Source organism: Macrobrachium rosenbergii, chromosome 21 (genome assembly GCF_040412425.1).
Source record: "Macrobrachium rosenbergii isolate ZJJX-2024 chromosome 21, ASM4041242v1, whole genome shotgun sequence".
NCBI lineage: Eukaryota > Metazoa > Arthropoda > Malacostraca > Decapoda > Palaemonidae > Macrobrachium > Macrobrachium rosenbergii.
Genome location: NC_089761.1, coordinates 63,853,414 through 63,925,502, shown reverse-complemented (window position 1 = coordinate 63,925,502; position 72,089 = coordinate 63,853,414).

The following is a 72,089-nucleotide window of genomic DNA, read 5'->3' as shown; positions in this document are numbered from 1 at the left end:
TAAGTACGCGCGCGGTAACTCAGCCGAACATCTCGGAAATTCTTTTGTCACTTTGTAGTAATGTTTGTACCGTTTTATATTAGTCATTACATAAAGTTTTATATATGAAAATGTGCGCAATTTCATGTAGAATACAACAGAAAATAACTCATGGTTGTATCTTTTATCAGTTTTGAAATATTTTCTTATAAATCATGATAAATTACTTAAAATTTCAACCTTCAGTCCTTTAACTCATTAAAATGATCGAAAAACGCAATTGTAAGCTAAAACTCTTACATTCTAGTAATATTCAATCAATTACCTTCATTTTGCAACAAACTGGAAGTCTCTAGCACAATATTTCGATTTATGGTGAATTTTTGAAAAAGAAACTTTTTCCCTACGTCCGCTCGGTAACTGGGCCAAACATCTCTGAAATTCTTTCATCACTTTGTCGTAATGTTTGCACCGTTTCTTATTTGAATCGTTACATAAAGTTTTATATGAAAATGTGCGCAATTTCGTAGAATACAACAAAAATAACTCATGGTTGCAGCTTTTATCAGTTTTGAATTATTTTCCACATAAATCGATAAATAGAAAAATTCTGCTTTCAGTCAACTTTAACGCGAAACCGAAATGGTCGAAAACTTTAATTGAAGCTAAAACACTTACAGTCTAGTAATATTCAATCAATTACCTTCATTTTGCAACAAACGGGAAGTCTCTAGCACAATAGTTCGATTTATGGTGAATTTTTGAAAAAAACTTTTTTTTACGTCCGCGTGTTACGAATTCATGCATCATTTTGTGATAATATTTTCTCTGTTGCTTTACAATTTGTTATATACCAAAATCATTGCAATTTAGTGTACAATACAAAGAAAAAAAAATAACTCGTTAGCTTTAAACATTTTGCTCACAGCTCGATTTGTATACAATTATATATGAAATTTTTTTTTGCGCTGTCATATATTTCAATATTTATATATGATGATGATGATATATATATATATATATATATATATATATATATATATATATATATATATATATATATATATATATATATATATCTCTCATATATACAGTATATGTATATATATTCATGGTACTGTCTTTAAAATAGTATATATTTTCCATGATTTTTGATATATTTACTGTTCTAATTACAATGTGTTCTGTGTAATGATGATAACTGTTAAAATATCATTCATGTAGTGTAATGTCAGATCTCGAGAGTTAGTGATTTAGATAACAGCATAATTTAGAAGTAACAATAAGTTTTTAATAAAGTAACGTAATATATCAATAACCGTGTGTCATTCTCGCGCACTTTGTTTTTTCTTCAATTGTCATTGCGAAAGATAATGTGTTCTCACGTGAGAGAACAGTCGAGTCGTGTTAAGATTTCATTAAAGCTGTGTCCCAGAGAGAGAGAGAGAGAGAGAGAGAGAGAGAGAGAGAGAGAGAGAGAGATTGCCAGCAACATGATAGCCTGAGATGTGCTCCGGCTGCCTTTGCCTGCCTACCTGCCCTAGATATGAGAGTTGAAAGTGTAAGGGTCAGCTTAGAGGCAGTTTGGGTGTGATGACGTTGGTATGAGCGTGGATATTGAGTGCAGAGAGAGGGAAGGAAAAGCAGTGGCGGCGGTGGGGTGAGTGCGCCATCCGTGGTCGTCAATATGAAGAGCAGCGCAGGCGAGGTTAGCGGATGGGCGCTGGTACCGAGCGAGCTTTAGGGCCCGAGTTGTTGAGCTGGTGTGACACACGCACTTGTGAGAGAAAGAGCTGGAAGGAATGCAGTGGCGAAAGGGAATACGGTAATGATTCCGTGACCTGTGTTCGGACGGGCCCAGTCTGTGCCTTTTGGGTGCAGGCAGCGTCGTGTAAATTCATTCCTGAATGGGATGCAGCGTGTCCACTGGCGTCTGGTCAGGAGAATTTTTCTTTTCTGTTTTGGCCCGTGATCCCAAGAAATCTATAAGGCGAAGGGCGATGGTATAGCAAACCACATGGTGGCCGTTGAGCGCCATGCACCAACGCCAGTCCGTAAAAGATGCAAATGAGGAGGAAGTCATACAGGTCAGAATCCAGGGGCAGGTTTTGCTTGGCTGGGCCCTTTTGGGACCGGTCGGGCTGGCTTGTCTGTTGGAGACCCTGTTTCAACACAGACGTACCCATTCCGGAAATCAGGTCTCGGGTTTGGAACCTCTGATCCGACAGATGAATAAGGGGTAAGGAAATCGGCAATCTTGATCCATAACTTCTGGACAAGGATTGGCTCTGAGGGTCGGGCTGCCCTTCTGCAGAACGGGCAAGGTTTTGCTACGGTATGTAGGTGACGGACTGGGGAGGGAGTGGTTTTGCACTCATTGCTCTTGACCTGGGCGCCTATGTATTACTGCAGCTGGCAGCCCACCGATCAGCTCAGAACTGGCATAGACACGGGGAATCTGACTGTTTAATTAAAACAAAGCATCGCGATGGTTATGGCTGATGATGACGCGATGTGATTTCTGCCCAGTGCTCTGAATGTCAAAGTGAAGAGATTCAACCAAGCGCGGGTAAACTATGACCTAAGATTGTTTACCAAGTGATTGCGAGCAAAGTTTATATCCTATTGTTTTATAGTTGCTAGTGGCCCACCTTCTCGAGGTCCTGCCGATAATCCATCTATGATGGAGCCGACGGAGTCACGAACGGTCCAACCGCTCAGGTCTTCCCCGGGGGAACCTGTGGGCCACCCGCTACTTCGGTAGCACCCTGGCGAGATGGCCATTCTCCACTTGCCAGCAGTCCTGTTCACAATCAGAATGGGACTGTCGACAGGTATGATGATATGCGAGAGGGGGACGTGATGCATGGTGTGGGTATGCCCACCATTTGTCCCAGGTGTAAAGAGGTTTAAGACCTATGCTGGAAAGAGAAGGCTGCACGAGAGAAGAGCACATTCTGAGCAATTCCATGAAAGAAGAGCATCCAACGCCTAGAAGAAATAGGCAGCCCTGGACCATGGAAGAACCGGGATGATGGCGGCTACGAAATTCAGACCAATTACCACAAATTTGTAAATAAGATGATAAATGAGCACCTACTGCCAGAAAGAACGGCAGCAAGCATTAGCGGCAAGAGGAAATCTGCAGAATATCAGCGGATCCTCGCGCAGCTAAGAATAGAGAGAGCGGTTGTGCCCACCACTACCCAGACTCCCCGAGAGAAACCGAGTCAGGGTAGGCACGAATGGAACCATCACGACCTAGTCGCGATGGCTTCCTTTGAACTTAGACAGGACGACGGCAGTCACATTAATGTAAAGATCCTAAACGAGCTTTTCCCGGGCCGCTCTATTGAGTCCATCAGAAATAAGAGAAAAACGGGAGAGTATCATAATGGCATCCGAAGTCCCACACAAGCAGGGAGCCGAGGGTAAGAGAGAATATTCCCGAGGCATACCTTGCACCTGAATCTGACAATCAAGTGGGGAGCCGAGGGCAGAGAGAATGTTCGAGGCATACCTCACGCCCAAAATGACAACCCTGCGAGGGAGCCAGGAAGGAGGCTGTTCCCGGAGCATGCCTCACACCCGGACTGGACAATTCACGATTTGAGCATAATGATGCTCCTCAGCCACCTGGCTAACGCCGATGCATGAACAGAGTATCACAGGATTATGACCAGTGATGAAGTCAAACAGCACCCAAGGCTCAGGTGACAGCTCACAGGCCTGAAGGTGCTGTTCAACATCTGAAGAGAGGATGAGTTGGACAAGATCAGGAGGGAGGTCTTTGGTGCAAAGCCTCCCAGGAAATTCGCCCAGAGAGCGGACAGTCACTAGCAAGAGAGTAAAGAGAAGGAGAAGTGCAGCGGCGGTCAAAGAGGTTGGAATCAAGAATCGAAGGAAGGACTGCCCGCAATGCTATACTGAGAAGGACACCGCGCCCTGCCTTTCCCCAAAGGTGGTCGGTTTGGGAACCTTTTTGGCCGTGCCAGTCCGCCTGCAGTCGGGGGGAAAGATGCAAGGCCTGCTAGTGAGCATATCCATCCCTTGAGCCGGTAACCATCCGAAGAGGTTCAATGGATGAAAGAAGACCAACCTAAAGTCGGATCCTGGACCCGATGGGGTTACACACACGTCGAGCTCAGGAAAGTAGCCGACTTGGGGTCAGAAGGGTATCACGATCTAATCTCCTCTCGACAAGATGTGCGCACTGGTAGAGTGGTACAAAGAAATGGACGACTTTGCTACCAAAGATTGACGTGCCGTTAGAGGCTGGAGATTTCAGCCAGCCGCGGTCACCTCGTAGTGACAAAGGGCCTACATAAGATCTTGGCCAAGCGGCTTGCCGCTCGGCTCCCAACCTCCATAAGGCAAAAGGGGTTTAAGCCTGAGGACGGAGTGGGAGCCAACATCTTGTTGCTGCGGAAGCTTGTCGAGAGGGCGAAGTCGGATCTAACCAATCTGTACTTTGCCTTCATCGATTTTAAAAAGGCGTTTGACTCTGTGAGTCACCCAGCGCTTCTCGAGTCCCTGAAGGTGGCAGGGTTAGATCAGCATTCTTTGCTGTATCTAAAGAACTTGTATGAGAATCTAAGTACCGAGATCGCAGGGGTGCCTCACAGGGTCACAAGAGGAGTCATGCAGGGAGATCCCCTATCCCTGCTCCTCTTCAATCTATGCTTGAACAGAGTGCTCGATAAACTCCCACAAAGCGTAGGGGCTACCCTCTGTGGGGAACTGATTAAGTATCTGGCTTTCGCGGATGATATTGTCGTAGTGGCAACAACGAGGAAAGGTTTAGAAAGATCCGTACAGACTCTGCTGAGAGAGGCAGGAAAGCTTGGCCTAGAGCCAGGCATCAGGAAGTGTGCCACTGCGGGAATACTGTGCGACCGCGCAAAGAAAGCCTGGTACCAAGATTGCCGCCCGTTCCGTTTCGAAGGCCAAGAACTCCCAGCCATGAGCACAGATGGCTTTTATAAGTACTTGGGAGTTGAGTTTGGCCTGGTGAGGCAGGTCTCCACCTCAAAGACCATTGGAAGGTTGAAAACAGAGGTGGGTAACCTCAATGTGCACCTTGAAACCCAGCAGAAACTCCTGAGCGCTCAGAGTCGGTGCTGCTTCCTCGCTATTCCACCACGACTGTCTATGGCGAACTAAGAGATACAACTTTAAAGCCATGGACAGAGAGGTGAGGAGTTTCGCTGAAGGCTTTGCACCTCCTGGTGACACTCAATGGCGGCATTCTATGCTGCTGTTGGTGAGAGAGCTAGGACTTTAATGCTGTAACAAGAACACCTGTTGCAATAAACAACTTGTATAGCAGATTGTCAAATATACCTGCACACTGTAATTTAGAGAGGGTCAAAGATGATCGCGTGACACCTGATCATTTATAACGTACGAAGAACACATTTCACATCGTCGTCTTATGCAACAGGAGGCCACATGGACCACAAGCGTGTTAACAGAATGGTTTACAGGGCAGAGAAACTGATGAAAACTTCATAGGTCATTCTCTGAAATCTGACATTTTTATTCTATTTATGAAATTTTTTTTATACAGTAATAAATGGTTTTTTATTCCATCATTTAATGGTAATGAACGCTGTCATGCAGGAACTGAATAAGCGTTTAAAAATGAAATCAAAGAAAACCCCATTGAAATGACCATTCTTAAATCCAAAGAATATTTTTTATATTTTAGAGCTGCAATGGAGAAAAAATGGCAGACGTTGAAGATGTCATACAGCACCTCCACTAGCAAATGTGAGGGCAGCAATCTCAACAACGGATGTTACTTTGTGTTCTGCAAATTATCAGAATAGTCTGACTCACTTTAACACGAGGTGCCTCGCATTGAAGATACCTGGATTGAATATAATTACTAGCTTCCAAACACATACCGCAACTCTCACGACTCATTCTGGTTTAAATGAAATACTGACACAGCAGTCAACGAAAGAGTATTTTACATGTTTAGAAATATATACAAGGGGTTACGGTTTTGAAATAAAATTATAAGATAGTATATTTTTAGACTGTAGAGTACTTAACTATAAATAACATGTAACAGTTCACTCATATTTGTAAAATATATGAAAAAGTATATCAGGGTTTTATCAACACTGTGAATTATAAACAATTGGCTTGTTATATCAATAGTTTTGTCATTATGACAAAACAATACCATGATTTATACTGCCAATTTATTTGGAACCACAAACAGAATTATCAACTGTGAATACTGTCATTTATTTCTGATAACATCTTCAGAGAGGTGTATTAGTTTACAATCCTCATGCAAGTTTCATCTAAAACAAATAACTCAATGAGATTGTTTGAGTGACTAACTTTAAATCAAATTGGCACCAAGGAAACAAGCCTTCTGTTACTAACAGTTGTATTTGGTCCTCAACTCACTTTTCCTTACTGAAGTCTGGTCACTCATCATAAATCAACTTCTGAGATTTTATACAGGATTCACAATCTTTCTCATCCTTACGGCAAAAATCAGGGCTTTATGTGTCCTGCATTGTTACTGTACAATACAATCTCCACAATTCCAGTCGACCTTACTGTAAATGTCAGATCAGTCCCAATTACCCTTAATGTTTGTCAGGCTTCACAATCCCACTCCTTCTTGAAGTTCATGCCATTTTCAGAATACCAAGTTGTTTTTCTTCAGTTCTGTAAGGACTCAGATTTCACCAACTCATCCATACTATTACATGTCAGGTGAGATAATCCCCCTCATCCTAACTGTACAACGACAACCTTGGATGTGAACTCATACCAGAAACTGCACACGTCAAGTTGAGACCCTGTCCTACTTACTGTTTTCACGACCCACTCTTCCTCACAGTTCACAGTGGCTTCAAAATCCTTTATTGTTACTGTACAAAACAACATTCAAGATCTCACTCGCCCTGACTGTAAATATCACGCTTGAAATAACCCCTTCGACTTTATCCATAATCTTACTTGTCTCCACTGTCCACTAACCACTTCACAATCCCGTCAAGTGGAAACCACAAGCTCTAGGTCTATGGACACAACTCAAGAAGGTCAACCAATTCAATCTATCTTTCTGACATGGAAGATATAATAAATTATCCAGCCCTCTTCAGTATTTTTGAGAGTTATTTGCCTTGTCTATTTTTTAATTGACTATTTACGAAGAGGAAGGCCATTGACAATATTCTCATAACTTGTACTTCTTTTGAGCAGCAATGAATGTCAAGGCTCTACAACATATAGTTGCAGACTAAAATTAAAACCAGCAGACATTTCATCCCAGTGTTCCTATTTCTTTTATTTGCCAACTAGGCTCATGGCTTCAAAATTACCTACAAATCTTACTCAGGGCACAGGTAGCTCATCCTGAAGATGCTACATTATCTACAATAATATATCTAGGTGAGATAACTTAGCCAACTGATTAACAAAACCACAACGGATGGGTGTCACATGATAAAAAAATCATCATAAAGGTTGACAAGATGACCAAAGAAACAAATGAGGTAATAATATTCTTTTTTTATAGAAACAGATGATGGAATCTCTCTCCCAGGTGGAGTGCTAATGAGTGGATTTGTGTCATTTTTATGGATTCTAGGTTAACTAACGTGGAACTTAAGTAGGTTATTCAAAATAATTTGTCAAAAGTTGACAAAATGAATAATAATAGTAAAAATCATGAAACAAGTATAGTCATTTTTCTTTTCTAGATATTATTATTATTAAAATAGTTTAACCACACCACTGAGCTGACTAATCAGCTCTTATAGGGCTGGCCCGAAGGATTAGGATGAAATGCCAGGTCTAGGATATAGGCCTAGAACTGGGACCAAACAGGTCATTCGCATGATGATGAGTAAATGAAAATGAAGTTTAAAAAGAAAAAACTGTATAACAAATATGCTTTACTCTGAAACATGTATACAATAAATACATTTGCTCGTTTCCATGCATACAAAAAAAATTAAAGACTAAAAAGAATAAAACAAAATTTCATAAATAATCAAAAATTAAAATTCAGAATTACATTTTTTTCCTTAAATTTTAAATGTTCACAATTATATACAATTTCTTTTTCTTCAGTTTTGCGCAGAACAAAATTAAATCTTATCGAAATCCTGTTTTTCGATAAGTTCGTTTCATTCATAATTACAAATAAGTAACCAAAACACCTCTCGAATGAAGAACTGTTTAGGTACTGGTATAAAACCGAGATCTCTAAATCGATACCTTCGTTATTCTAACAACACTAAATGCCAGATTTTATGTAGAATTAGCGCGGATATTGCACCTAAAGAAAGAAATTTCGTACATGTCTACAAATGGAATCAATAACAAGTAAAATACTCGATAGAGAGAGAGAGAGAGGTTTAATCAGTAACACACCACCGTTCTGTTTAGGTAAGACCTGACAAGTCAATAATTGCCGTCCGTTAATTAGATCAACGAGGCAAATGACGAGATGAAATCGGACAGCTTCAGTACTGTATGAAAAATGTCATTTGATCATGATAAAGTCCATCATATATTACATTTACTACTTGAAAATTTAGGTGATGACTTTATAAAAAAATAAAAAAACATGAGATTAGGCAATACACTGTATATGGAAGTTCTACTGAATAATAGCAAGCTATAATACACTAAAAATCTACATCTAAACATGCAAAACTGATGAAAGTGTTTTTTTTAATTGTTTTTCATCATTCTTATTTACCCAGCCCTCATCGTTAATTTCCACATCATCGTTGGATGAGTCCGGGCATGTACAAAGAAGGCACATATTATTGGCAAAAAAGGAAAACTGACCATTTTCCACTTAAATACTAAAGGAGAATTTTTTTTTCATTTGAAACCCTGCTCATTACGGACAAGAAAATGGTACATTCAGTCAATAGACGGAGAGCTGAAAACGAATGGAGTGATCAGTTTAGACAGGTAAGAACTTTTCAATAATTGGACTTGGCCTAAATGGAGTTAAGGCAAAGGTTGTGGGACTTATAATTATTTCGTTAGCATCAATGGTGACAACCGAAACCCCATTTCTCGCTCGCTCCTAAAAACTGAGGATTACAGTCAGTAAAATAATTCCGTCTTTTCAGGAAACGTGCAATTTCTTCTCAAGTAATTACTTTAGTTAATAAAACTGACTAAATCTTCTTCACCATTTAATACCTGAACGAATATTTGAAACCAGGTTGTCAAGGGGTAAAGCACCAAATCATTCAAGACTGACAGGAGCAGGCATTGCAAAACAGAAAAATTATAACATTTAAATATGACAACAAAAACTACAGTTATCAAGCACAGCAATGGTTTTGAAAAAAATGTCTTTAAAATTTTAGACATTCTCTCTCTCTCTCTCTCTCTCTCTCCATACCCGTTTGCAAGACCCATTCCAAAGGTGGGAGGGCACAAATTGCACAAAAACAAAAAGAATATCCACCGCTCATGGCATTAGAACAGAGTAAAACGAAATCTTTCCAATCTTGTATTTTCTCATTATAGGAAACCAGGAGACCAAACAATTTTTCAAACGACCCTTAACTGCTCCCATTTTAAGAATTAGCTTTTATTAGAAACCTTATAAAAAACTAAAGAAATCCTTTTGAGGCAAAAACCCACAAACTGAAGAAAATGAAAACATTGTAGCGTTCAGTGAAAATTATATATTAAAAATAAATTTTACTAGAAAATATTAATTATTTACTAATAAAATTTTATATTGAGTTCATTTGTGTGATTTATGCGTGTGTGTATGTTAGTGAGAGCGTGTATCCAATATCTGAATTGTTGTAAGATGACCTGAAAACCATTTACGTGTACAAAAACAAAATCACAGCAAGAACAGTTTCCAAAAAAAGATGTAAAGATAGTCTTATTGTGTCTATTGTGCTAAGCGAGAGACATAATGGAAAAGAAAAGAAGTAAAGTTGAGAACAAAGAAAGTCCGTTGCCGTAATGACAAAATGACGAATAGTTCATTTCAAGAAGGCCATAGTGAGTCCGAATCCATGTGTGTGTACTTTTGCGTTCTGTGTGAACATTGTTTTTGAAAACTGAAGGGATAACCACACTCTAGACAAGTTTGTGAAAGGTTAAGGATTACTGAACTCTTGCTTCTGTAAATGGTATCACACAGCGGAGATATCAATAGGACTAAATGTGAGAAAATCGCATCTCAGAAAGTACCGATCCTCCCTATCCAGATCTTTAAAAACAACGTAGACAAACATATACCGCGATTAAAAACTTGACCTTTCAAAATAAAATTAACAAGTATTCTGAGAGTACTGTTGATGCATGGTAAGTCCTCACCGCACATCTTTCTAAGCATGATATAACGCAAAGTAGCAAACTCGGAAAGGTTTTCCCACAAAATATTCTCGTAAAAACACGCCTGCACCATAGTCAAGGTGAAAAAGACCATTGCTTGATTTCATTTGGAAGATCTTTTATATGTGCAGTACGTAAGTCAAATATGACTTTTAGTTCAGAATCTGTAAGTTAAAGTTATGCACAGACTCTTCGGTATTTGCATCATAACTTTGACATTCCAAAACAAAAAACCAAGCGAGTGCACTCTGATTGACTGACTGACTGACTGACTGACTGACGGACAGACAGATCATCTCCCATCATACACGTCTATGCGCGATGGTTTACCTTTGTAAAATGTTTGAATGAAATCTCTTAAACTGTGAAGCTGTGATGACAAAGTAAGTGTGCAATTTGTCATCAGGAAAATAAAATTGATAGAGGATATAGAGTACGTTTTTAATGTCTCGTTTTCAGATAAAGTTTTGGAAAAAAGACATCGAGAGAGAAATGTTTCTTTAAGAAAGATATTCCAGTGTAAATACAGTAAAATAAAATATCAGTTAACGTCTGAATTGTTTTCGGAACCAATATTCATTTGCATTACAAACATGGTTCCAAGTGAGTCATCAATGCATTTGAAAAGGAGAGCCACAACTTGTAAAACCAAATCAGAATATTAAGAGGAAAGTACAGTATCAACGGATGCTACATCGTTCTCTTATATAATGAGGATAATTTGATACCGTCTTAAAGAGACGGTTGAAGAATCGGTTAATAATTGGTATGACTCGGCTCGAAAGATTACATTCATACAAACTCCATTGAATGACACTGGATAGAGGCTCTTGAGTATATTGCCTGTGCAATGCAGCATAATTATTTTACTCGCTATTAATTAGCTTGATTTTTTCAAATTTAATTCCATACATGAAGGCCAAGTTTTCTTCTTATTGTATTAATCTATTAAAACTGGACTCAACTACAAGTATACGTGTCACCGTTCTGATGTGTAGGGACATGTTTTTCAGCATATGCTGTGCGTCGAGTTGCTTTTCAAGTTTTCCCTACCAGTGTTCCTTAAATGGAAAAGATCTTCTGAGTTCTGATTTTTTTCTATTTCAATTAAGGAACATGGAGGGTTTGAGAATGCCAACAGGAATGATGGCTCTGTGTACAGTAACTAGATGGCTCCACTTGACATATCACTCAATGATCGTAGTTTGTATTAGACAAGATATAAACTATGACACATCTATCATCTATTGCATACCCTGAACACTGGATTATTAGCTGAAGGTTAACATATTTCAGCAAGCATTAGATATAGCAAAATCTTAACATCACGAAGTGACTGGTTGATTGATTTTACCTTGTTACAAAACTGGCATCAAACACCTAGGTTATTGACGCCATAGTGGCATTATATAGAAAAGAGAAGAAAATAGTTTAAAGGAACTTCATATAAGAAATATATATATATATATATATATATATATATATATATATATATATATATATATATATATAATATATATATATATATATATATATTGAGTGTCACCACTCCATGCCAGCCCTCATGCTCCATTTTGGCAAAACACATCCAGAAGTCCAGGCCCACACACAGGGCCAAGGAGACGAGCCTCAAGCTGCTCCTTTTTAATTAAAACTTGACAATTAATTTGTCAGGGTCTTGTACTATCCCTCGCTGAACCTCTCCTAATCACCTGCTTTTTGTCCTTCACCTTCTTTCATAACTTTTCCTGGCCAAAAATTCCTCTTTTCCAAGTAAGAATTGCATCCAGGACTCGAAACATGAAATGCCCGTGGGCGGGATTAACGGCACAAGAAAACCTCTAACGAAGGATCATTCACACCTGTACACCTGAGGCGGAAAAATACTGGCAGAGAGAGAGAGAGGTCATATAAGGCCAGGTCAGGGGTCAACAAGGAGCAGACAGGCAACTGATCCAGTACAAACCACAGAGTGCTACTCTGTCCCCGAGCACACTGCTCGAGCTTTGCTTGGCTGATAGCCTACCCAACCAAGTGCCACCTTAGTGCCATCCGTATAACCCCCACTCAACCGAGTATCCTATTGACTCTACATCCATGTTATTATTATTAAAATAGTTTAACCAGACCACTGAGCTGACCATCAGCTCTCATAGGGCTGGCCCGAAGGATTAGGATGGAATGACAAGTCTAGGCTAGAAGCCTAGCACTGGGGCCTAATAGGTCACTTGTCAATGATGATAAACGAAAATGAAAATGAAATTAAAAGCTGTAAAAAGGCATACACTTTCATACTGGAACACACTCACACAATAAATACATTTAAACTCATGCTTCCATACATACTCACTAAAAAGGTATATTAAAATTTAAAATAAATTAAGTAAAATCATAAAATTTACTTGTTTTAAAATTCATTATACTGATTGATTGTTTTTCTTATATTTTTCCAATTAATTTGCAGCTTCTCATGAACATTAAAATGGGTGCTATTGAGAACGTTGAAGATTCTGACAAAATTTCTTCTATCGGTCTATTTCAAAATTTGATAATCGCTGTAGGTTATATTTTGGACATTCACACAGTATATGCTTAACTGTTATCAGCACATTGCAATCTGGGCATTTGGGAAGAGGGCCACATGGACTGTTCATTAAGTGTCCATGTGTCAAACGAGTATGGCCTATTCGAAGACGTGTCAGAATCACTTGTGCTTGTCTCTCTCTTTGATATGACGAATTCCATTTTCCAACACTGGATTTTATCTGTTTTAATTTATTATTTTCAGGTTCTTCGTTCCATATATTTTGCCATTTTTTTACAATGGCTGTTTTTATATATTTTGTATAGTCACTGATAGGGATGTCTACATTTGTTCTTGTCATGTGGGTTGCTTCTTTAGCTGCTTTATCAGCCTCTTCATTTCCTTAATCCCTACATGGGCAGGGATCCAACATATTTCAATATTTTTCCCTTATTATACAATTTATGGATTGAGAACTTTATATGTTGTACAATATTATTTCTGGGATTATAGCTTTGAATTGCTTCTATAGCACTTCTGGAGTCGCTATAAATTACAAAATTATTATATGAGACTTCTCTAATTATTTTTATGGCCGATACTATTGCACATAACTCAGCTGTAAATACAGAGGCTTTGTCTGGGAAAGAGAACTGATACGTTTTGTTTTGGGATACTGCAGCATATCCCACTCCGTATTGTGATTTAGATCCGTCAGTGTATATTGCGTAATGTGGACCTTTTCGGATTATATGCTCTACTGCATGTTGTCTTTGGTATTCTGGAGTATATGAATGATTTTTTGATAAATATTTCAAGTGTGTACAAATTCTCACTTTATTCATTGTCCAAGGAGGAGGCAATTTTAACATTACAGGTAATTGTATATACATATTTAGCGACTCAAACAATCTTCTAGCCCTAATTGGGAAAGAAGGTGGATGATTGTTTATAAACACATCTCTTAATCCAAATAATTTTTTGGTTGGAGAATCACTTGTCTGAACTCTCAGAGCACTCTTCATCGTTACTAGATATTGGTGATGATCGAAAAGCTCCTGAACATATTCTAAGACCCTCATTATGAATTGGGTCTACCGTTTTCAGCGTTGCGTCTGATGCCGAGCCATATATTTCACTTCCATAATCAACAATAGACAGCACTGTTGCTTTATACAATAAAGTAAGGGTATGTCTATCGGCTCCCCAAGTAGTGTTCGACAGTTTTTTAATTAGGTTTAATGCTCTTTTACATTTTGATTTCATGTATGTTATGTGGGCTTTCCAGTTCAGGTGAGTATCAAATACTAATCCTAAAAATTTTGCTGTTTGGCCAATTGGTATACTATGGTTTCTGATTTTTAAGTCTATTTCTTCTCCTTTTTTCCATTTTTTGTTTTTATAAAACATGATTGCTTGGGTTTTATCTATGGAAAATTTAAAACCTACAGATAAAGCCCATTCATCTATTTTTACTATGCTTTTATTAATGATTCGTTCTGCATGTTTTATTCGAGATGCTGAATAATATATGGCAAAATCATCCATATACAGGTTACTTTTAATACCAGTAGGTAGATTTTTACTGATATCATTAATTGCTAACGTAAACAGTGTGCCACTAAGGACGCTTCCTGTGGAACACCATTTTCAGAGGAAATGTTCTAGACAGAACATCATCAATTCTCACCTGAAAACTGCGATTTGTCAAAAGTTTTGTATAAACCTAGGTAAATGTCCACATATGTTGTTGTTTTGTAAAGTTTTTAATATAGCATACCTCCATGTAGTGTCGTATGCTTTTTCAATGTCAAAAAGACAGCTACAGTAATTTGTTTTCGTTCAAAACCTCGGCGTATATGGTCTTCTAAGTTGCAGAGAGAATCTAATGTAGATCTGTTACACTGTGACCCGAACTGAGTGGGAGTTAAAATTTTATTTTTCTCGTATGTGCCATGTTAGTCGAGCATTTACCATTTTCTCTAGTAATTTGCACAAACAACTTGTTAAAGAAATTGGTCTGTAATTGCTTACATTACTGGGATCTTTTCCAGGTTTGGGGATTGAATAATTATAGCTTTACGCCATTCATCAGGAAATAAATTTCTAAGCCATAAGTGGTTATAAAACTCTAACAAGTATGTCTTTGCCAAAGGTGCTAAATGGCATATCATTTCAAAACAAATATTGTCACCTCCAGGGGCAGATTTATTGCTGTTCAACAGAGCAAATTCTAGCTCTTCCATACTAAATTTTCTATTATAATATATATCTTCTACTGTTTCAAAATTTATTGTTATTAATTCTATATTATTTTTCTTTGTGCGGATCTCCACTCCAGGAGCAATGTTCTGTGTGATGGAGGGAGTGTTCGGTCAACTTACCTTTTACTCTTACCTCACACGGCTTCATTTTTCACTTGCATTTTCTTAAGACATTAACAAATTGTTGGTAACCCATAATGACTGTTTTTAAAGTGTAAATTACTTTATTATATTTTGATGTCATCTCCTTCAGCCTTCACTGTAAAGATTAAACTGTACTTTGGCTCATCCAGTGATCGTTTTCCTTTTTTCTACATTGTAGATAGATTGTGTGTATCTCGCTGTGAAAACATCTGCCTCCACTGTGCCCCTATGTCCATCCATCAAGCAATCCATAAAAGTGATATCTATCAGCCTTAATTCTTTGTTGTGTTGGCATTCAATTTTAACACTTTTATTAATTCATTTGAAAGGTGCCAAGAGCCCAGCATATACGGCTGCGTTGCCGTTGATCTTCTGAGCACTGTAAATACATTTAATTAATTTAGACCCAGAATTTCTCTCCAGAGCCCTTCCTTACTTGCACTATCAGACAACTTAACTTCTTTTCTTTACGTGTGTGTTGGTTCCCCTGTCAGATGTGTAGCTGCCAAGGTAAGAACTCCTAACCCTACCAACACACACACACACACACACACACACACACACACACACACACACACACACACATATATATATATATATATATATATATATATATATATATATATATATATATATATATATATATATATATAACAACTTCTGAAAACATATATATACTATACATACGTACACACATACACTGCATAAGTATATGATCTAAATTTTGTTGAGGAGGCCCGTCTCCCTAACAAAAATGTATAACTGTTCTATATTACAATCCTCCCCGAGAACTGCAGCAAGGCTACAATTTCCATCTCTGTCAGGTCCCCATGACTAAGACAATTAACCAGCAAATGCCTCACAGTTAAGGGCACAATACCGTCGTCACAGAATGGAAGGTTTTCACCTGGAATCAAGAACCCATAAGTGGGTCTTGTATGTCTAATCCTTAGCCTGCACATCGCTTCTAGTCTTCTTGGCATACAGGGATATCACCAAGGAGATACTGATGACGTAATGCGCATTTTTTGTTTGTTTCAATATTTTCCCATAGGGACTGCCAAAGTTTTTAATTTCTCACTTACTACAGGAAATACATCCCAATATGGTGGCAGGCATCTTCTGGGTTCTAGAGAGGTGACTGCTGTCTTAGCTAGTTGATCAGCTTACTTGTTCCCAAGAATCCCAACATGGTAACGTACCCAGCAAAAATTGACTTCTTTACCTCTTCTTTTCACAAACTACTGCCATTCCAATATCTCTAAATTCAATGGGTGTACTGAGTTAAAAGATTCTAAAGACTGAAGAACACTTCTTGAGTCACAATATATCGTAAAACTACTTCCAGTCAGAGTTAAAATTTACTTTAAGGCCTTTAAAATTACATGCATTTCTTCTGTAAAAATAGATGCAACAGATGATAATCTCCCGCTTCTTTCTACATTAGGAAACGCCACTCCAAAGCCAACACGAGCATCTGACTTTGAGCCATCTTTGAAAACTGTAATGGAGTTATCATGTTGGGATGAATAATCTAAAAATATTGATCTTATTGCCTCACTGGACATTTCTGCCTTTGTCGAATTAAAATATCTACAGCATTCTAACTCTGAAACGTTCTTGGTGGGGGGGGGGGGAGAGGGGCTGCCTAACTGAATATTTGGATGGTCAAGTCTTCGTCCTTGCCATGTTTAATAGACAGGTTATACATTTTACTCTAAAAACAATTGGTTGGGGTTGCTTGGGGTGATTTTCATATAACTCCTGATGAAAATCACCAAAGCTTTCTATAGTCTGAACTCTGAGTTCAGTCAGCACCACGGCTGGTGTGGAATAAAAACTTTCAGGGCATTCATTTCTTTCAAGCATTTCATCTTACTATATTTCAGACATGAACTCCAAGTCAGCTTGGAAACCTTGATTCAGTAACACATGGAATTCTCTGCCCAGGTATGAACAGATCTGGATCAGGATGGACTCCTCTTATACGGCAAAAGTGCATGGTTACCGTTTTACTAACTGAAACCCTAAAACCATTCAACTCAGCCACTTTACTACATTATCAATGCAGAGCTAAAGGTGACGTTCAGCTTTTGGCATCCTTCTTGCAGCAAAAGTTATCAAAAGATCATCAGCAAAAAGAGTATAAGTTACATCTGAGAAATTATTTTGGATACTCCATGGATTGCTAAGGCAAACATGCTTACACTTTGGCTACTACCTTGCATCACTCGTTTTTGGTTGAATACATCTAACATTGTTCCAACTTGAATCTAAAATAACCATTTAAAAAAAAAGCCTTGATAAACAGAGGCAAACTGCCTCTCATGTTACATTCAAAAAGAACCCTCAGAATGCCATATATCGATGTTGTGACCAAAGAAAACAGTGACATGATACTGTTTTTTAGCAAAAGCTTCACACACTGAAGATTCCATACAAACCAGCACATTAGTTATGGGGATGGAAGGTTTGAAGATGGATTCCTTACTATTAGAAAATAGTCGCTGGTAAATCTATCATTTATTAATTGCTGACAATGTGCCCGTCTGAATATGGAAATGTGTAGACTCCCCCGTGTTTAGGATTCCTGCATTTTCACTTTCTATGATGGAACACAGACAATTTCCTCTTTGATTGGTAACGATATCTCCACAAAGATGGTGTCTCATATTCATATCTTCCAGAATAACAAAAGAATGTGGTAGCGTTGAACAAGGGATTGAAATTCATCAGTGGGGAAGACTTCACTAGGTGGTATACATTGAGAGCATACTGTATATTTTCTTTTGCAAACGGATCTGCATACCTATCACTTGCAGTGTAAACTGGATATAAATATGATTTTGTTGGGTGTCATTACGAATAAACAAAACTACATCCCAATGCCTTCCCATATTTATGTTATAAGGGGAATGAGAGGCTGTATACGCTCCGGAGTTCAGACACATCATTACCAACCATAGACTCCCACAAAGCTATACATACAAAGACACTCCAGATTTGAGCAAACTTACTTCTTAATCCCTCACAGTTCTACTGGAGAAAATGAATGAACTTTACTTCGATTTAGAGGCTGGTACACTAGAGCCCCCTTTTAAGTGATTTTCCTTTAAAGCCTTGCTCCTGCTTTTTTTCAAGCAGGCTGACTGTTCAAGGTTGATGACGGTGCTGTTTCCATGGAGAAGGAACCTGCCGCAGATGGCACAGCATCCCTAGTATTATGGGTGTTGGGCACATTTGATGGTATCTTTGTCAGAGGAACACCAAGCTCAGGAGCACCAGGCAAAGATGGTGCTACCGAGGAGAGGTTGAAGTGTTAAACACAATTGGTTCATCCTCTGAAGCATCAGGAGCACCAGTCACAGCTGGTGCAGGCTCCAGGGAGATACAAGCACCAGATACAGATAATGAAGCCTCCAAAGAGGCAGGAGTGCCAGCTACAGTTGGCACATCCTCCCATGAGGTGGACACACCAAGTATAACTGGCGCAGACTCCAGAGAGGCTGGAGTGCCAGGCATATCTGGCCCAGCCTCCAAAGAGGCAAGAGCACCACAGACAACTGGTACATCCTCTGAAGAGCCAGGAGCACCAGATATTAGTGGCACAGCCTCCAAAGAGATGGGAGTAAAGGTTGCCACTACTCTTTCCTTTACATTTCGAAAGGAAGCACCTCAGGTGTCATTTACATTTCTTCTTCAGTTAGCAGCCATACTAGAAAAGGATATTCCTGGTTTAACATACCAGCTTAAGACTTGCTATTTACCCTTTGTAAATGTGATGCGTTCTGTTACCCTTAATGTTTGTATTTCTTTTTCCATTATATACACATCAAAGTTTTATGAAGAGATCAGATAATTATCTCCACAATGTATATGTTTTACTTCTTTATAACATAAACCATGCTCTGGTTCCCTACACATATCCCACGTGGCAGGCTTGCCTTATATCTTCTGATTACAAAATCCCAACAAATGACCAAATTTCTTGACAGTGATTGATTGATTGATTGATTTGTGGCTATTCAAACTGGCATCACAACATCTAAGTTATCGATACTGTATAAAATTAAATAGGGAATTAAAAAGATAAATAAATAAATATGTTTAAAAGAAGTCTAATAAGAGATATCTAGATATACTGTGTATGTATATATATATATATATATATATATATATATATATATATATATATATATATATATATATATATATATATATATATATATATATATATATATATATATATATATATATATATATATATATATATATATAAAAAATATCTTACCAAGGTCCCTATGCATTGACAAACACTCACCTTCATATATATGCACGTCCTCACAGGACCCAACCAGAATTCCTGTCAAGAGAAACACAGCTTGCATTAAAACTTGAAATGGTGCATAATGGTGCTTAGAAAGAAAAAATGCATAATAGAGAACAGAGGGGTTTCACTGCAACATAAAATATGTATTCTGCATAATGTCTGAAAAAGATACAAGTGTTAATGAGTTATCCTACTCACTCTCCATGGCAATCGAGAAGCCGTCCCTCAAAGTGGCTGTCTTACACAAGCACAGCTCAAAAGAGCAATCACATCAGCCACAAATCGAAGTGAATACCCATTCTATGGTACCTCTATAATATACACGTATGCACTTGTCAAACCTCTCCCTCAATATGTGATGTCACCGTCAGATTCCATGTCCCAAAGGAACTCCGCCTTCTGAACCCACAGATATCACAAAGCTTCCATCCATCTGTCATGTTTTCCCCAGGCATCTTGGTCATGACCAGAAGCCATGAATGAGTGAGTTGGATACCCGCTGTCTCCTACCATGGAAAATACCAACGTCAACATAGAACCCACTTGCACAGGAAACTACATTTCCACAGGCCAGCAAATAGTCAGCTTGATCAGTTCACGCACCTGCGGACATCAGTAATAGGAGCTCAGCCCACCTACCACTGGCTGTCCTCCCCCAGATACAACAAATATCCATAACAAAAGTTCACTGTACTAAAACTCAAATGAAATGAGCTCTCCGGTGTGGCTGTTTGGGTCTTCTCCATGTATGTTTAATCTCCGCATATCTGCCAAATCTGTAACAACAACAATGAGATAACACCATTTTCCCCCATTACAGATATCAAATACCATCTTTTTTATTACACAGAATTTTAAGTCAAATAAATACGTTTACAACTGATAAAGTTGTTTTATGCATAACGAGAAATGGAATCAGATTATCTATCAACATATTTCATTTTGGCTCTGCTGCCAGTATTTCAAGCAGCTCCACATGCATTTAAATCCATGGATAAACAGATTAAGACTGTCTCCAGGGGCCACTTTCAGTGGTCACAGTATGTTTGGAGGTATTTCCCCTTTCTACAAATATCTTGATTTCTTAATATCATAGGTAAAGAATAAATTAGTAAGCAAGGACATATGAAATAAACAATCGTATAGGACATATGAAATAAACAATCGTATACAAACACGGGATCTTAGAGAGAGTGCCAATTCATTATACAAACAGCTTACCCCTGCAGTTACTTAGATGTACATGCTGTATGATGTTTCGTGTCTAGACGGAAATGTTAAATATTAATAAATGGGCTATACATAGAACACTAAATCTTTGTAAAAAATAAGAAAAATATGTTACTGTGCATAGGTCGTGGAGAAGAAATGGACTGAAGACAACTCCTAAGCAGGCCAGAATAGGAAGGAGATTAAAATACCTGGAAAAGAAAAACAACCACTATAGTCTTATAATTATAGCCCCAGGGTTTGTCTCAAAGACATTCAAAAGTATGTCACACACGTATCAAGTTGTTTTGCAAAACTGGCAACAGGGCAGATCTTTAAACACCACACCAGAGAGGCCTCTTCGTGAGTGGAAGGGTATAGGGGCGGGCTAAGAAATCATGACAAACAATGTGCACTAAATACGAAGGTTGCCTGTCACGTAGGCACGACTGTAATTCTAATAAACAGTTCATTGTAGAACACATCTCTTCACATCTTGAATTCTTGACGATCCAAATATACTGGATGGCTTGCGACTGCACAAGCCCATGTTGAGTGCAGAGCACACAAATCCTTTGTGCCAAACAGACGTCTCCCAGCAATGACGGCAACCTGTAGACGTCCTGCCCGACATCTCCCAAAAGACCATGGATCCTCTCATGAAGGCGAAGGTGTAGAAACCTGCAGGTGTAACGTAGATGGCCCCCATATCCAACGTGAATCTGTTGAGGCTCATAGAAGCCATTCCATAAGGTGCTGCGAGGAAGTGGTGTATAACGTAAGTCAGTCACGTCAATGGTCAACCCAAAAAATAAGACATCAACATAACCATTAACAAAGTGTCACTGCCAAAAACCACTGTCATAGACCAACAAACAATTGTCTCCAGAACCCAACAACTATTGAAAGAAAAATTGTCCATCCAACACTGACCGAAAAATTGTCCCTCCAACACTAACACAAAACCAATGTGCTAAAACTGACTATGTTACCTTACTTCTGCACAAACCACTATTTAGAAAAGAAGCCACATTCATCAAAGTAGATTCCTAAACCCCCAATGGTAAAATATCCTCAAAAATATGCCCCTTAGAAACTACCACAACTGTTTGAACCTGTTTATGAAAATCCGACAATAAAAACCCCACTCTTTCTCAGTCGTTATGTAAGGTAGTCCAACAAAAAGAAAAAACAATCATAATATCCAAGATTCCCCCCCCCACAACCCCAATACCATCAACCATAACCAGTAACCCATTTAACGATGTCCGCAAATTCTACAAAAGTCTCTCATAATTCCTCATCACTATCCCATAATGCCACCCAGAGATTTACCCTGTAAGTTAATTCCATCAATACCTGTTGAATCCTCACTAAGTTCGAAACCGAAACACTAACTAACGTCCCTATAACCACTAAAAATAGCCACTACTCAAAAAACCAAAGATATCATATAACCATAAAACCATAACAATGATTCCAATACCACAAAAACCAGAAAATCTAAACACATCTTCAAAACATAGTCTCATTAGGGCCACAACATCATGTCACCCAAAACCAAATGTAAACCATAAGACCCTTACTCAGGCATAACAGCCACCCCTAAAACTACAAACAAACAGATATTCAGCATCTACCAAATAAACCAAAAAGAGAATCCTACAAATAACCAAATTCAGAAAAACAACAAAAAAAACTACCATGATTCTAACCACAGGGCCTGCCCACGGATCAATATAAAAATATCCAAAATGTATGTAACTTAATGAACACAAGCCCTCCTCTATTAAAAACACTGAAAACACGCACCCAGAAAATCTGCAAAAACCATAATCAGATAGCAAAAGTATTCAAAAGAAACTAACCAACAAGTTCGCCACTAAATTGTCCTCTTGATCTTAGAGATATGTGTCAACCAAGACACCCCCGTACTTTCATCCTGAACAACAAATCTATTCCCCTTCTTTATTTCCACAACCTGAAACGGACCCTCAAACTTAGGCCCTAATTTATAATTCAACTGATTTCTGACATTTATCTTCACAAAAACCCTATCCCCGACAGCAACTTTAACATTATCTGGCTTTGAATTACTCCTATCAACCATTTCCTGCATCCTCACCTCAAGATTCCTAGCAAGGCGTGCATATCTCTCCTTAGCAGTAGAGACCAACAATCTAACCGTGTCATCACAACGAGACAGAATGGATAACAGATCAAACGCGCCTCGAGCTGGGTAACCAAACAACACCTCAGCTGGAGACATCCCAATAGTATCACTAACCATAGTATTAATGCTATGCCGAACCTGTGCAATATACCAATCCCAATTCACATCATTACCCCCTACAGTGATTCTGAGAGCCTCAGTAACTTTCCTATTGGCTCATTCACATAACCCATTAGCTTCTGGTCTATATGGAATAATAGTTACCTTCTGAATTCCCATAACCTCTGCAAGACACGCTAGCGTCTTATTCACAAAGTCTCTCCCTTTATCTGTAATAAGTATCTCAGGAACCCCATAACAACAAACACACCCCTGGAAAAAATGCAACTGCTACCTCCTCTGCTGTCTTATGTTTCAAAGGGAAAATCTCTACAAACCTAGTTAACTCATCCACAATAACCAACAGATGTCTGTGCCCATAAGTAGACTCACAGAAATTGGACAAAATGTCCATATGAATATGTTGGAAAGGTCTACTGGGGATAGGAAACGGACCCAGCTTACAAGAAGTAACCCTTGCTGGCTTGCATGCATTGCAAGCTTAACATCCCCTCACAAAATCCTCCACTGATGCGAGCACGTTCTTCTAAAAAAACATTCCCCCCGTACAATGTGGACTATGAAATCTACAATGAACAATATCCAAAACTGTATGTACTAGGCTCTTTGGAACAACTATCAGTGTTGAATCTCCTTTATCCTCACTACTCCTCAGCTTATATTTAAGTTCCCTAACTAACAAATTACCCTCTAGCTCTAGACCCGTAAAAGGCAACCCATAACCCTTCCTAACTAATGCCCCTCTAAGAAACACCTTTGTGTTAGCCAAAATTTCATCCTCATCCTGTGTAGCCTCCACTAAACTAATGACCCAGTCTATACAATCACCAGACACATAACAAACATGGGAACCCTCTGAATCATAAAAACTCCTACTGAGGGCATCAGCTACAAGATTATGTCTTCCTTCTATATACCTAAGCTTGGCATCAAAATCCCTAATTGCCCAAAACCACCTAGCTCTCTTAGGGGAAAGATCCAGTTCATTAAAAAGATCCAACAATGGCTTATGATCTATAAGAACCTCAACTTTCTTTCCCAACAATAACATCTTAAAATGAACCAAAGTAGACGCCATGGCGAATGCCTCTTTATCCATAGTGCACAAGACGTTTGTTACTTCCACATGTCCTAAACTTTCTACTATAAAGAGCGATAGGATGCAATTTACCATCAAATTTCTGCATAAGGAAAGCTCCTATACCCTTGTGACTGGCATCTGTCACCAACGTGAAAGGAAGCGCGAAATCAGGAAACCTCAGTACCGGGGTACTCAATAAAGCCTCTTTAATTTTCTGAAAGGCTGACTGCTGTCCCTCACCCCACACATACTGCACATCATCCCTCAACATGTCCATCAAAGGGGATGACAAAGTAGAACCCTTCACAAACCTACAGAAAAATCCTGCTTTGCCCAGGAAAGACTGAGTAGTAATATTAAAGTAGTTTAACCAGACCACTGAGCTGACTTTCAGCTCTCATAGGGCTGGCCAGAAGGATTAGAATAAAATACCAGGTCTAGGCCTGAGGCCAAGTACTGGTACTCAATAGGTATTCAGTACGATGATGAACAAATTAAAATGAATTTAAAAACTGCACATAGGCACATGTTCTCATACTGTACCACATACACACAATAAATACATTTACTCATGCTTCCACACTAAAAAGGTACATTAAAATTCATGACAAGTAACATTTAAAAAAAATTTAAATTACATTCGACAAATGCTTTAAGGGTTTTCGTGCTTTTATTACTTACTTATTTTTATATCTTATTAATTACACCACAGTTCCTTATGAACAACAGAAATGGAACGACTGAAAATGTAAAAGACTCTGACAAAATTTCATTCATTGATTTATTTCCACAAGTTGACAGTCGCTGTTGATCATACTTTGGACACTCACACAACGTGTCTGACCATTATTATCACCCTGCACTCTGAGCACTCAGGAACCGGGCCACGTGGGCTGCTCATTAAGTGTCCATGTGTCAGACGAGTATGGCCTAATCTGAGACATTTTAGAATTACTTGTGCATGTCTCTCTCTCTCTGATATGGTGAACTCCATTTTTCAACATTAGGTTTTATTTGTTTTAATTTATTATTTTCAGGTTTGTCATTCCATATGTATTGCCATTTATTTATGATACCCATTTTTATGTGTGTTACATAATCAGTAACAGGGATATTCACATTTGATCTTGTCATGTGGGTTGCTTTTGTGCCTGCTTTATCTGCCTCTTCATTTCCTTTGATTCCTACATGGGCAGTGATCCAACATATTTTTCCATTTTTTTCCATTATTATATAAGTTATGGAGAAATAATTTAATTTGTTGTACAATATTATTTTTTTATTTGTAAGTCTGAATAGATTCTATAGCTGTATATATAGCTGTATATATTGCGTAATGTGGACCTTTTTGACTTAAATGCTCTATTGTGTTCTGGTATATATGAGTAACTTTTTGATAAATATTTCAGGTGTGTACAAATTCTCATTTTATTCATTGTCCAGGGAGGAGGTGATTTTGCTATAAAAGGAACTTCCAAATTTATATTCAGCGACTCAAACAATCTTCTAGCTCTAATTGGGAAAGGTGGAGGATGGTTATTTTTTGTTGGAAAATCACTTGTCTGAATTCTTAGAGCACTTTCCATTGTTACTAGCTCTCTATGGAGAGAGAGAGAGGTAGTTCACCATATTCTAAGCCTCCATTGTGAACAGGGTCTAACATTTTCAGCGCTGCATCTGATGCTAAGCCATATACTTCGCTTCATAATCAATGATACACAGAACTGTTGCTTTATACAGCACAGTAAGGGTATGTCTATTGGCTCCCCAAGTAGTGTTCCACAGTTTTTTAATTAGATTTAATACTCTTTTACATTTTGATTTTACATATGTTATGTGGGCTCTCCACTTCAGGTGAGTATCGAATACTAATCCCAAACATTTTGCTGTATGGCCAACTGGTATGCTATAGTTTCTGATTTTTAAATCTATTTCTTCACCTTTTTTCCACTTTTTATTTTTATAAAACATGATTGCTTGAGTTTTATCTGTGGAAAATTTCAAGCCTACAGATGAGGCCCATTCATTTATTTTTATTATGCTTTTATTAATGATTCGTTTTGCATGTTTTATTCGAGATGCTGAATAATATAAGGCAAAATCATCCGCATATGGGTTACTTTTAATGCCAATAGGTAGATTATTACTGATATCATTGATTGCAAATGTAAACAGTGTGCTAACAAGGACGTTTGCCTGTGGAACACCATTTTCAAGTGGAAATATTCTAGACAGAACATCATCAATTCTCACCTGAAAACTGCCATTTGTCAAAAAGTTTTGTATAAACATAGGTAAATGTCCATGGATGTTGTTGTTTTGTAAAGTTTTTAATATAGCATGCCCCATGTAGTATCATATGCTTCTTCAATGTCAAAAAAGACAGCTACAGTAATCTGCTTTTGTTCGAAACCTCTCTGTATATGGTCTTCTAAGTTAGAGAGAGAATCTAATGTGGATCTGTTACATTGTGACCTGAACTGAGTGGGAGTTAAAATTTTATTTTCTCGAATGTGCCATGTTAGTCGAGCAATTACCATTTTCTCTATCAATTTGCATAAGCAGCTTGTTAAAGAAATTGATCTAATATTATTTACATTACTGGGAACCTTTCCAGGTTTGCGGACAGGAATTATTATAGCTTTATACCATTCATCTGGGAATAAAGTTTGAAGCCATAAATGATTATAAAACTCTAATAAGTATGACTTTACCAAAGGTGCTAAGTGGCAGATCATCTCAAAACAAATATTGTCACCTCCAGGTGCAGATTTATTGCTGTTCGAGAGAGCATATTCCAACTCTGACATATCAAATTTTCTATTATAGTATATATCTTCTATTGTTTCAAAATTTATTGTTATTAATTCTATTTTATTTTTCTTTGTGCAAAAGTGTTCTTCTAAATTTTTATCACTACTTACATTTGCTAAATTTTCGCCTATAACATTACTTATTTCTCTTGGATCAAGTGTTCTTTTCCCATTTTTAATATGGCATGTCTAGGTAGTTTAACATGGGCACCATTTATTTTCCCAAATTTTTCCAATATTTTTTGTATGGGAGTATTATTAGAGAGATCTGATACATATTTCCCCCATGGAATGATTCTTACTTGAATTACTTCTCTTTCAAATTTTGCAGATATTTTGTTGTATACAGGTTTTACTGTATCAATTTCTAGTAGTAATATGGTAATTTTTTGTAAAGTTCCTTCTAATATTGGTAATGTTTTATTCATTTTACTGAACTTTCTATTCAAATGATCTAACAGTCTCCCTATCGAGTGTTTTATATTTATAAATTCTGTTAGCTTATCAGACCACCATGGAACTTAGTGTTTTGTTGGATGGGGTTTTGATTTTGGTTTTACTTTATCAGCAGCATTTTTAATGAAATCAACAAGAAATTTATTAGTTTCATTATGGTCTTTTAAATATTCAAATGTTGGGATATTTCTAGTGCGCACTTCATATTGCTCCCAATCTCCTTTATAAATGTTACAGTGAGGGACATGTTTTGCAGGATTATTTTTAATAAGGAAATTAATATTGGGAAATGATCACTGGTGCGCAAGTCATCTACTGTATTCCAATTTAATCTGTCAACTATACTTGTTGTACATAGAGTTAAGTCTACTGAGGAAAATGTTCCATGTGTTTTTAAAAATATGTGCCAATTTCGTCATTTATACAGCACATGTCATTTAAATGCATGGACTCTTCCATTTTACTCCCTATTCTATTTGATTTGTACAATTACAGTCTCATATTGGGCTGTGAGCATTAAAATCACCTACTATTAATGTAGGTTCCTTGGTATTGTTAAGTAAATCTTGAAGTTTATCAATGTCGTAATTTTTATTAGGTTGGTTGTATAAATTATAAATTACATAATTATTTTTTCTATTCGTATTTTAATACTTGATATTTGCAGTCAGAAAGTTTACAGGTACTCTGTCATAACATACTTTGTTATGTACATATATAGCGGTACCTAAATTTCCTTCTTCCTCTGTAGATGTAGATACTAAGGTATATTTACCTATTGTTGATAATGCTTTGTTGGCATGTTGTAAACATAGTATCATTGGTCCATATTCCCTTGGGAATCTGGTCTGTGGACAATTCACGTTCAATTATATAATATAATTATTAAAAATATTATGTTAGTGTGTTCAAGTGTTATTTTCTTTTTGTGGATTATAAATTTGCCTTTTTTCTAAAATCTTACTAAGATATTTATTTGTTTTTCTTTATAAGATGTTAGGTGTCCAATGCACATACAGCCCTTTTCGTGAGAGTCTAAACTAGTGGTTTCTTTATCCCTGTATCTTATAAAATTTCGTATAGTGTTTGTTAAACTGTCTTTTGTAATGTTTTTGTTTTTGTTGCACAGTTCAATGAAACATTCATTACATCCACATGAGTTTTCATGCATCGTTTTTCATTTACTCTTGTTGCACCAATTGTCGGTGATGGAGTAATCTCTTCTCCCATCACATAATCATTCTTGTCAATGGTTTGTTCCTCTACTATTTCTTTGATGTTCTGGGTATCTATTTCCATTGGTTTTATTATTATTTTAGATGAAAAAGGTATATCCTTATCATTTTTTGGTTTATGTTCTTTCTTCGAGTCTCCTGTCTTTAGTTTACTTGATGTATCTCTCATGATAGTTGGGTTTTTGTTGGTCTTGGGTGGAGTTCTCTCCAAAGGCCTCTTTTTTTTTTCTTTAGCTTCTAATTCATCATAATTTTCTTCTAATATTTCTGTGTTACTCGCATTATCTTCATGTGCTTCCATTTCTGTTAACATTTCAAATGAATCTGAACAAATATTTATATACGTTTCTTGGATTTTTGGTGTATTAGTTTCTTCTTGCGAAGTAGTTATTTTTCCTTGGAATTCATGTATCAGGGTTTTGTTACTCTCACCTATTTCCATTTTTGTTTCATTGTTTGATCTTATTATAGAAGCACACATTCGTTAACTAGCGGGATCATGCATTCCTCTAACTTTTAGTCTTAATTTAGCTTCTTTTATAGGCATTCCCGTTCTATCCTGAAGTAATTTTAATTCTGTATTGTATATATAATACATACACTACTTAGATCTTGCATGGTGATTCTGTCCACAGTTAACGCATTTCGGTTCACCATACCTCCACTTCGTGGTATGTTTGTCACATCCACAATACACACATAGATGTATTACGGCAATTTTTCTTTGTATGTCTATACATACTACAGTTTTGGCACTGTTGTGGTTTTGGAATGTACGGTCTCAGTTCTCTGCTTTGGTCCATGGTTTTGATTTTTAAGGGTAATTCATGGCCTTCAAATTTTATCTTTGCTATTCTCAGTGTTTTTCCATTACTCCGTCTACTGGATATGTCGTATATTTCGCAATCTTGTATGTTGAAGTACCTTTTTTTAAGGGAATCCAGCACTATATTTTTTTCTATTTTTCTTCATCATATTGTCATGTTTTTTTTTATGTGGACATTTATATTATCAATATTTTTTATAGTTAAGTAATTTTCTGATTAATTTTTTGTTGTAGTTTCTATCAACCACATCTGATCTTTTATTTGTCTGAATGACATTTTAGTAGTTGAAATTCGATTCAACAGGAAGTTTTCTAATTTCAATGCTGATATTTTCTTCTCTGTTTCTCAGGTCAGGAATCTTGACCAACTTCTACTCCCAAAGCGGAAGTTGAAGTGAGTCAAGGTTGGGTCAAGATATTTGCTTTTATTTATTTTTTTTTTTTTTTGGTTTGCTTTGTACTGGAGCATAGGGTGCCAGTGTAATTACACTGGGATTTTTATTTGAGTTTTCCAGAGAAAGGTTGTCAAAGGAAGTTCCAGCAGTTGTCAACTGTGCCAGATCACTACCATCAAAGGGCCCACAGGTACTTGAATCTTTAAAATTACTCGACATAAAGATTTAAGTATAAAAAAATTAAATAAACCTGAAAATCTTCAAAAGATATCATCAGCCTTTCATAGAGTTTATTATTCCACCAATGGCACAAGTGAGAACCGACTCCCAAATGTCAGCTCCCTACCCTATCCCACAGGGGATGGCACAGCATGATTAGAGTGGCCCAAGTGTAAGCCAAACCCGCTTGCTAGGACTGACAATATTACTAGAATACAATCACCCCGAACCTAATCATGTTATGGGCAAACCAGATAGAATGCCAAGAGTCCCATCTCCAGAACCAGACGGCCCCCTGGAAGCCGTGGTCCAGCCTTAAAGAACAGTTCCATCTCCGAGCTATCAATCTGAAATCTCTCAGGTCCGAACAGTATTTAGCTTCGGATATAAACCCAATCCCAGCTATGATATCTTTTCCTATTTAACAGGTCCAATAAATCTTAACGAAAGTGGAAAATTCCACAAAAACTAATCTAAACAAATATATAATTATATGAGACTCTTGGACTCAAACCTGGGAACAAATTCCTGGGGTTCAAGAGCCCCCTGACTATGTCAAGGTGGTCCCACATCGAGTGGAGGGAGGGGGGGGGGGATATTCCAGCGATCCACCATATCTTTTCACCTTATGCCAAGTACCACTGTCTGTCTTAGACTCATGTTATCTGACTACCTGCAAGCGCATCGATAATTATACAAATGGTCATATATACATGAGTATGTTTATATTACTGAGAGGTTTTATCTTAATGTTATGTTGCACTTTGTTTAATTTTAGTTAACTCAGGGTTAGGTATTAATATAGTATTTTTTGTAATAAATTATTAATATATTTTCGTATTTACTTAACTCAATATTACTATCCACTGATATTTTGTATAAACCTATGAATACAGGGAACAGTCCTATATCACTGAGAGGTTCATTATTTTATTACTTGATAATCTTTGCCTTACAGGAGCAAATATCATTCCACTGGAGTGATTCCAAAAGCATGTAATGAACAGTCTACTTTACATTCTCCATGATGCAATAATGCTTTCATTTTTTACTTTCTTTTGCTGAGGCCGATTCTACTGTCAGTTTTCCTCGGCCTTCAGATGTCATCCCAGGCTCTCGTCAAGAACACTTTGCAATGTCTCTCTTACACATTAAAAATGTCACAATTAGAATTTTCCAGATTAAAGGTCAAATACTTTTCATAAGAGGTTCCGAATATCCCAGGTCATATTTCACATACATTTCTGGTGAATTTCCCTTTGCTCTGCACTGGAGCAAAATGTTCCAGTGTAATTACACTAGAAGGTTTCCTAGCAATGTCCAAACACAGGTTGTCAGAGGAGGGTGCAGAGATCATCTGTGCCAAAAGGGTATCATCAAAGGGTCCAGGGGTATTCTTTAATGCTATTCATTAAGATCGAGGTGAGAAAAAATAAATAAACCTGAAATTCTTAATGATATAACCAGCCTTTCATGGGGTTTATTCTTCTACCAATGGCACCAGTAAGAGCCGATTCCCAATGTATACGCCCTGCCCTACCCAACAGGCTATGGCACAACACAATAAGGGTGGCTCAAGTGTAAGCTAAACTCGTTGTTAGAACTGAGAGTATTACAAGAATGCAACCATCCCCACCCTTATCATATTAAGGGGTCCCATTCACGCAACGGTATTACCTGCAGGTCTCTGGTTGGGGGCGGAGCTTCAGTGGCCCAATGACCGAAACCGTACCCATACATTATGCAGGCGGCCTGAGTGAAATCTGGTTAGTCTACTCTCAGCCAGCAATTGGGAAGGTGATATCAGAGAGGGAGCTGCAGATTCTAGCTCTTTTTACTGTAGCTTACGTGAAACGTAAGCAGCCGAGGAGGAAAAGGGTTTGGATAAAGGAATGGTTATCAAAAAGAGAAGTACTTTCACACACAACCTGTTGTCACATTTAGTATGGGAGCCTCATGATTTCTTCAACTATCTACGAAGTTTCTTCACCAATGTCTCATACGCTTCATTTTTTATATTCCCCTCTGAATAGTCTTTACTCTTAATATTCCATATACATGGATGTTACTTGTATATATCAATGAATTCGCTCCAAAATCTTTTATCCCCTCAGATATCTGACATAGTGCTTGCCTACTAAATGGCTACTTCTCCTGCGACTTTTAACCATACACTGAGGATAAGCCTGCAGGCCACGTCGAAGACACCTCACATACATTCAGGCCTGCTCGAACAGTTCTCGAGCTGTCCGGTCGCCTGTGAGTTCGAACCTTAGGATTAAAATCCTGCCATACATGCAACGATACAGTTAAACCACGCCCACAATGTTCTCACCTGAAGGCTGCAACTGAACGTGAATGGGGTCCCTAAGGGCAAACAGGACAGAATGACAAGAGTCCTATTCCCCGCACCAGACCACCCCTGAAATCCATGACCCAGTTCTGCAGAATAGTTCTGCCAATGTGATAGCCCTCAGGTCCAAACATTATTGGGTAGTTGACGAACCTACCACAGCCCCTACTCTTAGCTTCAGATATAAACCCTAGTGCAGCTATGATACCTTTTTCTATTTATCAGGTCAAATAAAATGTACCAAAAGTGAAAAACTCTCAAAGACAACCCAAATTAATAATCATTAATATATAGGACTCTTGGACTCAAACACAGGAACAAATTCCAGGGGTCCCAGAGCCCTCACCACGTCAAGGTGGTCCTAAGTCAAGATAGCTGTACTTCCACCAGTCACTGGAGATTGCTGTGCCCAAGATAGTGACATAAAAGATGTGCCTGAAGATCCACAGAAGAATATGAACCAACAGGAGAGCTGGAAGTAGAAGAAAAGACTGAAATTAATGATGTTTGCAATGAATAACCACTGTCAAAGAAACAAAGACTGGACTTGCCAAAATGGAAGAAGCTTGAGATTTGAAGATTATTCCAGCAGCCAACATACATTTATCTAATAATTTGAAAAAATCAGATGAAATGTCACTCCACGAAGTATGCAAAATGTTACTGTCTGATGATATGGTGAAAACAGCTATAATGCAAACACATATACAAAACGTGAAAACAACAATCCAAAGTGAGACAACAGAAAAAGTTGTCAGGAACTTTTAGGGCATTTTACTGTTTACAGATTATTACACTGTACCTGAAGAGCATCATTATTGCTCAACTCAGCCTGATTTGGGTGTGCCAGCTGTGCACAACACAACGTGTAAAAACAAAATTCTGAAATTTAAAAATACATACATCTAACTGATGACCAGAATCTGGAGAAACTTAATAAAAGAGACAAGTTCTCGCCAATGTATGATATGCTGAATGAAATCTTGTACAATTTGGTGACTACCACAAACTGCTCAGTGTAGATGAATCAGTGGTACTCTATCATAGTTGCCATGGTAAACAAAAATGTTCATAAAAGAAAAGCCTATCCGATTTGGTCATAAGATTTGACACCTTTGTGGCATTATTAATTATATATATTAACAATTTCAAGTTATATCAAGGGAAGGAAGAGAATAGAATAAACAATCCAACCTCTTGGTACATGTCATTAACAAGATTCTTGATGTGACTTGCATATTGAAATGCTGAGAAACTTCAGCTTTATTTTGATAATTTTTTTACTAGCTATAATCTACTCATTCAGCTATCCAAACGTGAATCAAAGCAAAAGGTACCACGAAAGAGAACTACACGGTGGAGCAATAAACTCTGTTACTCAATTAAAAACTTGAAAAAAGATAGAAAAAGTTCAGTAGGGGTAATGTATACGTTGCAATGGGGTAAGATAATTCAGTAGTTCCTATTGCAATCAACTGGGAGACACACACACTCCAATCTGTATTATAAAATGACAGGTAAAGGTGACACAAAGGACATTATACAGCCACAGCAGATCAACTCCTACAATAAAGGAATGGGTGGGGTTGGCCTACTGGGCAGACTTTCATCTTCATTCCACCCAATAATGATTTGAGGATAAAATGGTATTGGCCATTATTTGTAAACATCCTCAGTGTAGATACATCAGCTGCATGGTGAGTTCATTGTCTGTTGAGATGCTACAAAGGGTTTAAGCATAGGGCTGTAATTGCACAGAACATCATATCTATATTACCTTGAAAGCGTTATTCCGCTTCAGACAGCGAACATTGTAGAATAAACAAATGGCTGAAAAGCTAAGAAAGTGAAAAGATTACTAATTATCAAATGTAGAGAAAGAGATGTAATGATAAAAATGTTGAGTTCAAATTTCAAGGCCCTCTAAACGAAATCAGCGTAGGAACAAGCAATAGGGAATTAAGACCATACACGGATACATACATGCTAACATTCACACATAGACACACAAGCATACATACATACACACACACACACACATATTATATAAATATATATATATATATATATATATATATATATATATATATATATATATATATATCTATAAATATTGTATATATATATATATATATATATATATATATATATATATATATATATATATTGTTTATATATTTATATATATATATATATATATATATATATATATATATATATATATATATATATATATATATATATATATATATATATATATATATATATATATATATATATATATATATATATATATATATATATATATATATATATATATATTATGGTGTTTGTGTGTGAATTTGGGTGTGATTTACGCATCACACACAGGCAGTATTACCTAAAAATAGATAACTGCAATAACTTCTTTCCCTCGAGATTCGAAACGTTGACCACTGGCCCATACAACTACACTTCGCATCCACTGGGGAAGGAGGACTAAATGTGTCCACTTCCTCCTGGTGGAACAGGATAGGAGTGAAATCACAGTTAGGGGCACAATGGTGTCTACGCTGTACTACCAAGTATACGCAGTGGCCTATGTGCTTCCTCTCTTTCTATGCTGTCTGTGGCTGTGGAAAAAACGGCTACTTGCTACTTCAGTCGCCGGTTGTGCGAATCCCAAGGATGGAGGTTATTGTGAGTGCATGCATATATATATATATATATATATATATATATATATATATATATATATATATATATATATATATATATATATATATATATATATATATATATATATATATATATATATATATATATATATACACATATATATATATATATATATATATATATATATATATATATATATATATATATATATATAATATTCTTTAAAAGAATCCTTTTAACACCGTCGCAGAAATGTAGATTTTCTCTTTGATAATTTCGTCATAACTCACATGTTATTAGCGAGTAATTTTGATGGATTCTAACAAAATTACTTTACACTCATAAGAGCAGAGCTTAATATGCTTCATAATTTCACCTCCCATCATTACTGTTACCTATAATAATTCCATCATAATCTATAACTATCTGCAATGAAGATAACAACAGCATGATCATCATAATCATATTTTCTATAAATAGTTTCTCCCTCATAAAAATATACAAGCCTTACAATTATTCCCTTGTTTTTGGTATTAAAGGAGATCCATGTGCTCGACCCTGGTTCTTCTTCTTGTCTCCTTGCAAATAAGATGACGGGTAATAACACACATGAGTTGAAAGGCGCCAATTACTTCGGAATTATGACTTTATAAAATATACCTCACGCCTCAAGGGGTTAAATTTATTTGGTTAATAAACTTCAAAAGTTTACGGAAATGAAACGCAACATAAATTGATTTCAAGGAAGGAGCAATAAGTATTACACCCAAAAGCTTACGAGATTTTCATCAGACCAAATAATACCATTCGCTGTCTTCGCTAGTATCTAGACGTTATGTAACTCTTTATGCAATCCCACGTGCTAAAATTAACCTCAAATTTCTCATTATCCAAGCAGGAGAACAACAATCGGAGTTTTACCTTTCGCTCATCACTCCAAAAAAAAATATGAGAAATAAAAAGAACAGTAACAAGCACTTAGGAACAGGTACACATGATATTCCAGTTGGCATGCACAACGACTTGGGGCTGAAGTATAATTATTAGCAGCGATATGGAATTTCATCACAACGCCAAAAATTTAAATCTTATATGTGGAAAAATGAACGTCGAGTTATTATGACTCCTCAGAAGATTTAACTAGTTACATATGAAATATGATGTTATACTGCTTTTATGTAAATTAACCTCTACGTCAAAGTTTTTGTTATTACTAAGATCTGAAATTAATATGTACTGCTGTGAAGAAAGTACCTTATCTATAATAACAGTGAAATATCTGATTCATTTTCTTGAAACATAAAGGCTTTTTAAGTTTATTCTTTTGCCAAAGGATAAATCTGCTCGTTTCTTTCAAAATGAAAAAGGTTTAATTTTTCACGTATAATGAAATTATAATAATACACTTTGTTCTAAAAAAACAGAGATTTCTAATGCATTCTTCAAGTATATTTTGTTATACAGCAGGGGCAGCAATTGGTGATGATAAGCATACTAGTTACTTTCTATTCTTAAATCCAGGACATGATTAACGAAGTGGTGATAAATCACTACAAATTAAAGCTATAAACTATTTTCCAATCAGTTAGTCCGTTACGAAAATATCAGCACGATAGGCGAGCATTTTCCCAAGCATATCTAATACTAAAATTTCATAGTTTTTACTAATCTTGATCATACGCTGCTAACAAATTGCAATATTCGAAAATATCTTATATCTGAGTTTATTTTGCAACTATGATAGAGAGAGAGAGAGAGAGAGAGAGAGAGAGAGAGAGAGAGAGAGAGAGAGAGAGAGAGAGAGAGAGAGAGAGAGAGAGGGAAATTTTAAATATCTGTGAGATGACAGGATAAGATTGAGATGTTCGAAAGGATCTGTCATTGAAGGCCACATCAATATAACAAAAACCTAAACCTAACATTTTAAGGAGCTGATTTTTCTGTGAACCTAAACATAGGAACCAGAGTTTTGAACCTATATTCTATGCACTGTACGCTTGAGAGCTATATTCCTTATTCTAATGCTGTATAAAACTCGAGATTCCATACCATTCTGAACATGCAGAAAAAAGTACTCCTCTAGCAAAAACACCATAAAACCCTGATAAAGCTTAGTATTAAAACATTATGGAAACAGTCTAAATTACCTAAGGAACAGTTTTATCCTTAGACAGTAAACTGTAGAAGCATTTACTAAGAAAATACTTAAATTCGTACAAACACTGTTATTCAGCAAAAAGAAGCCCCTGTATGCAAGATTATTTTTAAAATGTTCCGGGAAAATTTATAACCCCACTCACAGAGATGGTGGTCCAGCTGTTACATACGATAATGATATCGGTGACATATATCTACCTATGAGGTAAGAGAGAGAGAGAGAGAGAGAGAGAGAGAGAGAGAGAGAGAGAGAGAGATAAGTGGAAGCTGAAACAGACCATATTTGATCTGGCACCTGAAAAATGTACAAGAGAGTCAAATTTGAAAATCCAGCTGAAGCTGACTACCAAACTCAAATGCTGCCAGAAGGCTGAAACTTTCGTAGCTCCTTTTCCCTTTCCCTTTCGGCATCAATAAAATATAAAATAAGATTTTACGTTGCAGGTTAAAAAAAATAAAAATGCCCTTCTTTCTTCATTTATTATTATCTGCCAATAATTTGTCAGCTAATAACAAAAACCTCAAGATAGAAGTGAGCGATACCATGATCCCAAATTACCAGATCCCTCAGAAAAATGAGCGTCGTGCCTTGAAATTATTTTTGTAGCGAACGACAAGCCGGAGTTTCTTCCCTAGTTTTTCATTACATGCATTAATGCACATTAATTAAAGTGGCTAACAGCTAATTTACTAGAGAGACAGGTTGACTCAAAGTGAAAATTAACTTGTAACCAATTAACTGAGCCCTGAGATCTTAATCAGCGTCAGCCGCAGGCAAAAAGTGATGCTTTTGGTCAAAAATGAATTGAAATTCATCTTCGGCCTCACACTCGATTATCCGGCAACCTCGATTATCAGACGCACACCGGCAAAAATAAAGCGAAATCGGCAAGAAACAAAATATCAGGATTGCATTTCAACCATGAAAATACTCTGCATTGATAACAATAATCGAATACGCTCGATCACTGTACTGTGAAGAGTTCGACACAACAACACCGGGGTAAGACGGAATTGAACATGCCAATCCTCAGGAATCCATTCATTAAACTCAAGAGGTAAATTATTTCTTACCTGACGACCTGACTAAATAATCTTGTCAGGTTTAAGGGTTCTCATAATAGTGGCGATATTGCTAGGTCTTTACCTGTACCCCTGGGCCTTTTATAGATACTGTAAGTGGTGCAGGAGAGAGAGAGAGAGAGAGAGAGAGAGAGAGAGAGAGAGAGAGAGAGAGAGAGAGAGAGAGAGAGTCGTAAATGAAGATTTTTCATTTGAACCTGATTTCTAACACTCACAGATTCAAAACCTTGTCCACTAAGATCGGCTGAAGAGAAAACTCTTTGAAAATTCAAGCGCAAAATATCAGCTGGTTTGCTTCTATTTTCTTAGGATAACCCCCAACGATGTAGCCTACCCACTAACAAATACATTAATTTCATTCTTGTTTGCCTGATTTTCCAAAATGAGCATGGCTTTGCTATCCCTAACGCTGTGTGACTAAATATTGCTGTCCTAAGTACATAGATTACTGATCAAACAAAAAGAAAACTGTAGGAATGTTTTGAACAACAGCAAATATGCACAGTTCGGAGTAAGGTTTTACACACACACTTCTTTTTCAGAACTACTGTTGACCCACGGCTTCCCTAGAAGAGAAAGTAAATTGGGCTCTTTTGCTAAAGAAGTTTCACAACCCAGAAAAAATAAAGAAGCACCACAAAGGAATTGCATAGCCATTCAAAAATGCATAATCAGTATTAATTCTTTCATGGAACTGATGACAGAAAGTGAGTCGTGTATGATAATCCTCTTCTAACAGCATCTGATGCATTTGGATTCTGTACACTTTCATTCCAAGTTTTCTCCGCAGAATCTTATGTACAGTAGATTTTGAAAGCCTCGCCTCCAAAGATGCTCATCTTAGACTCTTTCTCGGACTTCTTTTAAAGGATTGTTCTACAGATGCTACAGTTCCCTCATCAACACATGGTCTACCAGACAGTGGTTTATCAATAACTGAACCTGTTTCCTTAAATTTCTTCACCCACCTGGCTATGCAATTCCTGTGTGGTGCTTCTATATTGTTCTGCGTTATAACCTTTCTTTGGACAGTGACAGTTCATTTTAGCTCGGCCAGCCAAAGAACGCACTTTACCTTCTTTTCTAGGAAAGCCATGGGTGAACAGCAGTTTTGAAATAGAAATTTCAGAAATTGTGAAATATATTTAATAAAAAAATAATAAATAAAACTTCAGAAGAACAGAAAAACTAGCCACATCAAGGTGTCTTATCCTTTTTTACAGATTAATTCTAACTTGTATAGTTAACGAAGCTACAAGTATTTTAAATTACACCATGGCTTTATGGACACCCCGCATGTGTGATTGGTAATTTGACCTCATTCTGATACTCCGGATGTGGGTTCGAATCCTGCTTCGGACGTCAGATTTTTTCATAATCTTGCATTTGGATCTCAGGATTTGTAGTGACATGTGTATCCAAAAAGTGTGAAGAATTCAAGGAGTTAAATAGGTACTGTGGTTATTAATATTATATGCGTATCCAGTAAAAAGAACCAGTAGATTCTATATGTAAGTCAATAAGTTTGTCTTGTGGACTCTTTAATCTCTTTGTAGGCCAGGGTCAACAACCCGTGCACAAAATTAACAATATCTACCTCTTCATATACTTACATAGAAGGCTGAATAGAAGTGAGATGACCCTTCTACTATTTTACCAGGAGTCCAAGCCGTCCCAATCTCATTTTCATCATTATCTAATAGGAATAAGAAACTTCCAATTTTTTTCTGTGGTTTCATTTCTGACTGATCTGTTGTCGGACTACTCTCCTAATATTTCTCTGGAAACTATTCTCAAATCAATTAAATCGTTTACATATAGTTTCTTTGTCTCTTTATGTATACGTGTATGTATATTATATTATATTATATATATATATATATATATATATATATATATATATATATATATATATATATATATATATATATATATATATATATATATATATATAATGTAGCGTGTGCATGAAGGGATGAAATTAAGGTTGGATGGAGGAAGAACTAATAAGGTGGTGTTTTTCAGATATTTAGTAACAATGATATCCAGTACAGGTACAGGGAATTTATTGTAAGACTGAAAAAGACAACTGAAACCAAGGACAGGCTGAGAATGAATTGGAAATCGAATGAATTGCAATTGCACAAAAGTAATATTATAATTTAGACTAGTAGGATCCATCCAGAATACGGATATGAATCTTCCTCTCTCTCTCTCTCTCTCTCTCTCTTTCTACATATATATATACATATATATATATATATATATATATATATATATGACATTTTTATCACACCGTGATTTATATGCGATCATGAAGCTACAAATATCGCTTAATATCAAATCCACGCTACCTCGGGAATATCCCGGATGGGGAATTATCACCGAAGGGGGAATTTATAAGTGATAAATGGACTGGCACTGCCGAGTCTCGATCCCACGACATAGACGCGCATCCAGCGAATCCAGTCGACGCTAACCACTGAGCTATCAAGAGGTATAAGTTAACGCCGAGTCTGGTGTACTTTATTTACCTGTCGAGAGCGGGGAAATTGTACTTAGCTTCGGCATTAACCCACCTCGACCATGATAGTTCATTGGTACGTTTGGAACACGCAGCTCTTTTTATGAAATTTTTTATCACACCGTGATTTATATACGATCATGAAGCTACAAATATCGCTTAATATCAAATCCACGCTACCTCGGGAATATCCCCGATGGGGAATTATCACCGAAGGGGAATTTATAAGTGATAAATGGACGGGCACTGCCGAGTCTCGATCCCACGACACAGATGCGCATCCAGCGAATCCAGTCGACGCTAACCACTGAGCTATCAAGAGAGGTATAAGTTAACGCCGAGTCTGGTGTACTTTATTTACCCGTCGAGAGCGGGGAAATTGTACTTAGCTTCGGCATTAACCCACCTCGACCATGATAGTTCATTGGTACGTTTGGAACACACAGCTCTTTTTATGACATTTTTTTATCACACCGTGTACTTTATTTGTAGCTTCATGATCGTATATATATATATATATATATATATATATATATATATATATATATATATATATATATATATATATATATATATATATATAATATATACAGGTTGTAACACGAATTTATGCAAATATTTCAGGAAATAAAAAAAGGCAATTCTGAGCAGAAAATGATCTATAAAGGTATGCATTTAACGGCTCCGTTTGTCAGTGAGGTGACTTTTTAAAATAGCTGTTCATCATTAACACTGCTCATAGACAAGCGAGTAAGATGGTGCATAGGATGCCAGAGTAGTCAGGGATATGGGGGGAGGGGGCTGGAGCGAAGCTATTATAGGCCTAGCAATCAGCTGATCAGTTACTCACTTGCCATCTCATTCAATAGCCTCACTTTTCCAAAAACAAAGATATTATTAAGTAGGTGTGTCCGCTACATTGCAAGTGTCAAATTTCTGATCACTTGAGAGCAAGAAACTGGAGACAACACCTTACCGTTTCAGTCATGTGGAATTTGTGGATATGACGTTCATTTATTAAAGGGTTTTTCAGTGGGAGTATGCATGCTGCTGCTGTGCAAGAATAAAGAGAAAAATATCCAAACAGATCTCCTGTCGTAAGGAGAACATTTTACACTGCTGCAACATTTTCATGCGAAGGATCTTTCCGGGGAATAAGTGCAACAGTGGGACAGATAATGGTAATAGGTAAAAAATCTGACATTATTCAATATCACAGTACCCTCCCTCCTGATTTCCCTTGTCATTCAGCATTGGCATAGGTCTAGTCCTGACTCCTGATTCAAGAATTCTGTGACATTGACAATACTTTCTAGATAATAAAGTCAAATAGTACAGCTGTAAGCAAATCATTAAAATTAGAATAGACCTACATGACCCAATGCTAAGACTTTCTAATCCAATTCAACAGGGCCTTGATTTAGAAAAAGCATATAATACAACACGGCATCATAGAATTATAACATCTTGTAATTTTTCTGAGAAGAGCATATTTCTTATCCCACCAAAGAACAGCAGGTCTTGGTAGTTTTTCACTTGTTCTTGGTATAGCAGCCTCTGCACTTTTTAAAACTGTTTTTGAAAAATAGTCATATGCTTCTAAGTGGCTTTTTCTAATTTTATACCCACCTTATATTTCGCCCAATCTGCTTCCATTACCTTCCATTTTGGTGGTGCTTCTGTAGGGACATTCTGACAAACTCCAAATGGATAAGAAAGTGATCACAACCATTCAGATATTCACCAACAGACCAGGTAAAATCTAAAGCTATGTTTGAGGAGCATACACTCAAATCAATAGCTGAATAGGAACTCAAATGTATGTTATGGTAAGCCATCATACCATCGTTAAGCAGCACAATATTATTATTATATTAATAACTTCCTCTATCACTTTTCCCTCATTATCTATAGAATCACCTCCCCACAACGGATGAATGGTGATGGTAATGGATTCAATAATGAATGTCAGCCATTGAAAAAGCACATCTAGGAGGAAGGTAAATGGAACAAACAGTAATCTGCTGGTCTAAAATTATATTTAGTGCAAGTGCCTGTAAATCTGTAGTAAAGTGTATCTGAGAATATTCCAAAGATTTACTCACAGTAATATCAGCTCCTCCACGTGCACAGTCACCAGCTGGAGGAGCAGAGGAGAAAATCTCATAATTTAGCCCAGGATTAAAACTCTCAGGGCTTAATTTGGTTTATTGCAGACATATCACAACAGGATTTCTCTCTCTCTCAACAGAACTTTCAGCATATTGCAAGATATCAAAAGATGCCATTAATGCCATTATGAAGAGAACTTTTTAGCTGGCTGACTGAATGAGGAATACGAGACCCTTGAAAGAGAGGGCTTACCTGATGGAGACTTGGTCATACTAGTCTTTCTTGTTGGTCTGTTCAACTTCTCAGAAGAGGAAGTCTTTTTTAATGGCATAATTTTACATTTGCCTTGCCTTGTTGGGGCGGGTGACAGAGGAGGAGATGTGGAAGGGGGTACATAATCTTTTACAACTGGTCATTTCCATATTTGCATAATGTACCTCTGCCACATGACATACAAAAGCCCACTTTCTCTCTTGTGGAAGACTCCCTAAATCTGGGAGCAATATTGCCTGGGACGCCTTTAAAGATGGCGGTTCAGAAGCCTAAAGTGCCCCTAAAGATGGGATTTGAGAAGCTCCGCCAAAGGAAGCTTCTGAAGCTTGAACAATTTCAAGCTCTGAATCAGGAAGCTGATTCTTTTGAGGGATGGAGTTCTTTGCCTGGGCTGAGGAGCTAGTTTGCCTATAGAAGGACGAGATTCCTTCTTTGGTGGTGGGGTTTGCTGAGGGAACTGGAATTACTATATTCCTGTTTCACTACATCACTATATTTAGTTGTCCTAGCCATGAGTTTCTTTGCATATCCCACACTTATGAGTTTGATAAAATGTTACCCATATCTTTTGTGCCTGTTTCTTGATTCTTTACCATTTTAATTTTTTTCCTGTATAGCATTATTTTCTTTTTGAGATTTATTTTCCTGCGTTTTGTTACTTCCATCTGTATGCATTTTTGTTTCATTATTAGTTCTTATTACTGAGACATACTGTAAGTTTCTTAGCAGGATCTTGAATTCCTCTCACTTTCAGTTCTGATTTAGCCTCTCTAATAGACATTCCTGTTCCTTCTTGTAGCATTTTCAGTTCCGTATTGTATATGTAATACATGCACTCTTTGGACCTTGCATGATGATTCTGCCCACAGTTTATACATTCTGGTACCCTGCAATTCCATTGTGTGGCATGTTCTTCATATCCACAATACGCATATATAGGTTTGTTTCGACAATATTTTTTGCATGCCCATATTAACTAGTTTTGACACTGTAGAGGCTTTGGGACATAAGGCCTTATTTCTCTGTTTTGACTTAAATCTTTTATTTTTGGGGATAGATCTTGACCTTCAAATTTTATTTTAGTGATTTTTAACATTTTCTTATTTTTTTGCTTACTCGCTATATTATATACCTCGCAATCTTGTATTCGGGGATATCTATTTTTAAGAGAGTCCAAGAGAATATTCTTTTCGACTGGTTTTTCACTACTAACAGGAAGCACAATGGTACCCTGAATGCTATTCATAGTGTCATGCTTTTTAATTTTTACACTTATATTATCTATTGCTGTTATAGACAAATAGTCCTCATATTGGCTCTTTGTTGTGGCTTCTATAAGCCACATATTTTCTTTTTATCTGTCTAAACATTTCTGTCGTTGAAGGTCTGTTTAATAGGTAGTTCTCTAATTTTAGGGCTGATATTTTCTGTTCTGTTTCTAAGGCCAACTTCCACTCCCAAAGAGGGAGTCGAAGTGAGTCAAGGTTGGGTCAAGACAATATTTATTTCTTCTGGGTTTGTTTTGTACTGGAGCGCAATGTCCTAGTGTAATCACATTAGTATTTTTTTTTTTTCAGAGAGAGGTTATCAGAGGAAGTTCCACCGGTTGTCAACTGTGCCGAGTCGCTACTATCAAAGGGCCCAGGGATACTTAAATCTTTAACACTACTGGGCATAAAGATCGAGGTACAGTATATAAAAAAATAAAATAAATAAACCTGAAAACCTTAAAAAGATATCATTAGCCTTTCACGGAGTTTATTCTTCCACCAATGGCACAAGTGAGAACTGACTCCCAAATGTTCGCTCCCTACCCTACCCCAAAGGGGATGACACAACATGATTAGAGTGGCCCAAGTGTAAGCCAAACCCACTTGCTAGGACTGAGAGTATTTCAAGGATACAATCGTCCCCATCCTAATCATATCATGGACAACCCAGACAGAATGCCGAGAGTCCTATCCCCAGAACCAGACCCCCCCTGGAATTCGTGGTCTAGACCTAAAGAATGGTCCCGCCTTTGAGCTATCAATCTGATAACTCTCAGGTCTGAACATTATTGGGCAGTTGATGGTCCTACCACAGTTCTCACTATTTAGCTTCCGATATAAACCCATTCCCAGCTACGATATCTTTTCTTATTTATCAGGTCCGATAAATTTTAGTAAAAGTGGAAAATTCCACAAATATTAATCCAAACAAATATATAATGGCATATGGGACTCTTGGACTCAAACCCAGGAACAGATTCCTGGGGTTCAAGAGCCCCCCCCCACCATATCAAGGTGGTCCCATATCGAGCGGGAGCAATACCGTTACCCACAGTGTTAATTGCCCTGGGATATACACCATACCTTAGGGGTCGTCAGTCCGTCGAGATTGGACCCAGCACTGATGGCCTTCTTGTCTACAATCATATTCCTATGGGCTAGGACCAAGCAAAATTATTACTCACTTTACTTCAGACATTTATTAATTACTATTGACAAAAGCAACATGAAGTGCATTTTCTCTAAAATTAAGCTTGCACTCCATTATCTGTAACTCTTAACAAAAGAATCATAAATATTCTCATACACAATTAAGCAAAGCTCCACCATGATTTTCAATGTTCGGAGCAAATGTAGACTAATACGGCATGTACCTGTTTGAGTTGCCTAGAATAGTTTCCTGTAATGCATACAGAAAAGGAACATTATCATAATTATGCAATACAAGTATGCTGATTTAGTGAAGTCCTATCTGATTGAGTGTAGTTAGCATCAGTTGAATTTTCCTTAACAGTTGCTTTCCTTTCACAATATGAACTTAAGTAATGACTGATTTTGTTAGGCTGTTTGCCATGACAATGCACTAAATTTCAATCACATTAAAGAAAGGTCCATCTTCAACATCTCTATCATATATAAATCCAAGAGGTCTAACACATCACATTTTCCCCTTTTCAAAAAGTATTCCCATTCTATGTAATACTCCTTTCACCCATACCCTGGCTTCAATCAATCAGGAGGGGTGTTAAGAAATGCTTTAAACTGTTTCCCAATTACAACAAAATTCAACCTTGCCCCAGGTTATTTTCTTTCCCTCTTACAGCATCTGATGACTGCCATAGGATATACGATATGAAAACACTTGAATTTCAGTACCCTATTTTGCTGTCATGTCTAGGAGACCGAACTCAGTATTAGTTGGAATACTCTGTGAGGTCCAGAGTTGTCGCCGGGACTCTCAGGGAATCCTCGCTTCAAAACAAAAAGCTACATTACGCACCGAGACTCGCAAGAAACGCAGATCCAGCGCTCTTGATTCATGCAATCTTTTATGCATTTTTCAGAAGATACATTATGTCCTTGTCAGAACTGTAATTACTAATGTATGTAAGGCAATGCAAGCCTTCTAACCATATGAATTTGAAACCTCTTCCTAATTTGTATATAGAATTGTTAACCATACTTCAGGTGTGAGAAAGCACGTCCCTCTGTTTTCCTCTAATGTCAAATGCTACTTTTCCGCTTGCAGGAGTTCTTGACCTGTCAGAGATTTTGTGTCAATAAGTCAGAATACCTTGAACCTACCTCTTACTCGCCGCCTCGTTATAACTTAACACAAAAGTATCTGAACACCTACCTATTTCATGTATATTAGTTCTATAGTTTAAAAAGGCATACCGTCTCATTCCACTCTCTTTCAACTTCAGAGGATGGATGGATGGATGGATGTATGATATTGGTAACCAAAAACAATGGAGTTTCTTACAATGTTGCCAACATGCAATTAATCATCGCAGGAGAATGGGAAAAAAAGAAGCACGTACCAGGCTAAGGTCTGGGTAATTACCTGGTACAGAAGAATAGATAAGAAAGAAATCACGAGTTCGCAGCTATGTGTGTGTATTTATACATATGTGTATATATATACATACAAACATACATATATATGTATATATATACATATCTATATATATACTTATACTGACCTTTTACTATTATTATTATTATATTATTATTTTTATTATTATTACCATAAACGAAAAGTATATACTGAAACTTATCTCTTATATGGTACAGTGATATTGATTGATTAAGAAATTTAGGTCTAGAAGACCAAGCACCGGAACCCATCAGAATTATTCAGCGTCAAAATAAAGGTGAAACATATAAATTAATGATATGATTGATAATGAATAGGTGAATGATGACATATTAGTAAAATTCAGTGTTAAAATATGAACGTAAAAAACAAAGAATGATACTGGATAGAACCAGCAAAAAATAATGCATATTAAAGTTTTATATTCAAAATATATACTTGGTATATAAAATAAATATGGCTAAAATCTTTATTAAATATACTAAGATCATATCTCATGGAAGTAACCAGATTCTTTCAGATAACCCATCAGGTTATCTACTTCAACGTCATCATTTAATATTTCTAAAATAGTCTTCCCATTCAGTAAGTAGTGGTATTGATTGCAAGTATGCACCCTTCAACACAAGAAACACACACACGTATCTTATTACATACATATATATATATATATATATATATATATATATATATATATATATATATATATATATATATATATATATGTTACAGTCAACACGCGTAATCAGTCATTAATGTAATGACTGAAATTTCAGTCATCACTCGTAATGCACTTAGGGGACATTTGATCCCCCAGGAGCTAGTACTAAACACGGCGAAACAGTGCGTCACCTACATTGTTTCGCCGGGTTTAGTACTAGTCCCTGGGGTCAAATGTATTTCACCGTGTTTAGTACTAGCTCCTGGGGATCAAATGTCCCGAAGTGCATTACGCGTGATGACTGAAATTTCAGTCATTAACTATGTGTTGACTAACATATATATATATATATATATATATATATATATATATATATATATATATATATATATATATATATATATATATATATATATATGTGTGTGTGTGTGTGTGTGTGTGTGTGTGTATTCGCAATCAATACCACTATACTGTATTACGGATAAGTTTCATTTTTCCTTTTTCTTTAAGGTGAGTAACAACAACAACAACAACAATAACAATAATAAATACGTCAACATCCTTGGTACAACTTGTCAAAATGTGTACCATTGTATCTTGATTTTAGGGCTCTCCTCTCGGTTGTTCCTATTTTACTCTGGTTGCATTCTCCTATCTTGAATTCCCATCTCGTCCAACATTTTACCCAGTCTAAAATTACTACGGAGCAAATTATCACAATAATTGTTGTTCGGCAAGAGAGATAGTGTTTGAGGTCTATGACGCAAAATCCACAGCAGGAAGATGAATTTTGTTTCTTATAAGTTATATGTTTCACGACAGACGCTAGTTTACCCATACCGTCAAATAAGGTAGGAAGGAATATGTGATTTAGGCATAAAGCCAAACACTGGGACCCATAGGGTCATTCAGCGCTATGACGAGAATGAATGAACATGGAAATTATGTAAATAATGAGTTTATAATAGATATTCTAAAGGTCACTGTTAAAAAGGTAAAATCGAAGAGATTTAATTTCTAATGGAATTAAAACTGCCACAAAAAAGGTAAAAATGACATATATAAGTATATAAAATTATAAGGCATTTTCATAAAAACCATAAGCTTTTAAAAACTTCAAAAGCAGGGCCAAACATCAATGTTGTCTCCTACAATTTCAGTCATGGTTTTACCATCTAGATGTTACATCCGCCTCTCATTAGCATACCTGGTGCAGTGAACCACAATGTGCTCAACTGTCAAAGGGCTGTCACAGTGAAAACACAAAGGAGCACTACTATCATCAAAAGGAAACCTGTGTCAGTCGGCAGTGACCAATCCTCAGCCTTGTTAGAATAACTTCAGTCCTCCTGTCACATTGATAGGATGATTGCCAAAATCCTATTTGAGGTCTAATAGTTTTTAACTTATTATTAGCATGAAGGGGAGATGACCATCGCTTCTGCCACTTACTTAATATATAATTGCAAATAGAGATTTTCCTGTCTAGTGGAGAATCTATTTTTATCAATTTCTCCTTGGGTACAGGCGTTCTTTGCTTCTCTGTCCGCTTCTTCACTCCCTTGGATCCCAACATGACACAGGAACAGAACAAAAACATACTGTTTTACGCCTACACGAAATGCGAAACAGCCACGCCTGAGCCTCCAGTACTAAAGGATGAGATGAATTATAATTGTTCAGACTCTCCAAAGCACTTTTACAATCTGAATATATAACAAAAGACCTATCTGAATCATATACTATATCTAGGGCTTTAACAATGGCAGACAGTTCAGCTGTAGCCTATATACTGAAACAGCAGGAGGCAGCTTTGCAACATCACAAAAATTATCTGTGAAAACAGCTAAACCTACTCCCACGCCTGACTTCGAGCCATTTGTATAAATTTTATAGTCGTTATTAAGAGTTTCATCATGTTCTAAAAACAGTGACTTTATTACTTCATCATGCATACTGTCAAATACGAGAGTAACGAAAGAACAAGACGAAGAGGCAATCCTCGACCCTGGAGACGTTGCGTTCTCACAGATGCTCTGACCAAGGTACATTCTTTCTCCATACTTGCAGTCTATAGGAACCAGTGGTGAGAGAGGCAGCACCCAAAGCTAGATTGACTGATTTATGGTTACTAGAACTGGAGTCGGAACTGACGCCGTAATTAGATTAAACAAGAAATTACAAAATGAATAAATTTTAAAAGTAGTTTCATATAAAAAAATACAGTATATATATATATATATATATATATATATATATATATATATATATATATATATATATATATATATATATATATATATGATTATTATCACTTTTAGTACGTGATTCATTTATCACACATTACCACAGGTGAAAAATAAGAAACGGGGTGTAGGTCCTGACCGGTTTCGACTTTATTTCCAAGCCATTGACGAAGGACTGATACAGAGTATGAGACATCACAAATATATATACTACAAGAACAGTACTGACGAACATACACAACCGTTAGAGACTCCATATCCCCACTGAGGCCGGTGTCGAGGTAGGAGTGGCCTTTAAAACTCATTTGGCTAAAAATCACAATAGACTCTCAGGGGACATTGCTGATAAACAGACCATACCCCACCTCAGATCCACACCTGACAGGTGTCATGGAGGCGGAGTTTGGAAACTCATTAACATTACTACCCTCGTACTGTGTTTACAAATATGATAATCCTATTTTCATACATCTCTACTGCCTACCTTAAAGTTTAAACAATTTACAAATTTCTTTTGATATTAAAGGATCAAGTTTATACATCCCTTGACTGATATTCATATTATGGTTGTAACTTTCTTTTATAAAGCTAGATTCAATGATGTTCCTTTCCAGTGCATTATTAGAATATACAATCCTTTTGCCCCTTCCCAGTTGATAGCATGATTGTTCTCACTGACATGTACAAATATACCACTGTTCCCTTGTGCATATCTCACACATTTCTTATGCTGTTCAATTCTTTTTTTCCAGTGCTTTCCCGGTTTGGCCAATATAAAAGTTGTCACATGACTTACACGGAATTTTATATACACACCCTTTAGTATTGTCTGGGGAGTTCTTGATAAGTACATTTTTCATTGTTGTATTGTTCTTAAATGCGACATTAACACCAAAATTCTTAAGAAGATGAGGGATATCTTTCATATTATTATTATAAGGCAAAACAAGCAAATTTTTTGTGTTGTAAGGTTCTTTCTGGTTTTGATACATAGTCTTTTTTGTCACTTCAAATGCACTGTTTAATACACTATCAGGATATTTCAATTTCTTGCCTGCATTCCTAATCTTATCTATTTCATCATCAATATATTCAGGGCTACATACCCGTAATGCTCTTAAAAACATAGATGAAAACACTGACTTTTTAACCTTATTGCTTTGTCCAGAATAGAAATGCACATAGGAAGAAATATTAGTGGGTTTTCTATACACACTATATTTAAACCCACTACTATTTCTTCGTATGAGGACATCCAAAAACGGTATAATGTTAGTGTGTTCAAGTTTTATTTTCTTTTTGTGGATCATCAATCTGCATTTTTTCTAAAATCATATTTACAATATTTATTTGTTTTTCTTTATAAGACATTACGTGTCCAATGCACATACAGCCGTTTTCGTGAGTGTCCAAAATAGTAGTTTGTTTATTTCTGTAACTTATAAAATTTCGTATAGTGTTTGTTAAACTGTCCTTTGTTATGCTTTCATTTTTGTTGCACAGTTCAATGAAGCATTCATTACATCCACATGTGTTTTCGTGTGTCGTTTTTTCGTTTACTCTTGCTGCACCTATTGTTGGTGATGGGGTAATCTCTTCTCCCATCACATAATCATTTTTGTCAATGGTTTGTTCCTCTACTATTTCTTTGGTGTTTTAGGTATCTGTTTCTATTGGTTTTATTATTACTTTAGGAGACAAAGGTATTTTCTTATTATTTGGTTTATGTTCTTTCTTGGGGTCTCCCGTCTTATTTTAATGGATGTATCTCTAATAAGAGTTGATTTTTTGTTGGTCTTGGGTGGAGTTCTCTCTAAAGGTCTCTTTTTTTTCTTTAGTTTCTAATTCATCAGAATTATCTTTTAATATTTCTGTGGTGCTTGTATTGTCTTCTAGTGATTCTATTTCTCTTAAAATCTCCAATGAATTTGAGCAAAGATTTGTATACATTTCTTGGTCCTTTGCTATGTTGGTTTCTTTTTGCAAAGTGGTTATTTTTCTTTGAGACTGATCTATCAGGGTTTTGTTATTCTTATTTATTTCCACTTTTGTTTCTTTGTTTGATCTTACTGCTGCAGAAAAAGTTCGTTTCTTAGCGGGATCATGCATTCCTCTAACCTTTAATTCTAATTTGGCCTCTTTTATAGGCATTCCTGTCCTTTCCTGAAGTAATTTCAAATCCGTATTGTATATATAATACATACACTCCTTAGATCTTGCATGGTGATTTTGTCCACAATTCACACATTTTGGTTCACCACACTTCCACTGTGTGGCATGTTTGTCAGATCCACAGTATGCACATACAGATGTATTATGGCAATTTTTCCTTGTATGTCCATACATACTACAGTTTTGGCACTGTAGTGGTTTAGGGACATACGGTCTCAGTTCTCTGCTTTGGCCTAAGATTTTTATTTTTAAGGGTAATTCATGGCCTTCAAATTTTATCTTTGCTATTCTTAATATTTTTCATTACTCCGTCTACTAGCTATGTTGTAAATTTCGCAGTCTTGTATATTGTTGTACCTTTTTTTAAGGAATCTAGCAATATTTTCTTTTCTATTGGTTCATCATTATCAGGAGTACTATGGTACCCTGTACACTGTTCATATTGTCATGTTTTTTTAATATGTACTTTAACATTATCAATATTTTTTATATTTAAGTAGTTTTCCGATTGATTTCTTGTAGTGGTTTCTATCAACCACATCTGTTCTTTTACTTGTCTGAATGACATTTCAGTAGTTGAATGTCGATTCAATAGAAAGTTTTCTAGTTTCAAGGGCAATATTTTTTTCTCTGTTTCTAAGGTTAGGAATCTTGACCAACTTCCACTCCCAAAGAGGGAGTCGAAGTGGGTCAATGTTGGGTCAAGATATTTGTTTTTTTGGCTTGTTTTTCATTGGAGCATAGGGCTCCAGTGTAATTACGTTCGTATTTTTTCCTGATTTTTCCAGAGAGAGGTCAGAGGAGGTTCCTGCAGTCGTTAACTGTGCCGAATCGCTACCATCAAAGGGTCCAGGGGTACTTAAATCTTCAATACAACTGAACAGTAAGATTAAAGTAAATTAGAAAAAAAAATCCTGAAAACCTCAAAAAGATATCATCAGCCTTTCATGGGGTTTATTCTTCCGCCAATGGCACAAGTGAGAACAGACTCCCAAATGTCCGCGTCCCTACCCTACCCCTTAGGGGATGGCACAACATGATTAGAGTGGCCCAAGTGTAAGCCAAACCCGCTTGCTAGGACTGAGAGTATTTCAAGAATACAATCATCCCCACCCTAATCATGTTATGGGCAAACCGGATAGAATGCCGAGAGTCCTATCCCTAGAACCAGACCCCCCTGGAATCCGTGGTCTAGCACTAAAGAATAGTTCCGCCTGATATCTCTCAGATCCGAACATTATCGGGCAGTTGATGGTCCTACCACAGTTCTCACTATTTAGCTTCGGATATAAACCCATTCCCAGCTATGATATCTTTTCCTATTTATCAGATCAACCAAATTTTATCAAAAAGTGGAAATTTCTACAAATCTAATCCAAAACAGTATACGATGGCATATGAGACTCTTGGACTCGAACCCAGAAACAAATTCCTGGGGTTCAAGAGCCCCCTCACCAAGTCAAGGTGGTCTCATATTTGTTAGGCAGAGTTTAAAGCCTAACAAAATTTTGAAGTGGGCCGGTATAAGGCTCCAACTACAATAAGAGTGTCCCTATAATAAGGAAGACTAATAAAAATTTGAGGATTAACCCAAAGCACAGGTCATAGCCTACAAATGCATAGGTATTATTATTTTACAATGCATGGGTCAAAACCTATGAATGCAAAAGTATAATTATTTGAATTTCCTTAACTTGCCCATGGACATAGTGTTAACAGGAGCAGAGGTGATAATGTTAAAATCTTAAGATGGCCACATCTACAATGGTGTGGAATGGGAGGGGCCCCAAAATATAAGGATGGCACGGGCACTAAAAGTGCAATATGGTTCCGGAGAACAGAGATATGTCACACTACAAGATTTACCTGCAGATGTGGCTCAGTTCCGAAGAACTGAATAGTTCAAAGGCACAAAATGTGCAGAGTGGTTCACGAAGAACAGCTTGGTTGAGCTTACACAAGGTGATCAATAGTCAAGCCAATCATGCAGAGTCTGAATACTTGAAGCAATTAATTAAATGACATGCCGTGGACGGTGACACTTAGGTACTTTCGTGTATAAAAACAAAAAATGGTTAACTTACCCACGGACACAAGGGTAACACGGAGCAGAGATGTGGTTCTATTAGAACAATTAATTAAGTAAACATGCAGTGCAACAATGGCATGCTAATGAGCAGTGTCCAACACACAAAATAAAAGAAATATAAAATTAGCACAATAAGTGCATAGATAAGTACAGGCTATGAATGGGTATGTTAAGTTCCCAATTGGGTATATAACATGGAAAATTCCAGTAAAATACTGCCTAGTACATTAAATGGGTTTTCTAGCAAAATTTCACTTATCCAAGACAGTGGCAATCAACACTCGTGGGGACAGTGGCAATAATTTCATTTGCTTGTCAAGGCGCAGCGAAAGTCAACACTCACAAGGACAGTGGTTTTTATAAAAGGATGTGATTCCAGGAACTAATATCTGACACGTAAAAATAATGTTTGCTACTTCAAGTAACTCGATTATTATGAAGGCAAAAGTTGTGATTGAATCAACCCATAAGCCAAGGTTAAAAATTCATGTTCCCAGCAATAATGGGTAACAAGGCATAACTTACGAAGATGAAATCTCTTGCAAATAGAATAAGCAAAGAATGTAACTCAAGGATGCGTAATAAAGATTAGAGCGGAGCTAATCAAAGGATAAAGTTTTCCTCTTACGTTACAATGAACGATATGGCAATGATCAATTGCTTTTTTAAGAAGAGGGGGTACGTAATGTTTGCGTTTATTTTCAAATACAAAATGACTACGTTTTTAAGTAACAATGATAAAGGAAATTGTGAGAATTATAAGATGATCTCCCTATAGTGATATCAAACTTGTGTAAACGTTAAATGGAAATTTACGTATGCACGCTCGGGGACAGCGCAAAGTGTTTGATAGTGATTGTTGAAATGGCTGCCTTGGTTTGACAGGTGAAGATTGCACATGTGATTGTTTTCAACAAGAGAGTGAACTACATCATTCAAGCAAACACACATTCTCGCTTTATTTTACGAGATACAAAGGGCTACTTAGTTTTCTCCGGTGGATTGATGCAGGCCTGTATATAGACATGAATTAAAGCTCACAAATGCAAAGAACTACTAAGAATTTTAAACACAAGCCTGTTATTCTTGACACGAACCAAAGTGGGAGGAGTGTACGGTAAGGCTTGCTCCCATGTACGGGTGGTGAACAAAGTCTACTGAGACTTGTGACACGTATGAAAATGTACGACTCCACACGCAAACAAGAAAATCTTTCTTATTTATGAGAAATACATGTACTTGTAATGATCTACCTTGTGCAAGTAAAACTTGAGCCGATATTGGGTAAATGATACACAAATAACACAGTGACTAAGCTACCCTAGAACTGTGAGAGCAAGCGAAACTTTACTGGTGAATGAAATCCACTGATGCACAAGGTGGACACTAGCGGACAGAGCTGGTTAGCCAGATAGGGCTAGCCAATCATGGTATTCCTACGTCTTGTGGATGAAATAAAATTCCACCAACCTATCAAAGGGAAAATTGTATACTTTTCTCTCGAAGGACATGCAGTGAGCTCACTTAGCTAATGGTTAGCACTACTACCTGATGGCTAGTGAATTTCATACAGGTTGCCGGCATGCAAAGGGCGAGAAATCCTAACTTGACAACTTACGACTACTGGCTGAGAACACTTGCCTACCAACCGTGAAATCTTGAGCAGTGCTAAATTTCAAAATGCTCTCCACTGTGATTCATTTTCATTCTCACTGGTTTTAATTATTTCCTAATCACAAATCAGAATACACAATGCATTACATCACTAATTTCCTTTCTGCCTATCGAAATGTGAATAACAATTTAAAACACTCTGGTTCTACAACCACATTAGCAACCGATTCTGGTTCTAAATTGCCTGTTTGAAGAAATTTCAATGTTGCAGGTTCGAATCATCGATAAGATTGGGGAGGTGATTACGTTAATTCTAATCCCATTAGCAACACCCTGGAAGGTCGCCACTGTTACAGGCGGTGGGGGGGGTTTGACTATTGGGCCTTGAAGTAATAATTAATCTTACAAGAAAACCCCTCGCAAGCCAATAAACTAAAGAAAAGCAAAAATAACAAAGAAATGGTAGGTTGCCAAGTATGGATGGATGGATGGGTGTATGATATTTAGGGCAAAAGCCCAGGCACTAGGGCCAAGAAGGCCATTCAGAGCCGTAAAGAAGAGAAAATTATGTTAAAGTAAATGAATTTATGAATTAGCGAAGGAATGATTAATAAATAAAATGAAACGATGTGACCAATAAATAAAATAAAGATATGAAGTTTAATGAATGATGTGATATATATATATATATATATATATATATATAAATATATATATATATATATATATATATATATATATATATATATATATATATATAAATATATAATAAAAAATTTAATGTCTTTAAAATTCTGTATGATGTAATATATATATTAGGAAAAATTTAAATATTGTTAAAAATTTTTATACACTTAAAAAAAAGAGATGTTAGCAGAAATATCTGCTTCATCTCCCTAAATATCAGACAGGGATTTACCCTGGAAATATCTTTCTCTTTGGTTAAAATATCTGGGCCAGACCACCAGAATGTACTCCAATGTTAGTGTCTCGTCACAGTAAGCACACTCTGTGGGGCTACTTCCTTCTAAAATAAATTGATGGGTTAAACGAGTGTGCCCAATTCTTAATCTGGTTAAAATAACCTTTGTTCGTCTGTCTAGCTGGAATGACGAAGACCACGGCAGTATATTACCTCTAATATTTCTATATTTTTCATTATTGGCAGGAAGAGAGAAAGTCCACCTTTCTTGCCATTGTCTTAAAACATAAGATCTAATAGGACCTTTTAGGTCTGTATGAGGCACTTTTCTGGAAGTGGTTTCAGATAAAATACTAGAAAATTTCGCTTCCCTGTTTGCCATCTCATTTCCGCGAATCCTCACATGAGAAGGGACTCAACAGAAAGAGACTGATTTACGCTGACAATAGATACGAAAAAGTCAATCCTGAACTTTTTGAATTAATGGATGAAAGCTATTGAATTTTTAATAGCTTCTAAAGTGCTTTTAGAGCCTGAGTACATGACAAAATTAGAGTCACTACTTTGAAAAACTAAATCTAGGGCAGAGACTACGGCTGTTAATTCGGCAGTAAATATTGATGCAGAGTCAGGTAATTTAGCTGTGTATGCTGTATCACCCAGGATAACAGCGTAACCAACACCGCTATCTGACTTTGATCCATCAGGATAGATCTTTGTATAATTTTCCCCTAATCTCTTCTTCACTGAAGTCCTTTTCGTTAAGCAATTTCTTGCATACTAATGCTTCTGGAATAAGCCATGGAGGATTTACAGGATATTCTACTTCCAGGACTTTCTGGGATTTAAGATAATTATTCCTAACATCCTCATTCAGTCGAATTTGGAATGGTTTAGAAGCTCTTGTACAAGAAAAACTTCGAGAGTCTGTTTCCTTTAGTACTTGAAAGGAGGGATTTTTGGGAGCATTTTTCATTCTAGCCAAGTATCACAACCCTAGCTCTTGCCTTCTTAGATCAAGGGGAAAATGATCTGTATGGACGTACATGCTTTCAACAGGCGAAGTTCTAAAAGCCCCTGAACATACTCTCAACCCCATGTTGTGTACAACATCCAGTTCCTTTAGCTTGGTTTTACAAGCTGAGGAATAAATTTGACAGCCATAGTCTAGCTTACATCGACACAGAGTCATATAGCCTCAGAAGGGATTCCTTATCATTCCCCCCAACTAAATCCAGAAACAACCTTTAAAATATTCAAAGATTGTTTAATATTAATCTTTATGGCATTTATGTGGCTGGCCCACGTTAATTTATGGTCAATAGTCATCCCCAGAAATTTTACTTCATTTTCATTTTAGACTAAGTGTGGGAACCTCTTCCACACGCCGGCACCTGGTAAATCTTACTGCAACTGTTTTCGAAGAGGAGAATTTGAAACCATTCTCATCAGCCCACTTAGTAATAGCATTAATAGACCTTTGCAAATGTTTACATACAGACAAGGAATCATATCCTGTGCAGTATATTGCAAGGTCATCGACAAAACGCGAGCATTTAACAGGGGGCAAGATTTTTTCAACCACACTATTTATTGCCACTGAAAAAAGTGTTGCACTTAAAACGCTTCCTTGGGAACTCCTTCCTCCTGCATAAAAGGTTGGGAGAAGGAGTTTCCCACTCTTAACTTTAAAAATCTGTCTGTTAAAAAGGAATATATAAACCTGATCATTCTTCCACACATGCCCATCTTGTGCAATTGTTTCATGATGCTAATTCTCCAGGTAGTGTCATATGCTTTCTCTAAGTCGAAAAATATGCCGATGGTCTGACACTGTTTGGCGAATCCTTGCTGGATTTGGTTGGTCAGCCTCAGCAAGGAATCAAGGGTGGAGTGGTTCTTTCTGAAACCAAATTGAAATGGCGATAGTAATCCTTTGGTTTCCAGGTGCCAAACTAGTCTAGTACTTATCATTTTCTCCATCAGCTTACATACACAGCTGGTAAGAGCTACTGGTGTATAGCTGGTGGCTTGGGAAACATCTTTATTAGGCTTTTTAATAGGAATAATTATGGATATTTTCCAGTCCTTGGTTAAAATTCCAGTTTCCCATATTTTGTTTATAATCTTCAGTAAATATTTTTTGGCATCATCTGGGAGTTGTTTCAGCATTTCATATATGATTGTATCCTCACCTGGAGCTGTGGATTCACTTGAGGAGAGTGCCTCACGGAGTTCTCTTAGGGAAAATTTGTAGTTGTATGGTTCAGATTTTCCCGAATAAAATTTCAGAGACATTTCAGAATTCCTAATTCTTTGAAATTCTGGAGAATAATTGTTAGGGCTGGAAAATTTAGAAAAGTGTTTTCCTAGCTCGTTGGCAACTTCAGTGGGCTCTGTGATAAGAGTCATTTATATTTAATGAGGGTAATGGTAACGCAACAAATTTTCCACTCAGTTTCCTTATTTTGCGCCACACCACTCTTATTGGGGTCTTGGAGTTTATTCCATTAATATAGTAAAGCCAACATTCTCTTTTAGCTTTCTTATAAAAGTGCCGCTGCTTGGATAAACTATGTTTGTAGGTTAACTTAGACTGAGGGGAGCCACTAGTTTTGTAACGTCTGTAGCAATTCCTAGTCACTTTTCTCAGATTACCACATGTCTTATTCCACCAGGAAACTGCAGGTCTACGAGGTTTGCCTTTTGTTTTTGGAATCGAGCCTTCAGCACTCTTCAAAGTAGATTCAATAAAGTAATCATAGGCATCTAGATGAGAATGAAAGGACTCAAACTCCGTATCTAGATTGACACCCTCACTAAATTTATCCCAGTCTGCGTCCTCTACCTTCCACTCAGCTAAAACTTCAGATGGAGCATTTACAGCATATTTCAAATGGATCGGGTAGTGATCACTTCCATCTAAATCTTCATTAACAGACCAATTAAAATCAAGGTGGATACTAGCTGAAGAAATACTATGGTCCAGTGCAGAGAAATAATTATCGTGAATGTTGTGGAAAGTCATTGTCCCATTATTATATAGGGTAACATCATTCCTGTCAATAAGGTCTTCAATTAATTTCCCTTTACTATCTAAAAACCGACTTCCCCAAAGGGGGTTGTGGGCATTAAAATCACCTAGAAGAAGCAATGGAGCTGGAAGTTGGTCAATTAACAACTGAATATCTCCAATGTTAAAAGCAAGGTCTGGTGGAAGGTATAAGGAGCAGATTATTATCCTCTTTTCTAAAATGACTGAAATAGCGACAGCTTGTAGTGTTGTATTTAATTGCATTGTGGAGTGCTGTAGAGATTTATTAATAATAATTGCAGCACCTCCATGGGCACGATCACCAATTGGGGGATATGATTTAAATATTGAATAATTTAGTCCAGGATTATAAGGAGAATTGCCTAACATTGTTTCCTGCAGGCATATAATCCCTGGATTGAACTCATGCATTAAAACTTAAGGTCTTCTGTACGGGCTCTGAGACCTATACAGTTCCACTGAAGGATATCGAGCATGAATACTAAGGTGGTAAAATGTGCTACTTCCCACTCCTTGGAGGAGAAGTACTGTTCCTAGGGTGGAGTGGGAAATTCTCCTTTATAGGAGATTGCTTTCTTAATCCCTTTTCATCTGAACTGGAGTTCAAGGTCTTTGGTTGATCTTCATATTTTTTATTAAGAACCTTATGTTCAGAATTACTGCTATGATTCTGTGCACCACTAATCCTATTTGTCTTAGGGCGGCAAGACTGAATTGAACTCATATGTTTTTGTTCTGGATCTACTTTTGGAACCACCTTTCTAGGAGGAGAGAGCTTTTCCAAAACAATGAACCCATTTGAAGTTTTTATTGTAAAGCTATCATTATTTGGGGAAGTATTTCTTGTGTGCTTCTTGGTAGTTGTAACTGTAGCTTTATAATTATTTTTGTTTGTGGCTGTGATGATTGATGGCTCTGAACTAGCTCTATCTAACTGGGATTGTTCCTTTAGCTTATTTTTGTTTGAAGTATTTTTAGAACATCTTTCCAAATTATTAGTTGATTTTGGCACACTTATGTTTAGAGATGAATCGGCAGCTGTCGTCGAGGGATATATTTTTTGCTTTTATCAATTTTTGGAATATATATATTTTGTGCTTTTGGCCGTTTTGGAGATTTTCATTATTATTTATAGTTCGAGAAATAGGAAGTTTGTGATACCTACTATCAGACGCAGTTATTGGTGGCCTTACATTCCTGGAAGTTTTCATAAGTTTTATTACAGAAGCATACGTAGAGTTGGCACTTTTGTTTGCCCCCATTACTGTGCGCTTTGCTTCACTAATGCTGATATGTTCGTTATCAGCCACTGCCAACACTTTTTGTTCAAATTTGTATCTGGGACAAGCCCTAGAATTTAGAGTGTGATCACCCTAACATAGAAAACAGTATCGGGCTGCTTTGCAATCATCAAAATTATCGTGCTCTGCAGAGCACACAGGATATCTTTTATTGTTATCACAAGAGTTTTGAATGTGGCCATATCCAAAGCATTTACGGCACTGTTTAGGATTTCTTTTATATTTCTTAACCTGCATCCTCTCGTGGCCAACAATGATGGTATCAGGTAGGTAATTGGAGGAGAAGGTTAAAAGGATAGCTGCATCCCCACCCAGTTTTTTTAAGAGACACACAAGGAGGACATCGTTGGAGAATCTCCTCCTCTTTAAAAACATGCAAGTCTTTTGAGTAAACTACCCCTTTCAGTGTGTTAAAGAATATGTGAGATGAAATACATTCAATATTTCCACTTTCAGGAAGTTTAAAATTTGATAGCAGAACTGCTTGAGTTCTCATTACCAGCTTTTATTAGAAGGTTCTTTCCATAGCGTTTTAAATTTCCAATGTGAATGGGACCAACCTTGCTCTCAATGCATTCAGCAGCTTTTATTAAATTTTTCCCTCCCTCCTTGTAGATAGCAACATGCAATAAAGGAGGAGGAAGAGCTCTGGTACATGGGACTGGTCCATGTTCTTCAGTCTTTAGAATAAAATCAAATGGCTCATCATTTAAGTTTTTCACTGAAAACACTTTCGTGCTGAGAACTGAGTCATTTAGAATGTGGCCATGGAGTCTTTGTTGTGCCTCACTAGCTTCCAAGGGAGAGGAAAATTTAACAAAAGCAGAAAATTAATTTAATTTTTTCCACTTTGCCTAATTGTTTTACTACACTGTATAAACATTCATAATCTAATAACAAGCCTACATTAGTGCAATAAAGGACCCTATTATTTGAATCAAATCCACCAGATTTACTAACACCTTGGTGTCTCAGTGTTTGGTTCTGTCCAACAGCCAAGCTCACATCCATGCTCATGCCAGAAGTCGTTGCCAGTGCCGTTAAGTCGTCGGATCCAGGGGAGGGAGAAATAATAGCCAAATCCATAAATTTAAACCAAGTCCACATGCAGAACTCCAAAAAGCGCAAACCCGACACCCAAGAGCCCCCGCACCGACCCCAACAGCACATCAAAAAGGGCAAACTGGGCAGCTCTACTGCCCAGCTTCCCCACCCCAACACACACCCAAAGTCTGCGAAGAGACCCCAAGATGCCAAGCATGCACACATCAGACCACCACACACAAACTGGCTCATCCACCCACCCAAAACTGCTTGGTTATATCAAGAAAGTATCATTGATCAGCCAGGTATTCGCATTCTCCACCAATGGCACAAGTGAGAGTTGACTAACAGTCCAACAGTCCACCCTTTCAGGAAAGCACCAATACGTTTGCAGTGGCCCAGGTATAAGCCAATCTGCCTGCTGGGAGTTCTGCCCCCACTAATGGGGACTGACCCCCCACTCCAACTGTACTGTTGGGCTTCCGGACAAAAACCAGGAATCCCACCTCCAAAAACCAGCCCCCCTTAGATCCCGATGGGCTGATCCCCAGAGATGGTTCCACCCTCAAGATAGCCATGGGAAAAATCCCATCACCATCTCTTAGGTCCAAACCATCAGGTGGCGACTCAACCACCACAACTCCCACAAATAGCTTCGAATGCGAACCCCTTCCAAAAAAAGAACTCCTTCTCAGATTCACCTAAGCAGTAAAATTTTGTGAATGTGGAAATGTCGACGCCATTTAAACCAAAAACCAAGAACCGGGCCCAAAGGCCACGGTCACTTAGCTCCTCACCTCGTCAAGGCATCCAACTCGAGGGGGTATGTTATGTGGGCTTTCCAGTTCAAGTGAGTATCGAATGCTAATCCCAAACATTTTGCTGTTTGGCCAACAGGTATACTATGGTTTCTGATTTTTAAATCTATTTCTTCATCTTTTTTCCACTTTTTATTTTTATAAAACATGATTACTTGAATTTAATCTATGGAAAATTTACAGTCTACAGATGAGGCCCATTTATCTATATTTACTATGCTTTTATTAATGATTCGTTTTGGATGTTTTATTCCAGATGCTGAATAATATATGGCAAAATCATCCATATACAGGTTACTTTTAATACCAATAGGTAGATTATTACTGATATCATTAATTGCTAAAGTAAACAGTCTCCCACTAAGGACACTTCCCTATGGAACACCATTTTCAAGAGGAATGTTCTAGACAGAACATCATCAATTCTCACCTGAAAACTGCCATTTTTTAAAAAGTTCTGTATAAACAGGTAAATGTCCACGGATGTTGTTGTTTTGTAGAGTTTTTAATATAGCATACCTTCATGCAGTATTGTATGATTTTTCAATGTCAAAAAAGACAGCTACAGTAATTTGTTTCCGTTCAAAACCTCTACGTATATGGTCTTCTAAGTTACAGAGAGAATCTAATGTAGATCAGTTACACTGTGACCAGAACTGAGTGGGAGTGAAAATTTTATTTTCTTGAATGTGCCATGTTAGTCGGGCATTTACCATTTTCTTAGACAATTTGCATAAGCAGCTTGTTGAAGAAACTGGTCTGTAATTATTTACATTACTGGGATCCTTTCCAGGTTTTGGGATAGCAATTATTATAGCTTTACGCCATTCATCTGGAAATAAATTTTGAAGCCATAAATGATTATAAAACTCTAATACGTATGACTTTGCCAAAGGTGCTAAGTGGCAGATCATCTCAAAACAAATATTGTCACCTCCATGAGCAGATTTATTGCTGTTTGAGAGAGCATATTCCAACTCTGACATATTAAATTTTCTATTATATGTTTTCTATTGTTTCAAAATTTATTGCTATTAATTCTATTTTATTTTTCTATGTGCGGAAGTGTTCATCTAAATTTTTATCACCACTTACATTTGCTAAATTTTCTCCCATTATATTACTTATTTCTTTTGGATCAGGTGTTCTTTTCCCATCTTTTAATATGGCATGTCTAGGTGGTTTAACATGGGTACCATTTATTTTCCTCAATTTTTCCCATGTTTTTTCTATGGGAATATTATTAGAGAGATCTGATATGTATTTCCTCCACGAAATGATTCTTCCTTGAATTACTCCTTTTTTAAATTTTGCAGATATTTTGTTGTATACAGGTTTTAATGTATCAATTTCTAGTAATAATATGGTAATTTTTCGTAAAGTTCCTTCTAATATCGGTAATGTTTTATTTATTTTACTGAACTTTCAATTCAAATTATCTAATCGTCTTCCTATTGAGTGTTTTATATTTATTAATTCTGCTAACTTATCAGACCACCATGGAACTTTGTGTTTTGTTGGATGGGGTTTTGACTTTGGTATTGTTTTATCAGCAGCATTTTTAATGAAATCAACAAGAAATTTATTAGTTTCATTATGGTCTTTTAAATATTCATATGGTGGGATATTTCTAGTGTGCATTTCATATCTCTCCCAATCTGATTTATAAATGTTATAGTGAGGGACACGATTTACAGGATTATTTTGTGATAAGGAAATTAATATTAGAAAATGATCACTGGTGTGCAAATCATCAACTGTATTCTAATCTAATCTGTCAACTATACTTGTTGTACATAGAGTTAAGTCTACTGAGGGAAATGTTCCATGTGCTTTTGAAAAATATTTGCTAATTTCATCATCATTTATACAGCACATGTCGTTTGAATCTATGAACTCTTCTATTTTACTACCTGTTCTATTTGAGTTTGTACAATTACAGTCCCATATTGGGTTGTGAGCATTAAAATCACCTACCATTAATGTAGGTTCCTTGATATTGTTAAGTAAATCTTTAAGTTTATCAGTGTCATAATTTTTATTAGGTTGGTTGTATAAATTACAAATCATGTAATTTTCATTTTTATTCGTATTTTAATACTTGATATTTGCAAGTCAGTAAAATCTACAGGTTCTCTGTCATAACATACTTTGTTATGTACATATATAGCAGTACCTAAATTTCCTTCTCCTCTAGATGTAGGTACTAAGGTATATTTACCTATTGTTGATATTGTTTTGTTGACATGTTGTAGATATAGTATCATTGGTTCATATTCCCTAAGAAATCGTTGTATTTCTCCCAAATGTAATCTGGTCTGTAGACCATTTACGTTCCATTGTATAATATAATTATTGAAAGTATAATGTTAGTGTGTTCAAGTGTTATTTTCTTTTTGTGGATCATCAATTTGCATTTTTTCTAAAATCATATTTACAATATTTATTTGTTTTTCTTTATAAGACATTATGTGTCCAATGCATATTCAGCCCTTTTCGTGAGTGTCTAAACTAGTAGTTTCTTTATTTCTGTTTCTTATAAAATTTCGTATGGTGTTTGATAAACTGTCCTTTGTCATGCTTTTGTTTTTGTTGCACAGTTCAATGAAACATTCATTACATCCACATGAGTTTTTATGTATCGTTTCTTCGTTTACTCTTGCTGCACCTATTATTGGTGATGGAGTAATCTCTTCTCCCATCACATAATCATTCTTGTCAATGGTTTGTTCCTCTACTATTCTTTGATGTTCTGGGTATCTGTTTCCATTGGTTTTATTATTACTTTAGGAGACAAAGGTATACTCTTATCATTTTTTGGTTTAAGGTATACTCTTATCATTTTTTGGTTTATGTTCTTTCTTGGGGTCTCCTGCCTTTATTTTAATGGATGTATCACTAATAATAGTTGGTTTTTTGTTGGTCTTGGGTGGAGTTTTCTCCAAAGGCCTCTTTTTTTCTTTAGTTTCTAATTCATCATAACTATCTTCCAATATTTCTCTGGTGCTTGTATTATCTTTTAGTGTTTCCATTTTTCTTAATATCTCAAATGAATTTGAACAAATATTTGTATACTTTTCTTGGTTCTTTGCTATATTAGTTTCTTCTTGCAAGGTGGTTATTTTTCTTTGAAACTGATCTATCAGGGTTTTGTTACTCTTATCTATTTCCATTTTTGTTTCATTGTCTGATCTAGTTACAGTAGAAAACATTCGTCTCTTAGTAGGACCATGCATTCCTTCAACTTTTAATTTTAATTTGGCCTCTTTGATAGGCATTCCTGTCCTTTCCTGAAGTTATTTTAATTCTGTATTGTATATATAATACATACACTCCTTAGATCTATCTTGCATGGTGATTTTGTCCACAGTTAACGCATTTCAGTTCACCACACCTCCACTGTGTGGTATGTTTGTCACATCCACAATATGCACATATAGATTTATTACGGCAATTTTTCTTTGTATGTCCATACATACTACAGTTTTGGCACTGTCATGGTTTTGGAACATACGGTCTCAGTTCTCTGCTCTGGCCTATGGTTTTAATTTTCCAGGATAATTCAAGGCCTTCGAATTTTATCTTTGCTATTCTCAAGTGTTTTTCCATTACTCCGTCTACTGGCTATGTTATATATTTCGCAATCTTGTACATTCTTGTACCTTTTTTTAAGGGAATCTAGCAATATATTTTTTTTATTGGTTCATCATCATTATGAGGGAGTACTATGGTACCCTGTACACTGTTCATATTGTCATGTTTTTTAACATGTACCTTAAATTGTCAATATTTTTTATAGTTAAGTAGTTTTCTGATTGATTTTTTGTTGTGGTTTCTATCAACCACATCTGATCTCTTATTTGTCTCAGTGACATTTCAGTACTTGAACGTCGATTCAACAGGAAGTTTTCTCATTTCAATGTCCTCTCTGTTTCTAAGGTCAGGAATCGTGACCAACTTCCACTTCCAAAGAGGGAGTCGAAGTGAGTCAAGGTTGGGTCAAGATATTTGCTTTTGTTTTTTGGTTTGCTTTTTATTGGAGCATAGAGCTCCAGTGTAATTACATTAGTATTTTTTTCTGATTTTTCCAGAGAGAGGTTGTCAGAGGATGTTCCAGCGATTGTCAACTGTGCGAAGTTGCTACCATCAAAGGGCCCAGGGGTACTTAAATATTTAACACTACTAAGCATAACGATTGGGGTAAAGAAAAAAAAGAAAAACCTGAAAACCTTAAAAAGTTATCATCAGCCTTTCATGGGGTTTATTCTTCCACCAATGGCACAAGTGAGAACTGACTCCCAAATGTCCACTCTCTACCCTACCCCACAGGGGATGGCACAACATGATTAGAGTGGCCCAAGTGTAAGCCAAACCTGCTTGCTAGGACTGACAACATTACTGGAATACGATCATCCCCACCCTATTATGTTACTGGCAAACCAGATAGAATGCCGAGAGTCCTATCCTCGAGAACCAGACCCCCCTGGAATCCGTGGTCCACCGCTAAAGAATAGTTGTGCCTGATTTCTCTCAGGTCTGAACATTATCGGGCAGTTGATGGTCCTACTACAGTTCCAACTATTTAGCTTCAGATATAAACCCAATCCCCGTCATGATATCTTTACTTGTTTATCAGGTCCAATAAATTTTAGCAAAAGCGGAAGATTCCACAAAAATTAATTCAAAGGAATACAGAATGGTATGAGACTCTTAGACTCAAACCCTGAAACTGATTCCTGGGGTTCAAGAGTCCCCTAACCACGTCAAAATGGTCCCAAATTGAGGGGGTCCCTCCTTGTAGATAGCAACATGCCATAAAAGGGGAGGAAGAGCTCTGGTACATAGGGCTAGTCCATGTTCTTCAGTCTTAGAAATAAAATCAAATGGCTCATCAATTAAGGTTTCACTGAAATCACTTTCGTGCTGGGAACAATTAAGGATTCACTGAAATCACTTTCATGCTGAGAACTGAGTCATTTAGAGTGTGGCCATGGAGTCTTTGTTGTGCCTCACTAGCTTCCAAGGGAGAGGAAAATTTAACAAAAGCAGAAAATGACTGCTTATCTTTTTCTAGAATCAATTTAATTCTTTCCACTTTGCCAAACTGTTTTACAACACTATATAAACATTCATGATCTAATGACAAGCCTACATTAGTGCAATTAAGGACTCTATTATTTAAATCAAATCCACCAGATCTACTAACATCCTGGTGACTGTGTTTGGTTCTGTCCGACAGCCAGGCTAATATCCATGTTCATGCCTGAAGTCGTTGCCAGTGCCGGTAAGTCGTTGGATCCAGGGGAGGGAAAGCTAATAGCCAAATCCCTAAATTTAAACCAGTCCACATGCAGAAGTCCAAAAAGTGCACACCCAACACCCAAGAGCCCCCCGCAGAAACCCTGGCAGCACATCAGAAAGGGAAAACCTGGCAGCTTCTAACACCCAGCTTCCCCACCCCAACACACACCCAAAGCCACAAAGAGACCCCAAGATGCCAAGCATGCACACATCAGACACCCACACAAACTGGCTCATCCACCCACCCAAAACTGCTTGGTTATATCAAGAAAGTATCGTGGATCAGCCAGGTATTCGCATTCTCCACCAATGGCACAAGTGAGAGCTGACTCCCAACAGTCCACCCCATACCCTACCCTTTCAGGATAGCACCAATACGCTTGCAGTGGCCCAGGGATAAGCCCATCTGCCCACTGGAGTTCTGTCCCCACTAATGGGGCCGACTCCCCACTCCAAATGTATTGGTGGACTTCCAGACAAAAGCCAGGAGTCCCACCTCCAAAAACCAGCCCCCCCTGGATTCCGATGGGCTGATCCCCAGAGATGGTTCTGTCCCCCAAGATAGGAATGGGAAAATCCCATCATTATCTCTTAGGTCTAAACCATATCGGGTGGCGACTCAACCACCACAACTCCCACAATTAGCTTTGAATGCGAACCCTTTCCAAAAACCATCCAATCTTAGATTCACCTATGCAGTAAAATTTTTCTAATGTAGAAACGTCCACGCCATTTAAACCAAAAACTACGTTGGATGATTCGTCAGGACCCGGGACCAAAGGCCAGGGTCCCTTAGTCCCTCACATCGTCAAGGCATCCTACTCAAGGGGAGGTTGCCAAGTGAAAATGGGGTTCTTAGCAGTAATTTATTATTTACAGTCACAACATGGAAGAAATTGGCAAGGATATCGGACATCTTCACTAAATTAATTAGCTTGACAATTTACACAACAGCAATGATTCAGTGAATTGGATAACACATTACAATTACGAATACTAGCCACATGCAAGTGAACCTGTGCCAAATTCTATCAGCCCCGGTAGGGTGGAAATTTAAGGGCAATCAGGAACACACAAAAATGGCCATGCTGGTAATGGCAATGATAACACTCCTGGAATGAAATGATTCCAGGAAAGGATAACACTGAGATGATACTCTCTCTTTAATTGAATAAATGCAAGAACTGGAGGGAGATCCTTTACTTTACTCACTTGCTAGCAAGGAGTGAGAATTAATTTATACACTGTCAAGGAATTACACATGGGATGTAGATATATTGTTTAAGTTCACGAGACAAGAAATTACTTGAGCAATGAAATATGAGAGAGAGATAATAAAATAAGTCAAAGAAAAAAATACTGGCCAACCAATTTCCCTTCTGGGGCACATTACCTTCATTGCTTCCTGGTTTTGTATTCACACACACCCTTATGTCGATGTGATCCAAGTTTGTGGCGACGTCCGGGAATCAGTACTTTTGTCCAGCATGAAAAGTGTGAGTTCCAAAAGTCACCCCCGGCTCTCGGGTTTGTCTGGGCAGAGGTCACCCAGTCTGGAGGTCTCCTAGACTGATCTGTCTTGAACTGCTTTGATGGCGTGAGCTCTGTGTTTGTGAGGTCTGGATTGCTGGGGTAGTAGTAGTATTAAAGTAGGTTAATCAGACCACTGAGCTGACTTTCAGCTCTTACAGGGCTGGTCCGAAGGATTAGGATAAAAAACCACATAGGCTCACATTCTCATACTGTAGCACATACACACAATAAATACATTTACTCATGACGACTGCTGGAGGCATCGCTTTAGGCCACACATGCAATGTTTACCGGAGAATAAGAGAAGAGGCTTAGCCAGCACAAAGGTCGAAAACCTAGTGGGTGGTAAATTGAATTTTGGGATTAAGGCAGGGAACAGCTCTTTACCTCCGGACGTGTCTTCCCTTGTGACTTACAAAGACCCTTCCCTGAAAAGATGGGATCCTCATTGGTCAGAAACTCTCCTACCATTTGTAGATCTATAGGGATCCCTCTTTCTCCTACTGCCTGGTAATTCTGCCATAAGGGGTTAATAGTTGGCGATTCAGGGCCGATATTTATAAAAATATATAAAATATATATATATATATATATATATATATATATATATATATATAGTATATAGATATTTATATATATACATATATATACATATTTATATATATATATATATATATATATATATATATATATATATATATATATATATATATATATATATGTATATATATATATATATATATATATATATATATATATATATATATATATATATATATATATATATATATATATTATATATATATATATATATATATATATTATGTATACATATATATATATATATATATATAATATATATGTTATAGTTTAATAGACAAGCCATATTACTATTTTCATAATGAAAAGCCAAGTTTCTTTTCAACGAATATGTAAACAAAGAAGTAAATATATTCTGACAATATAAAATAACGCCAGAGATTTATATGATTTATTACGAACAGATCTCCATTAAACAGTTATCACCAACCATTAACAAACATTCAGCTGCCTAGTACACCATTCGCCAATTCTACATATCTTGCCTCTCTGTGTTTACTTTCCCTGGTGTCAACAAAAAATCATTTATTCAGTTTTTTATATAGCTTCTGTGCCAGTGAGTTCTCGTCTCGATAGTTTTGAATTTTACCTTTTGTATATGTATACTGAAATATTATATATGTTAGGATTAACATCAAATCATTTTTTGTTGTCTTTGTGACTTGCAATTTTTTCAAAGTCCACTTGTGGCTTTTTCTTGGAACTATTCTGATATCCTTTTTTTCCTAAAAGTTTGGGTCAGTTTCCTTAATAACCTTTTTCCTTGATTTTAATTTCGTATTTCATTACTATCCATTTTGCTTTCATATAAAATTTTATGCTGATTGATGTATTCATTACTTTTAAAAGAATGACTTACTCTTGTACTCCATTTTAGTCTTATTCCTGATATATGGCTTTTTATTTTCTCTGTTTTTAGCTGTGATGATGGGATTTGAATTCTCGAAACGTTGGTTATGAAAATAAATTTATACCTGGAAATGCTGAAGTTTCTGCTGTCAATACTTTTCTTATTATACATGAATGTACACACTATATATATATATATATATATATATATATATATATATATATATATATATATATATATATATATATATATATATATATATATATAATATATAAACCTATATCTATATATAATAAGAACAGTATGGGCAGCAGAAACTTCATCATTTCCAGGTATAAAATTATTTCCATAACCGTTTTTGAGAATTCAAATCCCATCATCAGAGCTTAAAAGAGGAAATAAAATTCCATGTATGTATGTATATATATATATATATATATATATATATATATATATATATATATATATATATATATATATATATTTTATATATAATTCATATATAAAAGAAATTTAGATCAAATCTAAGTCCAACAACAGACTACCACCATCTAGCAACGATATCGGATGATATCTCTCTCTCTCTCTCTCTCTCTCTCTCTCTCTCCTTTGACTTCCAACGGGGAAGGGCTTCTAAAGGACTGAGAAGTTACAGGTAGAGGAAAGTTTGTCTGATGGCTATTCTCTGCCCCTCCATATTTGAATGTCATCAGCCCATCGAGAAGA